The following is a 72,089-nucleotide window of genomic DNA, read 5'->3' on the forward strand; positions in this document are numbered from 1 at the left end:
GTTTCAGGGCCAGCAGAGAAATTCTGATTGTAGTTGGAGCCATTTTCTTACTTGAAGGACAGAGAAGAATGAGGAAAATTATCCCATCTCCACCAGAAGTAAGAAATGAATAATCACCGAACCAGGGGATAGGACTGTTAATATGCTCTGGCTCTAGCACAGATCAAATTCAGATTGCCAAAGCACATTTGCCCTTTTGTAGTCCTAGACATCAGTTGGAAGTTGGAATACCAATTTGAGTGGTCCAGCTATCTTTTTTATGATTCTTATAGCTACTCTTTAGGCACAGACAGTAGCTAAGAGAGAGCTAAGGGCATGGACTCCGATTCCCAGGAATCCTGGCATAAGACATGACCCTTTTTATGTATGAACAGTGAAGCTTTGGATAAGCCATTTAACATTTCCGAGCTTCTATTTTCTCATTGGGAAATTTGGAATATAATAATCATTCTAGTAATACTTAAATCAATGGATTGACATAAAATTTAATATAATATAACAGTTCTTAGTCTAAGAAGTAATAATACATGCTCAACATGTTAAATGTATATTATTATCATTGTCATTATTTTATTTTTCCTACCAACAACCCCTCTGGCAATCCTGTAACATTGAAAGTCAGCATATCAATGTTTTATAAGTCATAGGAAACCCTATGGCTGCAAATTGCATGCTCTGGAGCCATCACACAAGAGGAAGGCAGGAAGAATATTTCAAAATTGATCAGAAATTTGTGTACGTTGACTATAAACTCTAACTTCTATGGAAAACTCAAGACTTTGCCTCTCCTACCTGCAGCTTATTCTACCCCCAATCAGGGTGGCCTCCAATGCATGCATCAGGGGGGACAATTGGGCCCCTACGCTACAGGACAGTGTGGGGGAAAGGAGGGCTTCTCCAGCCAGTACAGAACCCTTTAGATTGGTGTCCTTTAGGATTTATTTTCTTGTTGGAATATCATCTTTTTTTCCCTTCAAATTCCTTCATATTACTTTCTCCCTCCCTCTTCTGTCCGAAGCTACTGGTGAGAGATTTAAAGTTTGATAAAAAGCCTCCTGAAATGGGGAGATGTTGATAAACCAGGATGGCATCCACCAAAAATGAAAAAGGGAGCTCTACTCCAGGGAAAAAGTCTTTTTTCCTTGTGTAGGGCTTTCACTTTACTGTGTTGTTACAGCTCAAGGACCTAAACAAAGGAAGAGAGACCAATGGGATCTGTTTCCCTTTAGTCACCAAATCAGAAGGCCACAGGGGGTCCAGAGCTCTAGACTTACTTAGGAGTACACTGACAGGTCTTTCCTGTAGCAGCTAGTTTTCAGAAACATTTGATGCGGAGTTCCAAGGTTCTAATTCTGTTGGGGTACTTTAGAGTACTGGGGAACAGAAGTGATGTTTCTCAACATTTTATGTACTACATGCTGTTTAATGAAGCACTCTTTGGAAAGCCACATTTGACTGATACTTTCTTGCTCGTTTAATCTTAATATTTCCACTGAGTTGACAACACAATGCTATTAATAATACCTGTCATGTAAGGCCTGTAATCAGCAAATAGCTAAAAAGTGTGGAATCAACTATGCACTATAGTTACTTTTCTCACACTCTCAGAGTTAATATCAATTTTGAATTAAAAAATAAAGAAACCTAATTAAATCTATGTACTATTATAATACCTCTTAATTAACATAGGGATTTATTATTTTTAAAATAGTCACATATATGATTTTATACAATTAAGACAATAATCATACTAAGTTTACTATTATCTCAATTTACCAGATAAATCGCTGACACTCAGAGACGTGTTGTCTCATGTAAGTTCCCAAAGTTAATAAATAACAAATACTCTGAAATGAAGTTTTAGATTTCTTTTTACATCCCTGCAGTTGGCTTTTTGTTAAACGTAACAATCAAAGCAGAGAAGGGTTTTGTATCCCAATGATTTTTAAATTACTTTTAGTATTGACCTTATCCCTCAAATGAGATATCATGCATAAACCTGGCCATACGATCAATAAATGTGGGCAGGGCAACATCTGCAGAGATCTCTGAGGAACGTCCACTAAAGCCTGAGGGCCTCTCACAGGGCGGTGTGAAGGTGCTGAGCAGCTAGATCTCCTGCATCACCTGTGGGCGTGATGACCTGCGGGCAGGACTGGCTACAGTTTGTGGGGCCCAGTGCAAAATGTAAATGTGGGACCCCGTGTTAAAAAAGAATTAAGAATTTCCGGTTGGTGGCAGCAGCAAAACCAGGCCTGAGGCCCTTGTGAGCAGAGGGCTCTGTGAGATTATGCGGGTTGCATGTCTGGAGAGCTAGCCATGTGTGGGCCAGGATTTATCTTCAAAATTATTTTACTAAATGGTCTCTAAACCAGAGTGTTTATCTTTTCTCAATGACCCTTGTCTCTGCTCGTGTTCATTCTCATAGTTATATTTGTGTTTGGGAAGGGCCATTAAAGCTATTCAAATTATATTGTAATGGGGTCATTTTAAAATGATTTTAAAAATATTTTTCCCCCTGCTTGCACACAAGACCTTCACTGTAGCTCCCAGTAGACATCCATATTCCTAGGGGAGATGAGTATTTTCCTTAAAGGAACCTAAAGTGAATTATCTTCACCTTCTGACATGGAAGCTCATGGTTTGAGAGTGGATACTTAAAATTCCTTTAGTCTCTTCCTTCCACTCATCACCCCATCATTACTATATCAACTACCAATCTTGGTGGGCTCAGTGAACAGACTGCATGACTAGATTGTGACAGACACACTGCATATGTTCATCACACCTGTCTCACACTGCTCTTGGACGCCCAGGAAGATGCTGTTTCCCAGTCTCTCTTGCATATAAGCAGCTACCAGAGTGAGGGTGGAGCAATTTTCACTTCTGTGCATGGCCTCCAAAACTGTACACTCCTCCAACCACTCTTTTTTCTTCAGCTGCAGCCAAATGCAGAGGACCCAGTGGAGAACTCATATTCTAGAAGATAGAAAGGTCCCATGGCTCCCCCGAACTCCATGCATCAGAGAATCTTGGTCCCCAACATACTCCCTGGTCCACCACAGAACTGCGGGGAGACCCGGAATAAATCTGTACTGCATTATGTGGCTGCGATTGGGGATTGTTGTCACAACACTTAGCGTTATTTTACCTAATACAGACACTTCTGACATTACTCAGGCTTAGCAGGAATTAAGAAGAAAAAATATAAGTAAGCATTTTAAAGAAGCATTTTCCTTCTTCTGATCCCCCCAAAACTGTGTGAGGAAATACCTTCAGGGAGGTAGGAAGAAGAGTCATGTGTCCATATGCGTCTCTGTGGGGGTTTCCTCTCTCTGTGTCATGTTAGAGGAGGGAAGGCATATTAAATATGCTGAAAGAGCTGTTGAGGGTATCACTTCTTCCCCTTATCTGCATTTGTGATGGAGAGATGTTGTGACCCAAGTAAAGAGGACATAACATCAACCTGGTGGCGTACCAAGTCCAGGTGGAGGGAGCCCCTGAGGTTTTTAGCCTTCACAAGCATCCCCTGCTTGCTGAGCGGTGGGGACATAACGTGTAGTGTGGCAGAGTCTGACTGGAGAAGAGCCTAGAGGGTTTGCTGAGGTAAGATGGCTCTCTGGCATGCTCACCTGAGGAGATAAGATGGGGTGCATAGGCACCTGAGGAGATAACCAAGACGGGGCAAATGGGAGTCAAAGCCACATGTCACAGAAGTGTGTAGAAAGATCTCAAATCCAAATGAGGTTAAAACCGCCACAGAGTGCTAACAGGCCCTGACTGAACGGGGTCAAGATCACAAATTACCCCAGCCACAGAATTCAGCTGTGAACATCTTCAGAGCAAGCAACGCGCGGATGGATAAGAGACAGAAAGTTTGGAGAAAAGGGCCCCAACTCTTCTCCACTCTTGGGAAGTCTCAGGAGAGGCTCTTTCAGCCAGTATGCAGAGACAACATCACCAGAACAAAAGTGGGGGTGGGAGCTTCCTCAGAGAAAAACACGCTTACTCTAAACACTGTAAATGTTTGAATTGCCGGGATGGATTACACTTTAAACCGGGGGTGGGCGGGGGGAGAGGATAGTGACAGGGTTGAAAGCTCAGGTTGGTGTAAAAACAAAATAAAGCATTCCAGTTTTCTTTGCACATCTGAGTTTTTCCATGAGTTAAGTTTGGCGAATTTGCTACATATGATTAAAAGTGAACTAAACAATTGCAAATTTTCTGCTAAAACGCCACACACCTCAAGACTCTCATGAGAAAATCTGGCAATGGCAGATTTTTATAGATCGATGTCCCTCCCTTTCCTTATTCAGCGGCGCCATGTTTTTTTAAAAGTATAATTTCCCCCACGTCTATTTTTGTGAAACATAGCACACGAGAAGGAAAAGTACATAAAAACAGTGCCAGGCTTTTCATGTTTTCTACCCAAGCAGTGTCCTGGAAAACAGGGCTTGCCAAGAACAATGCAGAAATATCAATTGACTACAGTGATAACAACATACCCAGAAGGCAGGTTGTCGGACAATAAAGTTGCCAAAAAAGAAATTGCTGTACCTGCGGAGACCTTGAGTAGTTCCACGGAGGTGGTCCATAACCAGTAATAAGGGCAGTGCAGAGCAGATAGAAGTTCTTCTTTTAACCCGGTTGGAGGTTCCTGAGGATTCTGAGCCATTTGGCTTTGCTGCTTGCCTCACTCCAATTCCTGCAACCCAGAGCAATGAAAGTTTTATTAAGAAGGCAACCACCACCACCAAGCACTTCCCTCTCATACCACTCTTTAAATTTCAGTTTGCGTAAAGATTGAAAACAAATTCTATCCCCTGATAACCGGTCACCAGATGGAATTGCATGAGTGGAAAACAGCTAAGGTAAGTAAGTAAGAAAGGGGTTGGTTGCTCTCATTTTGTGTGGTATTTTTGCATTTATGCAAAAGTGGCTTTAACCCACTCTTCTAACCAACGCTTGATGCACTGAGAAGGCCAACTACAGTTGTAAGCAGTAGGAGGCGAGTCTAAGAATATTTCCGAGTTTATTTCAGAGTTTAACTGGAAAATGGGTGTATAGTTTCTGTACAGATCAGAACATTTTGGGTCACACCAAATTGCATCTCTTGTCCTGAAAAAGTGTCCATGTCAGCCTGGCTGGGCAACAGCTGAGCATGCTGAAAGCAAAAATGAGGTGATTTAAAGCCCTGGGATTGATGGTAAACCTTTGTAAGAGATGGTAAGACCACTTCCAACTCTTCAGGGTAACACTGACTTGCAGTTTTTTCCTTTTTCTCTGTCTTCAAAGCATACCAGAAAGAGAGGGTGAATTAGAAAACAGCATAGACATCACGGCCTCATCCCCTGGTGAAGTATCAAGACCTGTGTGGGTCCAGGAGCACTACTCCCTTGCAAAATAACCCAGGTCTTGATCTGTTCTCTCTGGTCCACCAGTGAGCCTGGCAGCTCACCTTGGGCAGCAATATTATGTCAGTCAGGGCCCTAACAGGATGGCGCACTCGAAGTAGGACAGTTCAAGAAAGGTTATTAACAGAAGAAGAAAGGTGTGGGCAGGGGGAGAGGAGACCACAGGTGATGGTACCTCACCCGGAGATAATAACAGAGTGGCTGTTACCACCCTTGGCTCACAGAAAGACAGAAGAAGAGATTTCTGAAGCTTCTGCTCTATGACCTTTCACGGAGGCCAGTTGGAGGTGGGCAGGCCAGGGAGAGGGAGAGAGTATCTCTTACCTTCCTTGTCCCTCCTGCCAGGGGCTTCCGTAGGCCAAGGCCAAGGGGAAGCTGGAGGGCTCAGGAGACCTGAGAGGCTCCCTGCACAGAGAGCAGGGTCGAGAAAGGCTGGGAGAAGATCTGGGAAAGGCAAGCTGAGATGCCACGCACAGACTCGTTACCTTTTCTCCTTTTAATCCACTGCACCTGAGGTTAGCGCTCAGCTGTTTGATTAAGAGGTTGTTTTTGGCATCTCATTGGCTCTTTTCCCTTATTCATGTAGTAGCAATGCACCTGCCTGCTTCCAGTTCCCACAGGAAAGGAATGGTTTATATCTATATGAGGTGCCCTAAAAGAACCTGACTTCAGAAATGATTTTCAAGCATAATTTAAACCAAAGCAATAAGATATCTCTAAAAGCCCAGATTGAGTCCTAAATAAATTCACCTTCTGCAATTGCCAGAAGTCATCAACTTCATGAAGCAACTCTAGCACCCAGGAGTTTGCATTTCTCCTTGATCAATCTTCAGTAAGGAATGTACTTCTCTAATAACACGCTTCTCAACATCGGGCCGGTCCCAGAATGACCAGCAAACAAAGGCAATGGGAGCAGAGGGGAGTATCTGATGCTAGCAAATACAGATGTGCCTGCCAGGACATTAACTGCTGAGCACGTTGGTGTAACTGGCTTTCCAACGTGCAGCAAGGCTTGCTTTGTAGTCCCTGAGAGGCTACTGCCGGGGTGTAATGATTGCTGAGTTTCCCATCTGCTCTTTGGCAAAGGTGTTTCTGTGGCATTTGATGCAGTATTGCAGCTTGGTGTTAATTATGGCATCAACTCAAGTCTTGTGATTTAAGACCTGAGCTCTGCACACTTTCAGTAATTCAGTTCCCGTAAGTCTGTGTTATTGGTTCCTGAATGCACTTGCTTAAGCTAATTAAAAATAAGCTGAAGAAATTTATTTCTTAAGAAAAATTAAATTGGATATACATGCTGAATATAGTCATGTTTATTTCTAGATTGATTCTACCTTTTACTGCTCATGTTGCAGCTTGAGAATTCCCATTTAAAGCAAATGTTTGGATTCTTGAAGAGACAGAATTAGCCTTTTTGAAAATGTTTGGTTATAAAACAACTTTGAGAAAGTATTAAAAGAAAAACAAAAAAGCCATCCAGTTGCAGACCCATGCGCTCTGTCTTTTCACAGCTAGGTTTCCAGATCTGATGGAGAAAAGTTCTGAGGGCATGGTCACTTGCTACCATCTCTAATCTGAGCCAACCCTTGGCAAGTTCATTCTTCGGGCACAGGCTCTCCTGACCAGTGAAATACATCACTGCTCCTGGAAATATCGTGAATGGCCTCAGGCTACTGCTGATGGGTTGAGAATGTCACTGTCACATAAGCAAGTGGCAAAAACTCTGAAAAACTTCAATATTATTTCCTGTTAGAGAATTGCTAAAGTCAGGTAAGACCTCCTGGCCATTCAAAGCCCTTACCCGAAACAGTGTTCTCACTGGGATGCTTGGGTGAGTCCCAGGTTCAGTGGAAAAGGGAACAGGGTCTGCTGGGTGTTGCCTGCGGGGTGAGGCTGGGCTACAGCACCATTCCTTCATCTGGTACTTTCACCCTCTCCTTCCCAGGCACTGAGATAAACCCGTTTCTTAAAGTGGGAGTGTGCGTTTCACAGGTTATATGTGTGATTTTATTATAATGATTGAATAGGTATAATGTGTCTATGTATATACAGAAAAATATAACTTGGCCATAAAATTTTGGAGGAATTCACAGAATTTGGCTAAGAAAAAAGAAAAGTAATTTAATTTAATGTTTATTCAAACAAAAATACCTAAGTTCATCATAAAAGTGGTAAATATGACAAAAATACTGCGGTTAGAAATAAATTACTCTGGGTTGGAAAGAATAGGCTGGACTATCAAGACACAGAGATAAATACAGATTTGTCCTTACCCCTGAGGAATTGGAATTTTTTTCTTTTTCTCCTTTGATTTCTACTTTCACATGCGTATCGGCCACAGGTTTGAGATGCGTCATCTTAATCAAGTACTAGTATTCTTTGGCTCTGAGTCCCTAAATGTTGTGGGTCCCTTGGGGAAGAAGCGAGGTAACTTCTGCACCTCTTCCAGTGATCGGCTCGCTCAGGGGACTTGTCATCAGTCCCCAGAGAAGAGGGTCACAGCAGTTACCATCCTAAGGCACGCTCAGCAGGCCTCAGTGATGTTGTTAATTTACACTGGGAATTCTAACTATTAACTAGTTTGAAATTCTGAGTCAACCCATCAGGTACTCTCTCACAGGGGAAAGTAAATTAAGATCAGGTGCCTGCTTGGTGATTAATGAATCAAAACAAAAGGAACTAATTGGTTTTTAAGAGTTTGGTTTCAAGAGATCTTCTAGAATTCAGTCAGTTGTTTGATTTGAAATTCTCTCTCTTTATATGTATATATTTTTTCTCTTATACCAACTGAAGTTTATCATGCAGTTATGTACTCAGATTAGTCTAAAAATAGTTTTGCCTTTTTGGAAGGAAATATAATTACACATAGTTTTCTTTTAAATAATAGCATTTGGTAATGGTAATGTGGGATAAATTTTACCTCAATTTCAGAAGATCCTCAAAACCCTAACTATCTGGGATGCTGTTACAAGAGGAGAGGTGGGTTTTCTTTAGGCAGAGTTTGGTACGGAGATGGGCTGAGATGCTATTAATGAGAGCAGAGGGTGGAAGTGACTGAGGAGCAGTAATAGTGCCAGGAGAGTTGTAAAGGCCTCATTGTAAAGGCCTCACTTGACCCTTCCCTGATCCAGCAATTGGGTGGGAGATAAGGAGGCAATGGCTGCCACCCTGGGCACCAGGAAGCCAAAGGGAATAAATAAACAGAGAGGCAAGAAATCCCAATGAAGAAAATTTGGGCCAAGATGTCAGTTCCTGGGGCTGGATAAAGATATTTAAGCACCAAAATAAATACTTGCACCTTCCACATGCTGACATGCCATGTGTTCTTCAACATACAGAGAAGAGTACCATATTTTTCAGACTATAAGACTCACCCCACTCCCCCACACCCACCCCCACCCCCGCCGAATTTGGGAGGAAAATGAGGGTGCGTCTTATAATCCAAATGTAGCTTACCTGGCTCGCTGGGGGATGGGGCAGTGGTGGAGCGGGGTTGTTGTTTTTTTCTTCCTATTTTCCTCCTCTAGAACCTAGGTACATCTTATGGTTTGGTGTGTCTTATAGTCCGAAAAATATGGTAATATGCAGAACAAGTAAAGGATGCTTTTTTAATGATGACTATATCAACTCCTTTTTTAAAATTTAAAATATGAACTATTTAAAAAATACATACACTTAGTCTGACTTTTCGGTATTCAGGAATGCGAGTCTATAAGTAGTTGGGATAATTCTGACTACTCAGAACTCAACTAATTCAGCTCTGTGAGGATGAAGTGTGCCCACTGGTTGCATGCCCAACTGGCACAGTGTCTGAGCATTGTCGGAACTAATAAACATTTGTAGCTAGACTGATTAGCAGATTAATTGACTCCTGTATCTCTTAAAGGGAACCTTCACCAATTCATGCCTATCAAGCCGGGGGTGGAGTGCAAAGAGGAGATACGCTGTTCACAACCAGGCCTAGGAGGTCAATAATGTGTCCTATTTTCTACAGTTTTTAATTTTGTAGGGTTCATGCTGTTGGAATATTTAGATAATATTCTGATATCAGTCTCTCATTGCCATCTGGTTATCCTTTATTAAATTAATTCGTATCAGCCTATGTCTGGTATTCACTTTCCCTTTTGGCTATTTTTCCTCACTGCTATGTGGCTCTGTGAGGAGAGCTGTAGTACGAGAGGCTGGCACAGAGGAAATTTGTTGGATAGATGGATGATGACCTCCTTACTTTCTTCCTCTTCTTTCCTAATTGGAGCTCTCTAAATAAGGTGACCATCACCTTTGTCATTGAAACCAGTATTTTTTTTTAAGAATAAAAGAAGGTGCTAATGATGATTATACCAGGACAAAAATCTGAGATTGTCCTACCCAAACTAGGATATATAGTCACTCTACCTTGAAAGGTCTCTTCCATATTTCCCCTCCTGGAAATTTCTTAAGGATTTAAAGAAATAGGGAAACCAGTTTTACATAGTAGATGTTAGAAATCTGACAAATTTCATTATTGCTTTTATACCAGTCAACAAATTGCCAGTGATTCTTGCCTATCCCCCAAGATCTTGACAAATTGTAAATCTGGTTATTTCTGCTTTGTTTTATTTGTTTTTTGTTTGTTTGTTTGTTTATAAAGATCCGTTGTTTTTAGGACTAGCTTCCTAGATGATTCAGAATTTCTTGATCCTAAACAGTTTTGCTGCCTGGTACTCATTCTCTAATCATCCTGATTAGTTATTGTAGTCTTCTGTCCTGGCTCTTGTCTGAGTTAATTATTTGGTTTCTTTACTCTCCCCAACATCCTAAGCAGATAAAGACTGCAGTCACTTCTCAGCACTTGATCAAGAACTCTAAGACAGTCTGGGCAATCTGTTGGGTACACAATGGACTTTTATTCCAGTTATTCTCCATTCAGACAGGGCAGACATGAGAGAGAGATTATAAATGTGGGTACAGAGTGTGAGGGTGCCAGGCAGTCTGAGTTTACAGAACAGCTATTTACAGGAATTGTCTAGGAAAGACAGCTTCTAGATCTCGGTGTCCTTGTGCCCAGTGGGAAGCAGTCATTTGTGCTACTTGTGTGAGGAATTTCCTGAGTTAATGGGAGGTTGAGTGGTGAGCACTGCTTAAAAACAAACTGTAGAGCCCTGGCCAGTGTGGCTCAGTTGGTTGGAGCATTGTCCCAGGACTGAAAGGTCATGGGTTCAATTCCTGGTGCGGCATATACCTAGGTTCAGGGTTCAATCCCCAGTTGAGACGCTTGCAAAAGGGAAACCAGTTAATGTTTCTCATATCAGTTTCTTATATCAGTGTTTCTCTCTCTCTCTCCCCCCCTTTCTGTCTCTCTGGAAGCAATGAAAAAATGTCCTCTGGTGAGGCCATTAAAAAAAACAAAACGGTAGCTAGTGTGTTATGCACGTTCTGCTTCCACCGTGCCATACAGGGAAGCAGCCAGCATGACTGCTTTCAAATAAACACACAGCTAAACCTAGATGATTTCAATCTGGAAAACACATTCAGGACATGGCCTTCCTATTGTTTTATTAGCAAGGAAACTCCATTGCTTTCTTGATTCCCTTTTAACAGAGGTAGTAATACAAAATAAAATGGAGATGAAAGATGATAGATAGCCTGTAGGTGCCTTACTCAATGACAGAAAGCAAGTCATATAAATATAAATATTAATCAATGCTCTGAGCTTAGTTCAGGTGCTAAGTTATGGAATGTAATACATCCCACAGCTTAATTATTATTTTTATGGAGATAGCAGCCCAACATACCCCAGGCAATTGCATCAATAAAATCGTCTGCTAGAGTGGGTTCAGCACAGGGTTGTGTTACTTTTCTGCCAGGTGAACAGCTTTGGATTTATATTCGGTTCATACTAATATTTTGAGCAATGTGTGCTGGATCTTCTTTGTTTTCAATGCACAGTTGAAAACACCTGCATTCAGTTCCCCAGCTGAACTTGAGTTTTGTTCTGGAAATGTGCCTGCTCACACCAAAAAAGATGTCAATTGAACTGAGCCATGTGATGCTACATAAAATCAAGCTTGCTACAAAAATAAATTGGCTGAAACAAATGCTTTCATCAGAAATGTCACTGCTGAACAAGAAATGAAAGAGATATATTTTTTTTCCTCCTGAGCAAGAGTAGTGGATTACAAAGAATATTTTTCCTGGTCTTAAATTTTGTATATAATTTTTCTATAGAGAGTTAGCATTTGTTTAAGGCACATAAAGGAAGCAGATCAAAATTTCTCTTGTCTAACAGTGAATCTGTAGAAAAATAATTTACTTTGATTTACCAATACTTTGTAGGAAAAAGTAACAAAAACAACAATAATAACAAAAAACCTGCAAGGGAAATGATGCCACAGAGTTTCTTTTTTTCCTTTGAGTTGTCATATTATTAACCTATTGTCACTAATTACACTATATTCTCCTACTTTGTGAAATTAGATTCTTCAGGCTGCCTTCTAAGCGTGGAAAACTAAATGCTCACAGGGCATCAAGAACTCGAGAAAAGTAAAGAAAATTCAAGGAACTCTCCCTTCAACCTCTTTTAAAGGCATTCTGTCTACACATATCCAAATTGCATCAAAACGTTTACTTCCCCCAAACAGAATTCTGACTGTCGTTGCCAGGTTCAAAGTACCGAATCAACTAAGGAAACAAGCAAAATGTTATTCAATACTGTCTTTTTTTTTTACTTCCTGCTTAAATGTTCAATGAAATTTATTCTGAGATACAAAAGAATTTGATTTTCATCTCTCTGTCTTTCCTTTGATATGTGTTTTCACACTGTGATTTCAGTAGACATAATTAAAAGAAGATAGTATCAAAGGAACTATAAGTGGCAAATTTTTAAAAAGAACTGCAGTGGCAATCTCGGATAGCTGAGCTGTGTCTGTGCAACTTGCAAACATACAGATGTAAAAAGAATCCACTCTCCAGATGTTAACTCTGAAGTAGCTTTAAATTTTGGGATGTTTTGACTGTACTGTGCGTACCAGCCAGTGTTTCTGAGTAGATGACTGTTCGTACTGTGTAGACAGAACAGATGGGTGATTTAAGGGCACCATTTGTTTTTTGGTTCTATCCAGATGTTCTTCTATTAAGTTGGCAAAGCCTTTCCACAGCTTTAACAGTTGATACTTAATATAAACTTCCGATCACATAGTTATATTTGGTGATTTTCCCTGAAAAACTCCCGATTTTTTAAAACCTTCTGATTATTTACCCATTATTTTCTGAATAAGTAACTCATCTGATACTGTGTAGCTTATTATGTACTGTTAATATGTTAATAGAGAAAGAAAGGTTACTACATACACACACATACATATGCATGTATATATACTGTATTTTTCAGACTATAAGATGCACTTTCCCCCCCAAATTTGGGAGGAAAAGGGGGGGTTGTCTTATAGTCCCAATGTAGCTTACCTGGCTTGCTGAAGGAGGGGTGCGGTGGTAGAATGTTTTTTTTTTCCTATTTTCCTCCTCTAAAACCTAGGTATGTCTTATGGTCCAGTGCATGTTATAGTCTGAAAAATATGGTATATATAGAACACTGTGCTTTTTATTTTATATCTGAATCTTATTCTGTTAATTGGCTTATGAATTAATAATTACAGATGACTCTGGCCTCTAAATAAACAAGTATGTAAATCTATATATACATAGCCTAAAATTTCACTCTTCCACAATTTTACTTCAAGTGTTCTTTCTGGGAGTATACAAAAAAAAGTCACACACCTCAGGCTTGTGTGTTATTTGTAAGGCAACAGAATCTTTATATAATTTAATAATTCTAGAGATTTACTGCTTGCGAGATTCTTTTCTTCTTCCACAGAAATGACATGCATCACTTACAGTAGGAATTTTAAGCTAAGTGTGTGTATTGTTTTTTTATTTCTTCAGAAGCTTGAGCTTAAATATTATTGTGGCAATAAATATCTTGGCTTTAAGAACACTTCATAAAATATAACAGCTTTTAACATGAAATAAATAAACACATTGTTCTTTGAGATTAGGTCAGTGTCTTTGAAATCTACTGTGTTAGAATGTTAATTGAGTTTGACATAAGCATGGATATAATATGCACCATGCCACTCAACTTACCAGCAGTGAAACTGATTACCAATTCTAATCGTCGCCTGCATGGTTACAGCATATTGAGATGGAGATGTTGAATATTTTAGTTTGTGATATTATCATGGTTGTTTAAAGTACTGACTACGTGTTTTGAAACCAGTAGAAGTAATTGGTATGCATGTAAGAACTAGCAGGCTGAGCACATCATTTATTTATAGATTCTTTTGATGTAACTCTATGGGGGAAAAAGTTAATAAAACATGGTTCAAAGATAAATTTACACTCACCACTATAATATGACACAAAGCACAAATTATTGTACCAAAAATGCTCTTTTCTAGTGAAACACATTCTTTATCCTTTCTTTAGTTATTCACTCATGCAAGAAGAAAAGGGCTGGGAAGAGACAGGAGGTACACAGGAATTATTAATTCTTTTAAACTTTTCTGAAGCAACTTATGATTAAAATCCATGTGCCAACAGCGAAAAATCAAGAAATACAACAGAGTCCTAAACCTTCCCATTTTCTCCCTTAGTAGGTTATGGCCTCCCAGGGCTGGTTCACTGACAAGTCAGAATTAAAAACTGAGGAGGACTAGAAGACACATTTAGGAAGTAACACGGTGGCTTCAGGCGAAAGGTCAGACGGAAAGAAAGGTACTCTGCACACACACCCTCCCGCAGGGAGGAGACTGCCATGCTTAGTCTATTCAAACAGGATAGCACATTTATACCAATAGTACTTCATTCTTCAGACCATAAGACACACCTAGGTTTTAGAGGAGGAAAGTAGGAAAGAAAATTTGAAGCAAAAAATGTGGTAAAATATTTAATAACATGAATAGCATAATATTTCACCAATGCAAATGTAAGCTACATTCAGATATAAGATGCACCCCCATTTTCCTCCCAAATTTGGGGGAGGGAAAGAGCGCCTTAGAGTCCGAAAAATATGGTAATTAAATGCCTAATTATGGTCAGAGAACTGCTGACTTCACACTCAGTATGCTTCAGGCAGAATCAAAGCTTACAACAATGTGCAGAAAAATATAAAACTGCTGACAGTAAGAATAAAAAATGTGTTCAGAGTAGTGATGTAGGCTAGACGTGGACCAGCAAGAAGAAAGAGGCTGCTGTGCACGGGCAATTACCTATGGACTGCGACTGACCTGTCTCCTTGGGCAGTTCTGTCGAAGTGTTCTTAATCGTAGGAAGCCATGCGGAGGAGTGGCTCGGGGATTGCCTTGCAAGTCAGAAGAGCTGGGTTTGGTTTTTGACTTTTATCAGCACTTGTGTAATCTTAGGCAGGCACTTTCATCCTTCTGGGCCTTATTTACTTTATCTTGGAAGAGATGGTTTCCCACTCCTTTTAATTCTTAGTTCCATGATTCTTTCTCTCAAGAATATTTTTAAGGTAGAAAATTCTAGGTCCAAGAAGTAGAAAAGATTGGCTTGATTTTAGGATTTAGGATGATCTCATTTATTTCTCCCAACAACCTTGTGAGATATTTATTTCCATTTTCCAAATGAGGAAATCAAGACTCAGTTGTCATATGCAACTATGATGAACAGAGCCAGGGTTTAAACCCAGAGATTTTAGCTCCAGAGCTTGGGTGCCTAACATCAAACCACAGTGCAATGAGTGTCTGTGCTTAGCCCAAACTTTTCTGCTGAATATGACCCCTGCATTTTGTGATCAAGTGACTAGCACAGCCAGGTGGCTAAGATCAGTCTGAGAAGAGCTCACTTTCATCTATACACTGTTTCTACCTTAGCTCACTTATTAATCAGAGAGTCCCCATGAGCAATCCTGACTTCAGTTCAGCTGAGTGAGAAAGCTGATGAGGCATTTCCTCCTAGGTGTTTCCTCTGCTGACCATTTTAACCCAGTAGCTGGGCTTCAGTGTTTAAAGCCTCTTCTGAATAGTATTTAATTTAATCAAATCCATACTTACTGAGCAGTATGTCATAAACTCAAGCTTATGTTGAATTCCCATTAATGTGCATTTTAAAAATGAGAATTTGAGGTTTCAGAATAGCCAAATATTACAAAAATACTTATTTCTTGTAACTCCAGAGATCAGTATAACATATATATCCCATAGGTCTATGGCTATAGTAAAGATAAACCAATAACATTTCTTCCGCCTTTATAAAATATTGAATATTAAGGATGTATAAGTGAGCTTGGGCTGCTATAACAAAATACCATAGATCGAGTGGCTCGAACAACAGATTTATTTCTCAGTTTGGAGGCTGGGATGTCAAAGATCCAGGTGCTGGCAGATTCAGTGTCTGGGGAGAGCTCCCTTTCCTGGCAGCTCCTTCTCTCTGTGTCCTCATAGGACAGAGAAAAGGAGAAAAGGCAGAATTCTAGTCTCTTCCTTTTCTTATAAGGACACATCCTATGTGTCATGGTGCTCCACCCTCATGGCCACATTTAAACCTAATGAGCTTCAAAGACCCACCTTTTAATACTACCATAGTGGAAGTTAGGGCTTCCACAAATAACATTTTTGGGGAGTGGAAGGTGATGCACAAACATTCAGTCCATAACAAAGATGCAATGAAAAATTCTTATCTTTCCATCCTCTGGCTGGAAATGAGATTAGACTGGGTAGAAAAAGAAGCACTTTTTTTTTTTTTTTGCCTTTTCTATTGACTTTTATCAGTTCTTCTTGATACTTGGTCACTGATCTCCCTAATAATGCACTTTGCGTGGTTCTCAGTATGGTAATCCTGATTAATGTTGTCTCAGTCTAGCTCAAATTTCCTGCTCTTGTGATTTTCAGATTCTCAGTCTCAACTAGAACAAATTTCAGGAAATTTTAAAGACAGTGAGTTTACATTTCTTGATGGGTGGTTAGTTTATCACAGGTGAGGCATAAAATTTAACATTTTAGAGAGGATAATTTTTATCAACTAAAAATACTTAAGCATGAATAAAACTTAGACTTTTATGGTAAAATGCAGGTTATGAATAAATATATTTATTAAATGCATAAATTAAAAATGAAAATACTTCAGTTAGCTAGAAAATTTCAGTAGTCTCCTTCCACATTTGTGAAAGTAAAAAATATAATACATAGACAAAAGTTAGAGAATTTCTTATTTTTCCTATTTGTGTTACTAATTCTCTTAATCCTTTTTTTGCCATTTTTGGGGGTCACAGTTTATAAGCTTTTAGAACTCTTTTATAAGGATGCAATTTATACTTCTTTTGCCTATGAGGTATGTCCAGAAGGTATCCAGCCATGTAGTATAAGAAATAGAATGATTTATTGAAGAAGATACAAGATACAAGAAACATCATACACAGGACAATGACACCTCAGTCCCCTTCAAAGTAGGTGCCTTGGGACTTTACACAGTTCTCCCAATTGCCATCAGCTGCCCCATCATATTTTCCTGAATCTCATTGACAGTCTGAAAATCTCATCCCTTTCAAAAGTGATTTTAGTTTTGGGAAAAAACAGAAGTCATAGGGCGTCAAATCTGGGTGGTAAGGGGGCCTGAGTCACATGGATGATTTGATGTTTCACCAAAATCTCTGCATGAGACATGATGCACGAGTGGGCGTGTTGTCGTGATGAAGCTACCAATCACCAGTTGCCCACAGCTGCAGCCTTCTGAATCTGCAGAGGAATGTTCAAGCTTAATGCAAAATTTGATGCAGATGTGTTACCCTACTCTCTTATTTTGAATGCAACAGCCACACAATACACATGTGCACTCAACAGCATCTACCACCCCCACTGACTAGTAGAGTGAAGTCATCCTTGTTCATGCATGCACATTCCAGTCCATTCTCCTTGGCTGCCATGTTACATCAATGTCATGCAAAGTGTTCTCATTATATTAATAATGCTGGACTTTTTCTGGACAGACCTTGTCATATATCATGATACAGACAAAAACTAACAAGCAGGTGAACCAGGAGGCTGGGAATAGAAAGCAAATGTCCGTCTTTCACATTTCTCCCTTATGTTTATGTACTTCTTCTCTACCAGTCTAGGTCTTTTGTAATATAAAGTCAGGTGGTTAATTTTTCAGAACAAGGTAGTTGGATCAGGATAGGATACTATAAGTAGGAAAAATAAATAAATTTCAGAGAAGCCACTTCTATAGGCAGAACATTCCGCTGGTTGTTTTAAACTGTGGTAAGTTGTAAAATCTATTCAAGACATTTACCACGACAACTGCTGATAAATATCAAATGTTTATCATGTGTCAGGCACCACTCTAAGCACTCACACATATCATTTCATTTAAAACACAAAGGAAACCTCCTGAACCTGTTTTTCACATGAGGATCCAGGCCCTTTTATTAAAACAGTTTAGTGGATTATGACTAGCATTAAAAGAAAGAAAAGAATAATTAGAAAAAAATCACATATAATAACAACAAAATACTGCCTTCTTAAAAATGTTTGTTTCAATATGTGTGAATATTTGTGTTTATTGAATCATAATATAAAATGTATTTTCTGATAGACATGGATAGAAACTTATTTATTTTTACATCATTTTTTATTTACAATTAAACATTGTATAACTTAATAAGTGATCATCCCAATAAATCTCACACCTTTTAAAACCCTGCCCCATAAGGGAATGTTATTATATTTTAATTTTGGAGGAAAAGTAAAAAGATGTAGCTCTATAACTATAATTTCTGAAGTTCGTGAATGAATGTGCTTCTTTAGAGTTTTCAACGGCACCCAGGATAACAGCATTGCCGCACATGGCTTCCTGTCTCTCTGATGTTTGCATTTACTTAGCATCAAGGCAGTCCTAACACAGGGTGATTAAATCTCCTCAGATCAGGCCATCTGTGCCGTTGAGTAAGTGAGATACTTCAAATAAGTGAATGATGAATTCTGTTCCAGACTGTCCCATAAAATTATAATAAAAATAATAATGAAGTGCTCTCTAATAAAAAGAAAGTCGTTACAAATACTGTGCTATTGATTTCAAAGGGCAGTAATTTTAGAAGAGCTCTTTCATCTGTGTTATAAATCTTGGCAACCAGTGGAGAAAATGTCAGGATTTTAAAAGCAAACAAATAGAAAAAAATTGCCTCACTGCTCATCTTTCCTGCTGTTTTGAGTAAAACTAAGGTAGCACCAATATTTAAACAGATGGCTCGATGATATGCTTTTTTTCTTTACTAATCATAGTTATTAAAGCACTCACTTTATTTTTATTGTGTTTTAAACGGGCGGAGAAAATCTGAGTCTGATAATGACCTTTGTACATCATGCTGCAAATTGATTTTGATGACCTTTCACTCTCCAATAATTAGGCTGGCTTCATGCACATTCATCTCCCTCTCTCTCCTCTCCGAGTTCATGGTGCTGTTGTTTCCTGCCTGCCCCTCAAAATCCTATCCTCCTCCCCATCTCTGAGCTTTGTCTCCTTCATTGCTGGGTTGGGTTTCTATCTCCTCCCTGACAGCCACAGATTCTTGAATAAAGAATAAATAGAGGCATTTAGAAGCTGACAAAAAAGAAGAGTAGTTATTTAACTGATGTTTTGAATGATCAAATATCTGAATTGTCATGTAATTATGACCATTACAATGATGTCATTGCCATAGTCATTTTGCAATTGTGTACATTGTGTTGAAGACTTATTACCACACTGAGTTATATCTCCATAGTTTAATGAATTTTATAAGGGTGTTTCTTTGTGGCTAATGTGAACAGATGGTAGAAGTGGAAAAGAAATAAACTAAGCCTCATTTTCCTTACATTTTCTTTGTTGTTATGCTCTGAAATTAAGAACATCAGGCTATCACACACTTATATGCCCATATTTTAAATCATAATCTTTAAATTACATTTGTCAGATATCTCCAAATTCCATACTTCCTGTTTTCTTTATACTTATTATCTTAATGTTTGATTATACTAACATATATAACATATAATTTACCATTTTAACTGTTTTTAAGTGTACAATTCAGTTGCATTAAGTACATTCACAATATTGTACATCATCACTCTTTATTTCCAAAACTTTTTCATCACCTCAAACCTTTAGAAGGAATATTTAAGCAACTACCTTTTTAGTCTATTAGAGAACTTCTCTCTCTCTTCCTTATGTGAGGTTCATTAAATCACATTCTTAACATATCATTTATACATGAATCCCTAAGCCTGTGGTTAATTATAAACATGTTTTCCTCAGGACCACAGAATTCCAGAGACTAGTCTATTGAGGGATAGTAGTATAAGAAGTTTTATAGGTGATACTAGCTAACATTATGGAATATTTATTCTGAATGGTGCATTAAGCTAATTACTATACATGTTAAGGAGAAAAATTCAATAACAAAACATTGCTTAAAATATTTCTTAAGGCAAAGTTCATGTTATTATTACCTTGACATTTCCTTCAAAAATATAACAGTTGACTTTTTTATGTATATGTGCACTAACCCATAATAAGTAGGATCACGAGCAAACGGGACCCAGTCTACAGAGGCTGCAGGTCCCAGTGTCGCTCTGTTCCTCTCCTGATCACTAGAGTTGAACCGGGGAAGAAAATCAGACTCTGATTTTTTAAATGGAGGAAAGTTAATACAGGAAATTGGGTACGAGTGGTGGAAATGTTGAAAAACTAACGGAGATGGCCAAGCAACCCAAGCATTAGCAACACAGGAGCCGTTACTAGGCAGGAGGACCAAAGAGGCGATACAATGTTATGGGAGCCCTGGGCTGGGAGTCACCTCATGGCCCCTGAAGCCATGAAGCATGTATATAGCCATGGTTGGAGAGGGAGAAAGAGAAATGGCCTGATATTTTTCCTTCCTCATATATTTTAATCTCCCTGCAATTACTCCACTGGCCAAACTCAACCAGAAGCCATGTAACAAAGTAGACTGGGACATGGCTTAGAGAGAAGAGCAACGGCACTCCCCTCCCCAGCCCCTGTGGCCAGACGAAGAACAGAGCAGAGGAAGGGCGAGGAAGGGATTCAAGGGCAACTTGGCTGAAGATGGCCTTGACTTTCCAAATCAGGAAATGCTGGACCCTCTTCTAACAAAGGTGAACAGAGGAAAACGTAGAAAGATTTATGGAGGGCATGATAAGCCGTGAAATGACAAGCTTTGGGGAAGCTTTCCAAGGAAGGGGTTGCCTCTCTCTTACCTTTGTAATCCTTGGTTCCTTTCTTTCCCTCATTCCTCACACCCGATTAGAAGCAAGTCTTACCTGCACACTCCGAAATATGTTTTCCATTCAGCTGCTTTCACCACCTCCAGGGGCGCCACCATTATTTCTCACTCGAATTTTTGTAATAACATCCTAACTGGTTTACTATTTTAATTTTCCCTACTCATTTAAAAAACTTGAGATAAATTTTATACATAATAAGTTATTACAGATTTTAAGAGAGTTCTGATGAATGGATCTGCCTATGCAAACAACGCCCCAGTTGCCATGTAGAGCTTTTCCTCAGAAAGCTGCTGCATCCCATCCAATCCAGTCAAACCCCGCCTCTCCTAGGCAGCCACCATTCTACTTTCTAACACCATAACTTCCTTTTACCTGTTATTAACCTTCATTTAAATTGATTCATACAGTATGTGTTCTTTTATATCTAACTTTTTTATTCATCATAATGTTTTTGAGATTCATCTATGTTTTTGTGTATCATTCGCTCATTCTTTTATTAACTTCCGATGAGTATTCCATTTCATGAATATACTACAATATGTTTACCAATTCTCTTATTGATAGACATCTGGACTATTCCCAGTTTTTTGTTATTTTAAGTAAAGCTGTTATAAACTTTCCAGCACATTCTTTTTGTGGACATATGTTGTCATTTCTCTTGGGTAAATTCCCAGGAGCAGAATTGATTGATTGTATAGTGAATGTATGTTAACTATAAGAAAATGCTAAACTGTATTCCGAATTTGTTATACCATTTTCCACTCCCACCACCAACACTTGAGGACTCAAGCTGCTCCACAATTTTGAAGACATTGATATTGCCAGTATTTTAAATTTAGCTATTCTAGCATTTTGTTGTAGTTTTAATTTGCATTCCTTGACAATAAATGATTTTGAGATTTTCATGTGCTTTTTGGCCACATATAGATTTTCCTCTGTGAAGGATCTGTCCAAGTTTTTGTCCATTTCTTATTTATCTGAGGCTTTTATTTTTATTTGCTTAAAGCTGTGTTTTAGGTTTAAATGTGATGAGGTCAAATTTTATGAATTTTTCTTTTATGGTTAGTGTTTATTACGTCCTTTCTAAGACATCATTGCCTACCCCAAGGTCCTAAGGATATTCTGTTATGTTTTTCTCTAGAAGCTTTATGGTTTTAGCTTTCGTATCCAGGTCTATGATACATTTTGACTTAATTCTTATGTATCTCATAAAACAGGGGTGGGGGGGTGTCAGGATTTATTTTTCTTTCACACATTTATGTGGCTGTTCCAACAATATTTGTTGAAATTTTTTTTTCACATTTAATTGCCTCAGTCCTTTGTTGAATAACAAATAGACTGTTTATAAACACATATATTTTGGATTCTCTACTCTGTCTCACTGAGCTATTTCTCTATCCTTATTTGTCTATCAGTTTCTTGATAGTGTACTGTAGCTTTGTACTGTCTTGCAAAAAATGCTGTATGTCCTCCTATGTCCCCCAACTATCTTTAAGAATATTTTAGGGTATTTTTTTTTGCATTTTCCTATAAATTCTGGAATCTACTTGTCAATATCTACATAAAAACTTGATTGGATTTTGATTAAACTTGTATCATACATCAATTTTGGAGAGAATTGACACTTTTACATCACTGAGCCTTCTAATCCATTAACATAGAATATCTTTCCACTTATTTAAGAATTCTTCAATTTCCTTGAGCAAAGCTTGACAGTTTTTACACACATTCAAGTTTACAGGGTCTTGCACACATTTTAAGTTCATTTCTACACTTTCAAATATATATTTTTTGATACTATAGTAAACAGTAGTTGTGGTAGCCAGCTTCTAAGAAAGTTTCCAACGAGTTTCACTTAGTCTGTTTGCCTTCGTGTAGGCATTCCCCACTGAATACAGCTGACTGTACAACCAAGTGGACCCTGTGAGGATGACTACGTGGGGCTTCCACAGCTGAGCCATCAAAGAAACCGTGACTTCTGTCTTGATCTCTTTTGGATAATCATCTGCTTTGGGGGAAGTAACTGCCGTAACAGAAGGAACACAAGAAGTCCTTTGGAGAGGCACATGTGGTAGGGAACTGAGGCCTCTTGCCAATATCCAGCATCAGCTTGCCCACCGCGTGAGTGAGACTTCTTAGAAGTGAATTTTCTGCGCCAGTCCAGGCCTGCCTTCAGAACACTGCCACTCACTGAGGTCGTGACTGCAGCCCCTGGAGAGACCCCGAGCTAGAATCACCCAGCTGAGCTCTTCCCAAGTTCCCGATCCCCAGAAACTGTGTGAGATAATAAATGTTTATTGTAGTTTTAAGCCATTATGTTTATGGTAATTGTTATGCAGCAGTAGAGTATAATACAACATGGTTTTTTTAAGTTTCATTTTCAAGTTTTTCTTACTAGTCTATAGAAATAAAATTGATTTTTATGTATTGACCATGTGTCCTGTGACCTTGCAAAATTCCCTTATTAGTGAAAGTAGTTTGTTTTATAGATTCATTAGAATTGTTTTTATGTGAACAATCAAGCCAATAAAGACGGTTTTACTTTTTCTTCCCAGTCCATATGCCTTGCATTTACTTTTCTCCCTACTGCAAAGGGCAGGGCAGGAAGTGCAGCAGCAACTAGAAGTAGTCATGGCACATGTGCTTGCCTTGTTCCTGATTCTGAGGGAAACGTTCAGGTTTTCACTGAATACGAGTGTGATGTTAGCTATAGTTTCTTTTTTTAAAAAAAAGATTTTATTTATTTTTAGACAGGGCAAAAGGAGGGAGAAACAGAGGGAAAGAAACATGAATGTGTGGTTGCCTCTCACACACCCCCTACTGGTGAATTGGCCGGCAACCCAGGCATGTGCCCTGACTGGGAATTGAACCGACAACCCTTCGGTTCTCAGGTTGGCACTCAATCCACTGAGTGACACCAGCTAGGGCTTAGCTATATTTTCTTATAGATGTCTTTTACTAGATTGAGGAAACTATCATCTATCTATAGTTTGCCTAGATTTTCTGTCATAAAATGGGTGACACACTTTTAACAAAATCATCAAAAGATTGAAAAGAAAGTCTCTTGTATTTATCCACATAGTTACCCTTCCCAAAGTTCTTCACCCTTTTCTTCATCTTGTATTATTTTTCCTCATCCAGAAGAACAGACAGGCAAATCTACCAATACAGATTCTTTCAACTTTTATTCATCTGAAAATGTCTACTTCACATCACTTTTTAAAAAAGTTTTCTTCAGAGTACTTTACACTGTCAACACATTTAATTTATTCATATTTCCTCCTACTAGAAGATGAGTTTTATGAGGTCAGAAACTTTGTCTTGTTTGCTTCTGTATTCACTTCACCTGGTCCTGTGTCTGTCACATAGTATTGGCCCATTTCTTTGACAGAAAAGAAAGAAGAAAGGAAAGAGGGGAGGAAGGAAGGAAGGAAGGAAGGAAGGAAGGAAGGAAGGAAGGAAGGGAAAATTAATTGGTATTGCTATTTATGGCCTTTATGAAAACGTTTGGGTTTGACAGTGTTTCTGGAAACATCAGTTGTATTCACCTGGCGTTTGAGTGGTACAAATTGGTTTGCCTATAATAGCAATAAAAATTATCTGGGAGGAGGAGGTGAAGGAAAATGCCAATTATATATAGGCCTCTAAATACTTATAATGCATTTAAAAGTACAAAGTAACAATTTATTATGACCTTGCTATAACATGTGTGTCTGTGTATATATTAATCTATAGGTAGGTAGATTATGGAATATATTTCCTATTTCATATTCCATACAGAATATATTAATTGAAACTTTATAAGTATAAAGGAAGTAGATAAACTTAATTATAAATAAATACTACTGATAAATACAAAATTATGCTTAAAATGACATGTAAAAATTACTGCCGCTTATTCAGAATGTGCATACAGTGATTCTGTACTTAATGAAAAGAAAGTATTCACAGGGCCTGGGAGGAAAAAACTGGTGGAAAAGGCAAGGATAAAGATGACAGGCTTAACTTGAGGGATGTAGAAGAATATGCACCCAATAGTCATCGACAAAAAGAGTTTTGATAGGAAATATTTTGAAAACACGCACAGTTCCAAACAACTGCTTTAGGCTAACAGTGATTTCTTCCCTTGCAGAGGGAAAATAAGTTCTAACTAATGCCGTTTGTAATGTTCATAATGTTGAATATGAATCAATCAATAATCCTTAGCTAGGAAAGATCAGTTTTAGGCTAAATGGTGGTTAAATATATTTTCTGGGAAGAAATGCCATGGGATTCAAGTTATAGGCTCTAGTATTCCATAAATAATATTCCGGGATAAGACTGGAAATGTGGAGCTATGGGTCACTTAAAATGTGCCTGGGCAGCCCCAGTGGGTGTGGTTCCATGAGTTGGGGGTCATCCTTCAAACCTTCAAGAGCTTCTGGTTCGGTTCCCAGACAGGGTACATGACTGGTTTGGAAGCCAGGTCCCTGGTTGGGGTGTGCAAGAGGAAACCAACTGATGTGTCTCTCTCATACTGATGTTTCTCTCCCTCTCTCTCTCCCTCCCTTCCCCTCTCTCTAAAAATAAATAAATAAAATGTGCCTGGACTAAAGGCTGTAACAGAGGCTGCACATATCAACCAATTTTGTGGATATAGATGTCAGCCAGGTGAGCTGACGGGTTTATTCATCCCTAATTTTGATGTTAGACAGTTCGATAGAGCACTGTGTGAGGTCGTGAGAAGGTGAGGGGCAGCTTCTGAAAGGTGAGCTGTGTCAGAGCACAGGCTTTTGAGATAGACTAGGTTCAAATGTGGGGTGCCCCTTCTCCCGTGTTTGCCATGACAGCACTGGTCAAAGCCTGTTGTCCCTTTCATTCTCGGTAGTGTCCTGAGATACACAATGAATTATATGGCTACCCAACTTAAATGTCAACTCTATTACTTAGTGTGACAATGTAGGTGAGTTTTTAAGTTTCCAAGGCTCAGGTCCTCCTTATTGTTTAAAGTGGTAATGATGATATCTAATTCTGTAGCATGTTAAGAGGTTTAAGTGAGATACTCAAGAGAGAACCAACTCGTTCACTGCTGGTTAGTTCACAACAAACTGTTATTTCCTTATTGTCTGCACCCTCCTCAGTGAGATGATAAAGCCCTGAGTAACATGACCCCGCATGTCCTCCTTTTCCTTCATCGTCTCCAACTTAAACTTCATCTGCCTAAAACTTCTCAACTTTTTCCGACTCTTAGCCTTGGGCATGCTATTTCTTAGCTTGAAATGCAATTCCCCTCTTTTCTTTCTCATTATCTTTCAATTCTCTGTACTTTTTAGGGGTCACCTTTCCTGAACATTTATAGCCAGAAGTAACATTTCCTATGCATAAGCACTTTTTAAAACTTCATTTTACAGCTTTCACTCTTCAAAATTATTTCAATATTTATTAAGTGATAACATAGTTTATATTATTTAGATCTATCCCCAGTTTTTATTGACTAGGGTGTACATTGTTATACTATCTAGAAATACCATAACTTACTTAAAAAATCTCTTGCTGAATGGTATGCAAGTGGGTCCCAGTATTTAACTATTAGAGTTTTCTATAATTATTCATCACTATATTTTAAATTTATGTTATAAACTATGTATGTATACTTACATATTTTTTCTTCATTGCTTTGATTTGAATTTCTTTTAAGGTAAGGAAAGTTGAGACTTTTTCAGATGCTAGCTAGTTACTCCTTTTTTGGTTTTTACTTCTTATAAAGTGCCCCCTTTTGTTCACTTACTCTTTGGGGGGCTATTTTTGCATCAGATTGTTCTCTTTTATAAAAATCAACTTGTAAATTTTTTCTAAAATTAAGGACATTAGTTTTTATCATGTGTTTCTTGTTTGTTTAGAGTTTGCTGAAAGGTTTTTCTTTTAAGTGGTGTCTAAATTATTACATTTACGGTTTCTAAGTTTTGCGTCTGCTCAGAAAGATCACCCCCATCCCAAGGTTATAAGTAAACTCAGCCGTGTTTTCATCCAATACTTTCATGGCTTCATTGTTTACTTTAAATCTTCAATCCATCTGGAGTTTATTTTTATGTAAGTTGTGACTTGAAGATGTGGCTTTATTTTTTCCAAATGACTACATCATTGTTATTACAGATTTATTGAAAAAACATCATCTTTACCCACACTGGTTTGGGAATGCTCTCTTTATGCTAATTTCCATATGTATTTGGGTCTATTTCTGAACTCATTTTCAACCACTGATATTTCTGTGTATTCCTGAGCCATTATTAAAGTAATAAGCATATGTTTTATTATCTGGTGTGACTCTTTTCTCTTCTTCTTCAGAATATTTCTAGCTAGTTTTATGTGTTTATTTTCCAGACTAGTATAGTAACATGGTTTCATTTTGTACATTTTAAGGGTTTTTTTTTAATCACTATTTTAACAATATTGAGTCATTTCTAAGAACAGGATAGGTTGTATTTTATTGAAGGCTTTTATTAGGTTTTTCAATAGACATTGAAATATTTTCAGCTTGTAATGTCCTACAGATTATTTGTATACTTGTTTCAGAAACACGTTTCTGTTTGGAACTATTATTGAGATACTTTCTTCCATCATGTTTTTAAATTGGTTATTATTTATATCTAAGAATTTATATTTATTATAATGTAAATATCATGACTTCATTTGTAATAGCTTTCTAGCTTTTTCTATTTTTTCAGATAATATGCAATCATATTATCTGCAAGTAATAATATTTTCCCTTTTCTTTTCAAATATTGATAGTAGGTTTTGGATTAGGATAATTAATGTACTAATAGGTCTACCCATCCAGGTTCAAATTCAAACATTGCCAAGTTAATTAAACATTCTAATCCTTAGTTTCCTCATTTGTAAAATGCAGAGAATAGTACTTATCCCATAGGGCCATGCAAAGATCACACTGGTAATGTGTATAGAACACTGAGCAAAATACCTAGAATACAGTACACTTTCAGAAATGTTAATCTTTGTTTTATTTTCTTCAAAGTTAATTAGCCTAGTATTTTATTATCATCATTAAATAATACTAATAACTATTTAAAATTACTTTTATTGATGATGTGTGGAATGGCCTAATGGTCTATTTGTAGTATATAAATTATAATAAACATATAGTCTAGATTTGCCAGGGTTACAATATCATACAATTTAATAATTTTAAATGAACACAATAAGTATTGTGAAACTAAATGGCTCTTAACTTTGTGTTATATGATGAGATATGAGCAAATTAACAAATATAAAAAAGAGTGATGATAGTGGGAAGTCTTGTTTTATGTGTTTACATTCTCCGTATTTCCTGATAGAAAAGTAAGTCCATGCTCAGCTGACTCATCTGCATAGTCAGTTTGGGCAATTGATAAAACCATCTGTGGTGCATTGCCCAAGGTAGGCATTCAATAAATATCCTTTAAGTAAAGACATGAACAAATAAACTGTACCATGAAGAAATAAAATAACTCATAAACTACATATTTTTCCAGGTTCCCCATGTTCCAAGCATATGCAATAGACACATTGTGTTATCTCATCCTCAGCTGACAAGAGACAGTATTATATTTCACTTCTCCCTAATGTATAACATTCTTTAATAAGAGAAAACTACTTAATCAGGAACCATGGCATTCAAAACATTGACTAGAGGCTTAAAATGTTAAATGCTCTTTCATCAAGGAAGATTTTTACCCCTTAATGTACTTGTGTTAAATCTTACTCTAACAGCTAATTTTTGTCGTTTGCTCACAGTGGAAATTGCAGATATCTTGCTTTTACTGTAAAACCTGATTTATATGCTTCAGCTAAATGTAGAGATTTCATTTATAAATGCGAGTCAGTGATTTATATCACTGTTTTCCTTTTGGACAAGTCAGTGCAAAATAACTTTTGCCAAGCAAGATAGTATTAACCTTTTCCAATTGCAAAGCCACTCTTCTAGCAGTATCAATACTACTTTATCATACTGTCAGTTACTTTATTGCATTTGATAAACAAATAAATACAGCGCCACATATCAAAAAACTAAAATGACTATTTTGAGGATTAGCTCTCTGATAACCACCTACAACAGATGAGAGAGCCTCTACAATATTTCAAAGAATTGGCCTTCTTCCAGTTGCTACCAAGATTGGGATTTGAGTTAATTGCTGATGCATCTCAAACAACACAGCAGGTGCTAGTAGAAGGAACATTCCCTGTATTTTCTTTGTTATTTATAGTCAGAGCGCTTCTGCACTAAACCCTGGAGCAGGCTTTTTAGAGCCCACTGTATAACAATTTCATTCACTTTCATGTCAACAAGCTTTGGCTTGATAAATTAAAACAGAAAAATGCTGGCTAAAGCACCGCAGCCCTACAAGATTCATCTTACTGCAGGTTTCTGGCAGATGCCCAAGAATGACCTGCTATCTTCCTAGTGTCCTTATCATTTTCCCATCTGGAAAGGGCTGAACCTTACTTACACTGGGGAGTTGAAGGCCTGTGCAGGCTGCATTCAAAGGCCATTAACAATCGTAACTCTAAAAATCATCACTTTCTTTCAGGCAAGGTTAACAGTAGTCTATAGGATAGATAGGAAGGTCAATATTTTGCTTTTATTTAAATAACTATAAGGCACACTGCAGAATTTCTGTAATGATATAGGAATGCATGCTAATCTGAACCATTATATCTTTAGACTTTGTGACCTTCCTTAAAATTATCCAGACGTATTTTTGAAGACCCCATCCTAAATGAAGGAATTTCTGGTATTAGTTGTCAATTTGCTATTAAACAAAGTAATTCTTCTTTTGTACAACTGGATTTCTCTTAACAGGTCTTAGGTTGGATGGTTATTTCTGTAATTATATTAGCAATTAACTATCAGATTGCAAAAGTCATTAAGGAAAAATATTAAACATATTTTTGAAAAAAGAGGCTAAATGACAGCAGAATCAGTTTAAACTCTACTATATGATTTTAGCAAAGTTTGAAATTTATAAATTGTTTAAAATTAAGACTGTATGTAGATTAAAAGTAGATTGATTTCAAACCTGATACTGATGGAGCATTTATCACCCAAGAAATTATTAAAGTTTGAATATAAGCCTGTGAATTCTAAATAACTATAATTTTTAGAAAATTAAAGCTCCCTTATTACCTAGATATTTAAACTAACAATTTAAATCTTTTTTTTGTAAGATACTCTTTAATTTATTAATGTATCCAAAGTTTGAAAACATTACATGGAGTCTCAGGAATCCCAGTAGTCGGTGAATGCACTTCTAAATATCTATTGCATTTCCAGGCTCCCTACACACCCACTCAGACTACTTCTCCAAGGGGTGCAGGAGAAGCTGGCGATTCTCCTCGTGTTGGCTTCCTCTTTCTAAGCCCTCCCTGTCACACCTTCCATCACCTGTCACAGGACACATATAAGCAGTTGGAAGTGTTAAACTCTGATGAGTAAAGAAAAATTAGAGTTAAAGGTAAATGTTTAACCAAATATGTTCAAACACAAGCTTGGGAATGAAGAATTTTAGGTTCAAAGAGCAAATATTCTTTATTCCTGAGAAACCTCAACCAGCTTCTCATTCTGGTGAGTATTTGCACACCGCACTTTGCTGCCACAAACTAAGTGGGTGTCCATCTTTGAGTGTTGATCTATCATTAAAAGATTTTAATTAGGAGACTAAAAGAAAACTTTTTGTATCTACGTATTTTTTTTTAAAAAAAAATCATCCATGAGAAGGGAGCCAGGTGTCAGTTTCCCACGGGGGGACGTTCTCGGGCAGGTACTGTAGGGCCACGTCGGACCACTTCATCTCCTGTTCTTTAACGGATTCTGTGGTGCCACCGTTGTCCTGTTCCGGTTCCGGAAGCTCATTCAGTGGTACTGCAACATCCTCACAAGGCAGCTTATCTTCCCACCAAGCATCATCGATCAAATCCAAGATCCTTCCATCTCTCCGTACTTCACTGTCCATTCTCCTGCAGCTTCGATCTTGTCAAATCGGCACCGGACCCAGCGCTGCTCCCGCGGGCGACAGAGCCCACCCTCGGCACCATGTCATCTGCACTCCTTTTCCCCCGATCCCCTAACAATTTAAATCTTTTAACAGCTAACTTATTACGCATGTTGGTGAATGCTATTCTTATCTGTGAGGGGGAAAAAGATGTAGACATGAACAGAATCCTCGACCAGCCACCACTGTAGGTATACTGAGCAAGATCTGAGCACAGTGGGCAAATGCTGACTCTTTAATAAAGGAGAGACAATATGTAAAAAACTCAGGGGGACTCCTCATTCCCCTATCCCAAATAGGTCATTTGCTTAGGAAATGTCACCACCTGCAGAGGCTACCTGGTGGCTAGAGAAGTTCAGAAACTTGGACCTTGAAACCCTGCCTGGTCATTGAAACATTTGGGGGCTGGGGAAAAAAAAGAGGGAGAAACTGCAATTTTAAAATTGTGTTGCTGAAGTTAAAAACTTGAATTCTACTTAGGAAAATGCTTATATATAGCGGAAACTCTAATAGGCTTTTGTTTGTATAAAGATAAAGCCAAGATCTAATTCTGGAATGGAAACTGAGAGTTAAATGCCTGTAAATAATAACACAAGTTCTTTTCACTGTGGGCAGATTGAGCCAGTGGGGATAATTATACACTCTGCGTGACAGGTCTGAGAATAGCCTATCAGTCTCCCTGTGAGAATCAAGACTTTTGAGGTGAGGACATTAACTCCAGTGTAAGAAGAATATAGTCAAAGACCATCCCACTGCATGGGAGATGACCTGAAACCTGCAATTTCTTATTCGGTCATTTCTAATAATAAACTAATATGCATTCTTTGGGCACATACCTTGTGCTGACATTATCTACATGGATAAATGGGTATTAAAGAGTCCTTGGGGTTAGGGACTGTGAGAGCAGGAATTCTTACATTGATTTTGTTCCTTCCTCCTTTCCTTCCTGCCTTTTCCTCCTCTCTCCCTTCCCCTCTTCCTTCTTTCTTCCTCGTTGTGTTTTAAGTCCCCTCTCTCTTGTCCAACCATTACTCAAGTTTTACTAAACACCCAAACCTCATCTTTGTGGTTAGGGATTTTAAGGGAAGGACATTTTCCAACCTAAAAATAAAGTGGCTTGGCTGTATAATATTACCAACATAAAGAGAACAGAATCGTTTTACATGATAGCAATAGATGACCAAGAAGAATAGGGTGAGATGCCAACTTGCCAGGGTGACCAATAGCCACAAAGCAAAGTTGTGAGACATACTAGCCTTCATCAAGAGAGGCTCAGAAATGCCTTCAGAAGGGTGCCTGATGGCCAGCACTACCCTTAGACTCAGACTAGTAGAATCCCTTTGATGCTTGGGACAGGCCACTAGTCTTATGAGGCCAGGGTACCCTGACCCCAGACCACAATAGCATGAGCCCTGCTGTTTTTCTCTCTTTCAAGGTTTTCTCCAACCATTTACACCTGCCCCTCACCTTTAATGGTTAAGCAGTTGCCGAAGTTGCTTCAGGATCCTCACCGCAGAGACATCCCAGAGCCCTGTCGTCAGGGTCTAGATCCCAAACAGTGGAGCAGAAAGCAGATCACGCCCACTGGTCAGCCTAAACTTTCTTTGTGGGATCCTACAGAATTGAGCCTGGAGAAGGATGCTGATGTGCTGACATGTTCCCACTGACATGAGACAGAGGATGATTCCAGGGCTCCGGGCTACTGACTTGAATCGCATGTGAAGGCCTGAGTATTGGCTGTCTGAGTTTCGACCACCATGTCTGGGAACCAAAGGATGGCAAAGGAGTGTCATGGCTGTGATTTACTCTGTAGACACCCCTACCAGAGGCATCCAGGGCAGTCCCTCCACCCTGTTATCAAGCAGTCCTGGGGGAGCATGCTTATTGCCCCTGCAGGGAGACAAGTGTTGTGAAAGCTAACAGGCCCTTCAATTGACACCCACTTTTCTTCTGATGAATGTGGTTCTGTCTTTCTCCCTGGTCAGTCTTAAGCTGTGCTAAATGAGGGGTAGGCATTGCTTGTGACAATCAAATTATTCATATTTTTTACTGCACTTACAGGCCTTTTGCCTATTGTATCTCTTAGTTGTGGAAGTCAAGGGACCAGTCAACATCGAAAGAAATCGTGTTATAGAAATGCTGTGGTATAGTCCACAGAGACAGTATTAGAAGATGTACTATCCTATGTTTCTACACTGCAAAATTCTGTAGTGTAAATTTAACATGTCCAGAAAACAAAGTGTTGCTCACATTTCCTGCATACTCTGGGTGCACACGTATGTGTGGTCATGTCTGTGAAGCTTAGTCACCACCTTTGAGATGGTCATTGGAAGCCAGCGTTCACAGGCTGCAGGGTGGATGATGCAGTGTCAAGAAAATTAATGCAACCAACAATAAATAAATAGCATTTGGGATTCACAGAGACAAGGACTTGTTTTAATACAAACAAGTTCTGAAGAGCATGGCATTGTCTGTAATAACAGCGTTGCTACCTCCTTTCTCCTAGCAAAAGAGAGGAAATTAGACAGGATGCTGCATTTGACAATAAAGGACACCAGAAGTGGTTCGTGTGGCCTACGTCATCTTGTGAGGCTGATGTGGCTGAGGATCCTTTTAGCCTGGATCAAGTGGACCACAGACTTTGGATTAAAATTATTCTCATTTCTTCAGGCCCATTTCTTGTTATAGCTCTTGAGGCTACCAAGTGGTGAGGAGGAGGAGGAGAAGGAGTGAGGAAGGAGGAGGGGAAGGGGAGGGAGTAAGAGAGCATACCGAGGGAAAGAATGGTTCTTCCTAAGTCAGGGGTCAAACCACTGATGGCATCTACGGGCCTCGGCAGACTGTGAAGGGGCGCAGCTGTGGGCTGTCTGAGACAGTAAGGAGGCTCTGGTGTACGCAGTCTGTCAGTGTGGCAGAGCCAATTCAGCTGTAGGTCGTTATTGCCATGAACGTAGCTGGGCCCACTTCAAATTTTTCTGAAAAATCTTTTTTTTTTTTTTGCCATATCTTTCCATTTTTTAAGAGATGCCCCAAATCAACCTTTATACAAAATCTCCCTAGTTTAAATGTTTGCAATTAATTAAAATGTTAAATTTCCATTGCAAACCGTAGAAGATGTATGGTTCACCAGTAGCTAGTTCACCCACTCAGCCCCATGACCTGGGGAAAAGAATAAGTTAATAAGCCAATGACCTGTAACCCTTCCAAGAATAGACATTTTTTCCGAAGAAGATATTCAAATAGCCAACAGGAACATGAAAAGGTCACCAGGCAAATGTAAATCAAAACTATAATGAGATATCACCTCACACCTGTGAGTATGGCTATTCTCAAAAAGATGAGAGAGATAGCCGGCGAGGATGTGGAGAAGAGGGAGTGCTCATAGGTTGTTGGAGGGCATGTGAATTGGTGCAGCCACTATGGGAAACAGTATGTATCTGAAGGAAAGAAAACCACCATCTGGAAGAGGTATCTGTACCCCCATGTTCTTTACAGAATTACTTATAATAGCAAAGATCAAACAATCTGTCCCTGGATAGATGAACATTATTAAGCCACAAAAAGATGCAAATTATCTCATTTTTGACAAGATGGATGGAACTTGTGCAAATTATCTCATTTTTGACAAGACGGATGGAACTTGAGGGCATTATGCTAAGTGAAGTAAGTCAGAAAGATAAAGACAAATATATGTGGAATCTAAAATAACCGAACTCATAGAAACAGCACATTGGTGATTGCCGGGGTGGGGGTGGGCTGGGGGAGATTGGTGAAGGTACCCAAAAGGTGCAAACTTCCAGTTATAGGATAAATAAGTCCTGGGAATATAGTGTACAGTATGGTGACTGTAGTTAACAATATCTACTGTGTATTTGAAAGTTGCTAAGAGAGTAGATCTTGAAAGTTCTTACCACAGACACATACAAATTTTAATTAAGTGAGGTGGTAGATATGTTAACTCATCTTATTGTAGTAATCATTTCACAGCATATATATATACATATATAGGATTATATATGAATATATATGATTATATATATATATATATATATATATATAATCATCACACTGTGAATCTTAAACTTTCACAATATGTCAATTATACCACAATAAAGCTGAAAGAAAGAAAAGATAGATGGATCAAATTTATTGCAAAGATATCATTTTGGGCTTTTGGGATGAGGAAGATTACAAGGAAACCTTCCAAGACAACTAGCCTGGTAAAGAAAGAAACAGTTGAAGAATCACACCTTTCCAAGCATTCACTCGGTGGGACCTGGCTAGCCATAGAAAGGGATGAGGCAAAAATTCCATTGCCTGCACTAAGTCAGCCAGCATGATTGCACGTGTTAATAGCTTACTTATATGCATATCTTGTTTCTTTGCATCAAAGTTTACTATAAAATAAGCTCAACGGAGACCCTTGGGAAATTACAGCCAACACTTACATGGCATTACTGTATGTTCTTGCTCTTCTGCATATATTAACTCAATTTTTACCACAACTCTAAAGGGTAGGTACCATTTTTATACTCCCTTTTCAATTGAGCAACCAGGGAGCAACCGGATGTAGGCACTAATCCTACAGCCAAGAGACATGAAACCCAGAAGACCAGGAAGGTTTTGTGCAACGTCTGACACCCCAGTCGGGTGACTGAGCTGAAAGAGTACATCTACTTTTTCACTATAGACTTATTTAAATTGTAAAGTAAAACCCACTGCTGATCAACAGTGAAGAATATTGAGTGAGGTTGGTTAATGAGAAGAAAAACAAGGTCACCAAGTTCTCTGTCTCTCTGACTTAGATTATTTTTAGCCAGAGGGCAGAGACACTGTGTAGGAGCTGAGACTTCAAGGACAAGTATAATTCTTCTGTGGGAAATAATGCAGTCTTTCCTGTGCTAGAGGAACAGTTCTGGGAAACTCTTAGTCACTGCAGAGGCATTAAAAAGGCAGAGAAAATTAAGTTCTTCCTTCTTATAAACAAAGAAGAATAAACTAGCAGACTAGAACTGAGGAAAAGTTTCGGACAGTACTGAAGGATGGGATCAATGCTAGGTCAGGAGATTTTTGTGGCTGGGTTTGACATTTCTCTCTTTACAACTCTTCTCGTCCATAGCACACTGTGAGAGACTAAACAAAATATACCTAGCTAGAACACCGTTTGTCGGACAACCGTGCTTGCCAATATTTGCACTGGCTTTGGAATCATATTGCTAGTCCTCACATATTGTCCATTTTACTAAGGAGGAAGTGAGATGCAATTTAAGTGATTTACTTAGGACTACACAGCTAATAAAGAGCTGAGTTAGAAATTATAACTCCTTCTTTCTACAAAATCTGTACTCTTCACAGAATTAATATGATCTATTTAGTTCTTATTTATGTGAAATGTGTTGAGTAGGTCATGAGCTCCAAAGTTATTCTCTAGATTCTCCTCTTTATGCCTCTAACTCTTGGGCCCATGTATTCATGTTATAATGCTAAATTTTCTAATGATAGGACTATTCCCTATCAAAACAAACAGGTGGGTTTTTTGTGGGGGACTGGAGTCTTTTTTTCGTATAGAATTGGGTTCAGCAATACAAGACCTTCTATTGAACTAACCCGTATAAGAGTTTTTACAATGGAAAATGAAAGCAGATTTTAAAGGATTACCTTCAGATTGCAATGTCCCTCCTCTCCTCTATAGCGAATGGCAACGGACAACGCAATAGTTCATGAAACATGGTGGCACCCTATATCTTTTCCTGGGGCAATGGCCACCATTCCAAACAATGGGTCACAGTTATTTTCTTACAAATGATAGAATGCATGTTTTGAATGTACACAAAATACTCGACCCATGCAAATAACTTGATGGATCAAGAGCCTTTTTTTTGTAGTCTTACAGTGAGAGGTACTATACCTATAGTACCTTTACCTTTTGATCCAAAAATACTATTTTATGCAATGTTTTTTTTAATGATTCTTCCAAGTGTCTTAGTCTCATTGCATATCTATGGCTCATGCTTGTCTGTGAAGAACTGACCCCTAGTGATGTTCACTGATGGCACATAGTTGAAAACCTATTATGGCTGCTCCACAACCAAACATTTCAGGTGCTGGTCCATGCTGGAAATGCAAGAGACAGAGAGAGAGAGTGAGCTGAGGGGGTCTTAATGCTACAAGTTGTTCTTCATTTGATGCAGCTCTATCAGCATTAAAGGAAATTAAAACACCCCCCAAAAGAAGAAAACACTGAGCCCCAAATTGAAAAATATCTCTTTCTTTCTAGCCCTACCTCATCTGTCAACAACCCATATATTTCTTCTTAGTAAACCAACATATCAGAACAGCCTTGTAGATGCAAGTTTAGTTCCTAGGGGAAAATTACACCTCTTTAGCTCTAAAGGAAAAGAATTCTTCCCTGTAATTATTATTGTGTGTCAGTTTTATTATGAGGGAACATGTACCATCTTGCTTCACACAAGGCACTTGCAAGACTCAGGCTCTCAGCCACCAAGGATGTGACAGAAGACAAGGAACGATCAGAGTGTACAGACTGTACACAGAACAGAGACATCAGTGTTTGTTATCTGTGCGTCAGCGAGGTTTACAGTTCTTAAAATACCCCAGCAAAGCATCTGTGAAGCAGATAAAGAAGACCACAAAATATCCAAAGAGATCGCTAATATTAACATATAAAAGAAATAGCACACTGAAACCTGTTAGCACTAATGATTTAAAATACTACTTGCACTTTCAGTGTCTGTCTTATGAGCACATATTTTTTCACAGCCAGGAACAATTACTAGAATTTTTTAAAGTCCATGTTAAACATGCGGTGTCAGGGGTCACAGAAACGTCACTGTGAATTTAATATCTCGCATACATTTAAGGATCCGCATTGGAAATATTTGATATTTGTGATGAGGCTTAGGAAAAGCATGTTTTCATACAAAGAATGAGCACTAAAGGAGATGAAATGGTGGTATGAAAAAGCTACAGCACAGAAAAAAAATAAAACAAAATAGAAGTGTGTCACATAAAAATACTAACTTCTATATTATGTTTCAGTTGCATAATTGACATCATTTAATTTATTTTTTTGTAGGCCAAAATGTAAATATTTTGATTTTAAACTAAAGAAGATGCCGGTAGTGTTATGAACAGGAAATAAATTTAGATATTTTTCTTCTACAGAATACCTTACTGAAAATTTTAATACTATTTTTAAAGGATGTAATCAACTCCCAGTTGTTCTCGTGCTGATTCTATGCAATCATCTAACCAGAGGCTTTGGGAGAAGATCCTTGGGAGAGGCATAACTTATAGATCTGTGACAGAAAAACACAAACTTTGTTCTTCTTTCTTGTGATTTGCTTTTTTTTGTCATGCATTAGAGGACTCTGGTATTGTCCGGAAGACAGGAGAATGAAAAGGGCACTGCTGTCCCTGGCAGCACGCAGAGGTGCCAGTAGGAGCGACAATAACTACGAACCTCCCTTATCACAGATTTGGTTTCAGGTCTGACTTTCTAAGATTTGCATATACAGTCTTCTACTTTGGAGAATATTATTTCCTCACCTTTTAAGAGACGCTATATTATTGCCCAGATTCATGTTGTCTAGGTCAGAACTCTTCCCTTTTACTGTGAATACTATTGCCTATAGCCAGGCAATGCTTGAGGGAGTCATTGGCAGGCATTGTTTTGGGGGAGAAACTCTCATTTATTAGGAGCCAAGCATAGTGCCAGGGACCTGACATGTCGCAGCAGTCAGGGTCCTGGAAACAAACAGATGGCATGCTCAAACAGGGATCACTAAGGAGAATTTAATGAAGGGACTATTTACTAAGGTGTCTATGGGCTTATTTTAGGGAAACTAGCAAGGGAGGTTGTAGTGCATCAGGAGTAGCACATGTGGGGGGGCGGTTTCCATGCCTAGCACCATAAAAGAGGGCACCTAGCAGAAGCCAGAATGAGAGGGGCTACATAGCTAGAACTGTGACCTCCGGTAGACTGATGCATTTCACCCCACAGGCACCAAGCAGAGAAAGAACTAGGGAAATACCCTGACCTCACTGTCCTGTCTACTCAGATTTCTTTTGGTGTCTTCTATCCACCAAGCCAAGCCTGAGGCAGAGGGCAGGGTCGTTTATTGATTTAGTTGGTAAATGTCAGTACCCAGGAGACAGAAGGGTGTAGCAAATGGGAGTCAATTGAGGGGCCAGAGATGGAGAATATCCAGCACACAGAACATCTCACTCACCCCTTACCATGTCCTAACAAGAAATATGTTATTCATTTCAGCAATTTATGGTTAGAGAAACTTAGTTCAGAAGGTCAAGGAACTTTCACAGGAACACACAGGTGACAGCATCAAGATTGAAACCTAGAACTTCTCAGTCCAAAGCTCTTTTTTGAAAAAATAACTAAGAAAACTGTGAAGTTTTTCACAGGAAAGTGAGAAAGGCTTGAGGGCAGGTATGGAAATTAGAAGCACATGGAACAGAAGAAAAACAGACAGGGAAAGAAAGTAGCTGACACGCATTGAGCGTGGGTTACATCCCAGGCATTGCATTAGCTTTTCAAAAATGTGCAGGATCCCATTAAAGCTTTCATCAGCTGTGTGAATTGGGTACTGTGACCCCATTTCACAGAACAGGAAGCAGAGCCTTTGGAAGACTTGGTAAGTTATCCGAGTCAGCCAACTAGCAAGTGACAGAATTTGAACCTGTGAAGATTCTGGGCTCAGGTTATAGAGAATGTGGGAGGAGGGGCGACCAAGATGGAAGAAGTCTGAGTGTCCACCACAATTGCCCAGAACTCCCAGATGTCCTGAAAGTGTTTTCCTGTTACAGGAAAATCACGTTTTTATTTCTGTGTCTTTTCTGCTCATTTGGCTATTCATGCATTATAATGTCAGTAGTGGTAATGGTGACAGAAAAGGAAATGAAACTCAGTCCAGGCCATTTTCTTATTTTAGGGACACCTATGTAAATTGAGAGGCATCCTCAAAACTGAATTCACCCACCATAGGTCCTTTTAAATCTACTCCTTGTTTTATATGTTGTCTCAATGAATGGCACAACGTACTTTTCATTATCTACAAAAATCTGGGCACCTTTCCAGACGACTGTTATTAATATTTACTAGATTCCTCTTTGAGTGATTCTTTAAAATTACTCCACATCATTGTAAAAGCATTGCATCCATTTTTGGAGTATTTATGTCACTCTTTTGAAATACATGTGTTTCTCTTCTCGGGCCCCTTGTCTTTGCCGTTGTTTCTCAGTCCCCTCTGCCTGACACAAGTGCCTCAATCAATGGCTCTTAGATGGCCAAATGGAATGGGCCTTCTGTGACCTTTCTACATAAATGAAAGCATTTGACTTGCTATGAACACATGAACACATTGAGAAATGGGTGCCTCAGAGTTTCCAGACTTTGTTTCCGAGCAAAGACCAGGTATGGCTGTGATTGCCTGACTTCCTTCTGCATTTTCATCACTATCCCGTCTGATGTAAAAGATTTACTTATTCCAGCTGTTGTAAAATAACAGCTTTTTCAATGTATATGTCCAATGGCTAAGGACATTTTAAAATAAAATTTTCAGGTTTCTTGAATTATCTATCCATTTTCAAAAGAAATTATTAAAATTGATTTAGGAAAAATTGTGTTTAATTTGCTTAAAGTTTAAGTACTTGTATAAAAATGTAACAGAAACTTTTCAGGATCATATAGTCTAAAAAGTTATTTGGTACTGAAAGTGACTTAAGTTTGTTGGCTTAATTTAAAAAGACATGTCCTTAGATTTATTAAAATTTGATATAATATTATAATATAGCCCTGCCATTCTTCAAATGTCAGATTGACTTGGAGCCAGTCCTTTACTACGCTGTTTCATGGGGTTTGCAGGTACTGAGTTAGGTGCACTTTGCTTCTCTTTGTCTCTGTTTTCAAGAACTCTGCTAGAAGATATGGGTCAGAACCTCCTCAAGGTTAACCTCCATGCAGATGGCATTTTTCAACCAACAAGGCTGTATTTTAAACTCTCAAATGCTTTGGACACCTAGTCAAATGTTTTGGCACTTGTCCCTGTCATTAGTAATGATTTCAAACCAGAATGGTTGGCAAAGAATTCTTGGATCAAAGTTACCAAAATAGAATTTCTTTAAGATCACTGAACATAAAGCAAAATCTTTTTAGCTTTCAAAGAAGGTGTGCACAGCTTGCTGTGAAGAAGGAAGCCTGTGGGCTACACTTTGCAGGTTTGGAATGCTACTTACAAGGTCTCTGCTGCCACAGAGGCAGACGCATTCTAAATCAATATGTTTCTCTCTCTATCCCCTGCCGCTCCCTGCCCCATTATCTCTCAGCAAGCCATCTTGCTGAGAGAAGAACCCAGACCACTCTGCACTGCCTGGGTGCTGTAGCATTTGTGGTTACTGGATTGCTTTCTGTGTGTGGCAGCCTTTCTTAGTGAACTGACATTCCACCCCGTGTGCTGCTCCCAATGTCATCTGTTATATCAGCATTTGTAGCAGTTGCCGCTTCTTCTGGATGAAAAGTCTCAGTGTTTGCCTTTTAAATGTCTCTCCTTCACCTGTCTCAATATTCAGCCTTACTCATGGTTCGTTTCCAGCTGCCCTCAAATGTATTCAGAACAAATGATGCACAAAGGACAGTTTAAACACAGCAAAGCAGTTGTAGGCAAGGCAGCTCCAGTTCAACGGGCTGTTCTTCCGTAACCACCAGTGTTACATTGTCATTTAAATACATTTCTGGCACAGAAGACTGTGGCTGTGGATCTGCTTTGGCAACTGGAGAATGTTAAGCGGTTGCCAGGCAAAGAGGGAAAAATAGAATAGATGAAGAAGGTGCAGAATGATCAGTTAATGTGAGTTGCCTTTCCTTTGTTTCTCAGACTCATTGCCCCCCTCAACAAGCTGGTCTTTCCCATGGCAAATGCTAGTAATTTCTCCCTCCCCCGCCCTCAGTAGCTTCACTGTTCCTCTCCATGGAAACTTGCACTTGGATCACATTGTCTTGCTTAAGATTCTCATGTTCATTTCAAAAATTAGACTATGACAAGGCCAATGAAGGAGGGTGTGTGTGTGTGTGTGTGTATGTGTGTGTGTGAGACATACACATTAGCATCCACATGTGAGGTATTACTATGCAGCAAGCATGCCAAAATCTCACCCAGAATCTAGCTCTTAACAGTTCAAAGGATTGTCCGTTCTGCTGGCATAGGAACAATGTAGCTCAATTTATAATTCTTAAAGTATCCAATTCACTTATTAAAATGACAGCACTGCCTCACTGCCATGAGAACATGACTTGGAATTACTTTTCTAGTGGCTAATTGGTAAGTAATGCAGATACACTTCCACAGTGTGGTTTGCCTCCTCGTGATCTATTTGCCTCCTAGTTAGTGCAGGCTGAAGGCTCTGTCTGTGGCTAACAGTAGGGTGAAGCCATTTGACCCATCTGGGCATTAAACCCATCACTTCAACCTCATTAGATATAACTCACCACAATATAGTCATTAGAAAGCTAAGGTTCCATCCTTGTAAGTTCAGTTTTAACTTTTGAAATCAAGAGAGATGAAAAATAATTATTTTCAAGTCTAAATCACACCCTAAAAGTTCCCTTGCCTTCTTCATTAACATAGTATTGTATAGCTCTTATTATGCACTAGAAACTTGAGGGCATTAAATGTTAAATTGGTTAATACTTATAAAGCTCTAAGAAATATCTATTATTCCAATATTACAGATGGGGGAACTAAGGCACTTTAGCAATTAAGTAGATTGCCCAGTGGCACATAGTAAGTAGTAGAACTAGGATTTAAGCTGAGGCTCTAGCTGAAGAGACTATGTTCTTGATGACTATACCACCCTACTCCCCCATCCCATTGACCTTGAACTACCCCCATCAGCAACAACAAGTACTGGAGCACTACCTGCTTTCTCTAACTTTTCCTTTTTGTCGTGACTGTAAGCATTCATGGTCCAACTCAAATGCCAGCTCTCTCAAACTCCTTTGCCTGAGGCCCTCACATAAATAATAATTATAGATTGTTATTGTATTTAAAGTAAAATGATTATCTGTTTTCTTCTCTTTGTTACTGATATGCTTTGGGCATGGACAGCATCAGAAGTAGTTTCTGTCTCTCTAGTTATCCATCATTATCTCTTCGTATGTAGACATGAGTAACTTCTCTCAAGGGGGTAGATAATGAAGGAAACTAGCAATCCCTTCTTCTTCTTGAAGAGAAGAATAAATTTATAGTTGAGGATGTAATCGACAGTTATCCTATACTGGTCAATGATGAGCTTTCAAATTTTTCTCTTTTTCTCATTTTCCATATACATTCCATTAGGAAGACTTGTCAGGAAAACCTTAAAATATACACTAAACCTTATCATTTTTTTTTACAACTGTCTCCCTAGTCCATCCCATGTCTGAGTTTATATTTTTACTATATAACTTTTCTAATTTGCCTTCTGGCTTTCACCCTTAACCTCTATTCTCCAACTGCAGCCAAAAAAATAACTTGAAATTATAAATCAAATTACATATTCTTGTTTTCAACCCTCCATTGGCTTCCATCATATTTAAAATAAAACCCAAAGCTACTACCAAAGCCCTACATGATTTGACACCGGATGTTCCTTCAAACTCATTTTCTGCCACCCTCTTACTCTCACCACTGGGGATGCACTGGCTTCTGTGATGATGTGTGCATGTGCCAAGCACATCTGATTCCAGCGTCTTTGAACTTGTCTTCCAGGCTCCCTGCTTGGAATGCCTGTATCCCACACATTCACAATGTTCGTTTCTGTTTAACTTGTCACCATGCCAGAAAATACCTTTTCTAAAAACATACTTCCCAGTTATATTCTATTCCTTTACCTATGCCATGTTTCTTCACAGTGCTTTGATTTATTTGTTTATTATATGTTTCCTACTAGAGCGTAAATTCTCTGAGATCAAGGACTGTTTTGTTCATTATTTTATCCCTAGTAAATAAATATTGTAGATAGTATGTAGTCCATAAATATTTGTTGAATTAATGAAATTCAGTTTAGTTCTACATCTAAAATATGAGTTTTAGAAAGCTTCTTTTTTTAAAGTGTACTTTATTGATTATGCTATTACAGTTGTCCCAATTTTTCCCCCTTTCCTTCTCTGCCCAGTACCCCTCTTCCCTCCAGCAACACCCCCTTAGTTCATGCCCATGGGTCATGTATATAAGTTCTTTGGCTTCTCCATTTCCTAACTGTTCTTAACCTCCCCCTATTTTGTACCTATTAATTATGCTTCTTAATCCCTATACCTTTCCCCCCACTCTCTGCCTTCTCCCTACCCACTGATAACCCTCCAAATGATCTCCATTTATCTGATTCTGTTCCTGTTCTAGTTGTTTGCTTAGTTTGTTTTTGTTTTTAAGGTTCAGTTGTTGATAGTTGTGAGTTTGTTGACATTTGAATATTCATATTTTTGATCATCTTCTTTTTCTTAGATAGGTCCCTTTAACATTTCATATAATAAGGGCTTGGTAATGATGAACTCCTTAAACTTGACCTTATCTGGGAAGTGCTTTCTCTGCCCTTCCATTGTAAATGAAAGCTTTGCTGTGTAGAGTAATCTAGGTTGTAGGTTCTTGTCTTTCATGACTTCAAATACTACTTGTCAGTCCCTTCTTGTCTGCAAGTTTCTTTTGAGAAATCAGTTGAGAGTCTTATAGGAACTTCTTTGTAGGTAACTATATTCTTCTCTCTTGTTGCTTTTAAGATTCTCTCTATATCTTTAAGCATTGGTATTTAATTATGATGTGTCTCAGTGTGGTCCTCTTTGGGTCCAACTTGTTTGGACCTCTCTGTGCTTCCTGGACTTGTATGTCTATTTCTTTTGTCAAATTAGGGAAGTTTTCTTTCATTATTTTTCAAATAAGTTTTCAACTTCTAGCTCTTCCTCTTCTCCTTCTGGCACCCCTATAACCCAGATGTTGGCCCTTTTGGAGTTGTCCCAGAGTCTTCTGATACTCTCCACATTTTTTTGAATTCTTGTTTCTTTATTCTGTTCTGGTTGAATGTTTATATTCTTTCTTTTGTTCCAAATTGTTGATTTGAACCTTGGCTTCCTTCCCTTCACTGTTGGTTCCCTGTGGATTTTTCTTTATTTCATTTAGTGTAGCCTTCATTTCTTCCTTAATGCTTTTGCTGTACTCACTGAGTTCTCTGAGCATCCTTATCACTAGTGTTTTGAACTCTACATCTGATAGGTTGGCTATCTCTGTTTTGTTTAGTTCTGTATCTTGGGTTTTGTTCTGTTCTTTCTTTTCAGCCATATTTCTTTGTTTTCTCAATTTGGCAGCCTCTTTGTGTTTGTTTCTGTGTATTAGGTAGAGCTGCTTTGGCTCCCTGTCTCAGTGCACCTGTTAAGTTGTATGGGGTGGTACCTTAGGTATTCTCCAGGGCAGGGCAACCCACTTCATTGTTTTGTGTCTCTGTATGTGGGAGAAGGGTCAGAGAAGGGACAATGCATGGCTGCTGGAGGCTTGCCTAGCACTTGCCCCATTTCCAGTCAATTCATTCACTTCCCGTATGTGACTGGCACCCTTCTTGTTGTTGCCCTTGTGGAGGTTGCACTTGAGTGGGTGGGTTTGTGTATGTTATAGGACCATGTGGGCCCTTTAAACAGAGCCTCCTGAGAGACCAGCAGTTTCTTCTTCCACCCCAACCCCCACTGGTTTTTACAGGCAGAAGTTATTAGGCTTTATTTCCCTAGTGCTGGAACCCTGGGCTGTGGGGTCTAGCCTGGGGCTGGAATCACTTGCTCCTAAGGTATCCCTCCTGAATTTTACCCACCAAATGTGTATGTGGGACTGCTTGTTCCGCCAGCTGCCACTACTGCTGCCTCACCACTCACTGCCCCCTAGGTGCTGCCATACTGAATCCTCTCTGCTTCAGCTCCCTGTCTCCAGCCCCTTCTAACCATTTGGATCTGGATGAATATGGCTTCTTTAAATCCTTGGTTGTCGGACTTCCATACAGTTTGATTTTCTGGCATTTCTGGGTGTTTTTTGTTTGAGGTTAGTTGTGATCCTTCTAGTGGTTATGCAAGGAGGTGACACATGTCTACCTATGCCTCCATCTTGACTGGAACCCAACAGTTTCCTTTTAGAGAGCTTCTCTGTTTAGTGCCATGAAATCTGAGTGGCTCAATTTCAATAACTACTAGTAGTAACCTATTAGGATAATTCATAAAAATATTCATTTTTTGTCTTTGAAGAATGTTACTGATATAAAAATAAAACAAAAAATGAATCAAATATGGATTTAGGGATACAGCAATAGAGGGGCAGCAATTGAGAAAGAACCTGAAAGATGGGGTCCCCCTTTTTTCAACAATTTAAAATACGACTACTGTATTCATCTACTTAGCATACCAAGATCCTTTGAAATCTTCTTAGTATGACCAACATGAATGATAGGATTAGAGATTTAGAACTTTTGAAACCTTGTTTGGAAGTCAGTAGGTTTGAGGTAATACTTTAGACTTCAGGGTCTGATAAGGTTTGCCAAATTGCAATTCTTTTGGATAATGCTGTATGAGACTGGGCATCTGGTAGAGATTTACAGAAAAAGTTGAATGCTATAGATAGGAGGAGTTCATTGCAGTCCTTGGGGGTTGCACTTGAGGTGTGCTGGAGGTTACAGGTCCTCTGGGTCTTTCACTTCGAATACTTGGTTGCATTTAAGTTCCATGTATAATGATTTGTATAGAAGTAATGTCTGCTGATAAAGCCTAAACTCACATAACTCAAGGCTTTACTCTGGAAGACTCAATTGCATGCATACTCAGTGATTTCCTAGAGGAATCTATTTGGTATGCTTATCATATCTTATACTCCGAGTGTTATCTGTTATAAAACCACAGCTCATAAATAGGCTGGCAGCAGCCCACTGTTCTGACCCTGGCGATGGCATTGACAATAGTTCAGCAAATGGCTGAAAAATCACAAGATACCTTTTGCATGCAGATTGCTAGTGGGTTATAATCTTCCACTACTGGAGAAACAGAATGACATAATTTTGGAGCAATGAAAGACTTTACACTACTCAGACTCCTTCATTTTATAGTTACAAGAAACTAGTCTCCAAGCAGTGCAGAGGCTGCCCAGGTTCATCAACAAATTAGCTGGCAGTCAAGGTGACAATGGAACATGGTGTTCTGGTGGATAGCTAGCCAAATCTTTTTTGGAGGGTGACTTTATTGCAAGATATATAATTGTGATAGGCAGAATTTTTGCCCCCGTGACTGTGACCCCCTGGTGTTATACCCATAAATACATGCTCTCGCATGGCAAAAGAGCCTTTCCAAATGTAATTAAGGTTACTAGCCATCTGAGATTAACACAGGGACCTTACCCTGGATTATGCAGTTGTGCCCAGTTTAGTCACATGAGCCCTTAACAGGAGAACTCAGGGAGATGAGAAACCCAAAATCAGATGTCCACTGATGGTTTGAAGACAGGGGGTCATGAGTCAGAGAACATGAGCAGCCACAAAAAGCCTCAGTCCCACAGCCACACAGAACTAAAGTTGGCCGAATATCTGAATGGGGCTGGTGTGGATTTTTCTTCAGAGAGTCCAGAAAGGAATGCAATTCCAAGATCACTTTGATATCAGAACCCAGACGAGTCATGGAAATGGAAATAATAAATGGGTGTGGTTGTAAGCCACAAAGGTTTTGGTAATTTTTTTTACAGCAGCAATAGAAAATTAATACAATCAGTTTGTCAAAACGCTTCTTCCACCCTTTCTCAATCCCTACATCCTCATTTTCTTCTTTAAGTAGGGAAAGGACATAGGCAAATGTCAACTGGCATAATAACATCTGCCCACACACCAACAGGGCTTCCCCCATCCCAGCAAAAGCCCCAGAACTTTCCAGAAATCTCTAGTGGAATGGGTCTTTTATGACCTTACAGCAATTGCCTCTGTCTCTCATTCTTTTGACTCCACTTGCTTGCCCATTTCCATTGCTTTGCCAATGCCCCAGCACAAGGGACCCACATCTCAGATAAATGAAGGTGCTGCAAGTTCCTCCCAAAGTTTCAAATCTCAGGAAGGCAAAGCTGTGCCGGCTCTGCAGAGGCAGACAGAATGGACTGTTCTGTCTCTCTGCTCCCCTCACTGCCACTGAGCTCCAAGAAACTCTCCCTGTGCTTGGCGGGCCTCACAAAGTCCTTTTACTTTCTGTGAGGAACCTCATGACCCTTCACAGACTCTGTTGTGTGCCGTCTCTTCCTACAGGGAGAGTGAAAACCAGTCCATGGGAGGTGACACAGGAATCCTGCCACCTTCTTTCCTTCTTTTCTTCCCTTGGCTCCTCATCAGGTAAAACATGTATTCCCCCCACCGCCACCCCCACGTGAATGGAGAAAAGCTGGTGTGCCGGCACATGTGTATGTATGCATGGGTGTAATTATTTGACCAGCACAAATATTCCTTCTAAACCTATCAATTATTTGCACTTGGTTGACATCAATCAGAGGTGTATACTCTCTCTCAGCATATTTTGGTAATAGACATTACAGTGGGCTGAGTAGTGTTCCTCAAACAGCTATGTCCACCTTCTAACCCCCAGGAACCTGTGACTCTTACCTTATTTGAAAACAAAATGTGATTAATTTAAAGATTTTGAGAGGAGGAGCTTATTCTGAATTATCCAGGGAGTCCCTACATCCAATGATAAGTACCCTTATGAGAGTGAGGCAGCGGGAGAGTTGACAGATGTACCAGGGAGAAGACATGAGAAGGAGCGGAGGCAGCGTGACTGCGGAGACAGATGTTGGAGGTTCCCCAAACCATGGAATGCGGGAGCCAAAAGAATCTGGAAGATGCAAGAAACAGAGTCTTTCCAAAAGCCCTTGAAGGCAGTGTGGCCCTGCTGAGACCCTGATTTCAGACTTCTGGCCTCCAGAGCTATGGGAAGATAAATGTCTGTTGTTTTGAGCCAAGGCTCTGGTGGTTTGTTATGGTAGCTGCAGGGAACTAAGGCAGGAAACAAACCCTTAAATTCTAAAATTGTGAAAAATACATGAAAGTTTGCCCATTTTAGATGCTTGCTTATAAACAGAGGAGTTCTACTGTATATAAATTAGTGTTCACTGTTACTTTGTTAGATGAACTTACCAGAATATTTGGCCAAAGTATTTGTCAATGAGCTAGTTCTTCTTAAAACCTGTAACACTGTACTATTCATCATTAACCAATTTGTATTTATTGAAAGCTTACCCTGAGTAAATCAAAGCAGTGTGCCAGGAACTGTTGGGGAGGGGAAAACAGTAAAGAAAATAAGATAGTAATACTAATATCTAACGCTTTCATAGCACTATGTGTTAGGCACTAAGTACCTGGCATACAGTGCATTTACATGTTACAATATCTAACAGCCCTTTGCAGTGGAGCTTTTATTATCCCACTGCACGGAGCACACTGAGGCACCGATGAGGGTCAAGTAGCTTGTCCAAGGTCCCAGGCGTGGTTTCTGCCATTGCCGAGAGGCAAAGTCGGTACTCACTGACTGCCACCCACCTTGGGTGACAGAGAGAATCATACCTCAGAGGCCAACTAAAACTGTGAGAGAAGTCCAGATCCTTAGCAGACCTGGTGACAACGGCTTGTTGTAAGGATGCATTTTTCTCCTTAGGGCTCGATTTCGTTGAGCAAGATTGGTGAGAGCAGGGAAATGCAGCCACAGTTAAGTTATAGACTTTTTTGTCTTTCTTCTAAGTTACATATGCCCAGGTCCCAAAGTTCTCTGCTTTACCCTGCTCTCGACTCTGACAATCGAGGCTCTGTGTTTACAAATGGCTTGGGAGAGTCACACCCAGAACAAGATCCTTTTCATCAGCAGGATCCCTTGGCTGGGAGGTGCAGGGAGGAGGGCATGGTAAGAACCATTTGTTTTACCTCCCTCAGGCCCCTTATTTGGAGCAGTTTTGGATTTCCGGGCAGGCGGCACCATGGGGGCAGATGTTTGAAGCCCTTGTGCTCTGTGCGGTGGAGCTAGTCACCAATCTCCTCCAGAGGCTTCTCCTTTCCACCGAGTTGATGGACAAGAGGCTGTGAACTTCGATATAGCAAGAGTCAGGCTTGTGAGGGCTGAAACTGCCCCAGACAGCGGCCTGCTTCACTGACAGGAGGGGCCGGGAGAGGAGCTGCCTCGGTGGCAAGAGAGGACAGAGGTTGTGTGAGAAGGCGTGGCCAAAGTAAATAACAGAATCTATGAAGAAATTTCAATTTTTGTTGTTGGGAAAAAGGGGAGGGAACAGAGGAATCGAACTTTCAGTGAAGTCTGATAATTAAACTCAGTAGTACTGACAGGGTAGCTGAACACAACAGATAAATAACTACTTTCCAGTAATTATAAGCCAGAATGGAAACATTAGACAAGCTGGTTCACTTGGTATTTTCAAGTCTGACATTTTGATTCTAGGGGGTATTTGGATCTGTGCTAAGAGATTTTCTTTTTCTCCATTCCCTTTCCCTTTCCCACTCCCCACTGCTGGTTGAAAAGAAAATGTGATTTTAAGGCATCATTTTCCAGCATGTTCCGTAGGTGCCCTTTACATCACCCAGCCCAGCCCAAAGGCCACTGTTTTGGGACACAGTTGCTGAGAGGGTGTCTGCTTTTCTAAACACCATTAAATATTATTAAAAAGAGCCCAGGTGTCCCCTCCTAGGAAAACATGGTGCAAATTACATACTCTATTTATAGGTGCCCTTCATTGGTCCCACACTGTGAAAGCTGCTAAGAAATCATCTCATCCTACAGACACCTCATTTCACAAAGAGGGAACTGAGGCAAAGAGTCCTTTTCTAAGATGCACTGTTTTTCGTGGGAATAAAACAGACACTTAAGCCAAAGGAACAAAGCCATCCTTCTCTTTTCCAAATAGAAAGGACACAGAGACACCCGATTCTCCTCCTCTCTTTGAGAATAATGTTAGAATACTTTTAACAGCTGAATTTACATAATAGCATGAAGAGTTCACCCTTTCCTATGTGGTGTGTAAATGGGTGGGTGCCTTGGGCCTTAGGCAGAAATGAAAATGAATGCTTTTTCTGTGTCTGTCCCATAATGAAACCACCCCATGAAGAACTGAGAGATGTCCCTTAGGACTTCGAGCCTCACTGACCTGAAGTGACCTGACTCAAACTCCAGATGGTTTAGATTTTACTTTGTTGACCCCCAGCCCCGTGCTTTCTTTATTGTTTTTAATTCACAAAAAGCAGTATCGTGATTTATTAATTTCTGTGGGAGAATCAACTCCCAGTGCCTGTCCTGTGGCCTGGCAGGGAGATATTTCCCAGTTTTGTTTGAGAAGACTGTCCACTCGCTTGGCACTTGAACAGGCTGAAACGGAATGTCTTTTGTTGTAAACACCTAATTTGTTCATTTTGAACTGTCTGAGTAACTAGATCAAAGACCAGTGTCAAATGCCCAAAGCAGTGTTTGTCAGCAGTGGACTTTTTTATTCTCCTTGTTCTAAAGCCACTGAAAGGGGGGAAAAAAGACTCTTACTGTATTTCCACAAAAGCTTCGAAAAAGCTCGTTGGCAGCCTCTTGCAACAGAATGAATACATGCTACTGAGTACAGACCATTTGTCTCCTGATTACAACAGACCCCAGGGGGACTGGTGTTGGCTTTGAATTCCACCCGCTCTCTCGGAGAGCTGCCTCGCTGTGACAGTTCCGCCCCCAATCCTCACAGCACAGAGCACTGGGGAGTCAGTTCTTTCCACTGTGGGTTTTAGTCTGCTCTCTAAATTAAAACAGGGCTTTCTCGTTTGCAGTGTGTAGACTTGTCTCGAAAAAATATATATATTTTTTTAAGTATTCTCATTGGGAATTCAGTGGTGGCCATAATGAAAGCATTTAATGTTTGTGTGACTTTCACATGCGTGACAACGAGGGTAAAGCATAGAGGAAGCAGACAGAGGAGAAGGGCCTGAAACAAGGCTTGCAGTCCCTAATATGACACATGGCCGCCGTGGGCACAATGGCACTTCTAGCTATGCTTCCGCCAACATGGTCTCCTTGCTTGTTGATTTATAAGGACCCCCATTATGTGTTTCTCCTTGCAGGACTACTGTTCAGCAAGGAGGTGGAGTATGTCTTTATTATCCTACAGTACAGGCTCATTTTTAGGGAGTCTTGAGAGTCGCTGGGGTGCATTCTCCTCAATCACACCTGTTTGCACCGATATTCCCTAAGAGCTGCTGACGCCTCCATTAGGGAGGCGAAGCTTTGGCTGAAAGTCCATTTCACACTTAGCAGAAGTTGTAGTCATTGACATCATTTTCTTGTTTAGTTTTGTTTTATGGTTTACTTTCCTTTCAAGGAAAATATTAAGAAAAATGTTTGCAAAAGCTTCCTCTATTTCAGATGATGTAAATTTGCTTTATACATTTGCCCCTGTCTTCTTTCATATTCCTACTCACTTTATTTTTCCCCCTCACAATTATTTTTCTTTATAAAAAGAAATGAAGAAGATGATGAGGAAGAAACAGTAGTCACAGCGAGCTGTCATTTGGCAGTTTCCTTCCTGTTGTGTTTCACTGCTGGGAAATGCTGGAACAAAGGCAGACAGCGAGCTCCTGAACGGGGATCGGCATTCAGCCCTGCTGGTGGGGCTGCAATCAGCCTGTCTGGGATGGAAATGCATGCTTTCCAGCACTGGTTGAAGATTTTTGTATTTATCTTTGGAATGCATGCTTAGCCCATACAGTCAACGGCATGTCATAGCCATGTCCTTATGTGGCCCACCACTTCCCTGAGCAGAATGGAAGAAGCGAAATGTAGCCTGTCTGTCAATGCTCAGTCAGTACGCAGTAGTCCAGCAGCTGCTTTTAAAACCAAAACAGAGTCCCAGCTGGTGCCAGTGTCGATTTTATCAGGGATTTAGTTCCTGTCCTGCTCTGGCCAGACACGCATGTGGGGAGTCATGCTGCTGCTGCTGACGTGTCCCTAGTGAACAGTGGGGGGGGGGGGGGGCAAGCAGCAAAAGTGGGCTGAACCGAAGGCCTGGGAGTGGTTATTTAGGTCACACCCCAGCTGCCTATGTAATGCATGTCCCGGTATAGAGCTAGATCATTTCTATCACAGGAGATACAGTTCTCTTGTGCCCCTTCCCACCCCACAGGTCACCACTCTTCTGGGTTTTATCCCATAGATTAATTTTCCACATTTGCTTTTAAATTGCCAAAAATAGAGTATGATACAGTACATCAAAAAAACCCTAATTGAATAACAATAAAAAATTAAAATTAAAAATTTTTTTTAAAATTAAAAAACAAACAAACAAATACTGGTAGTACTGCTTTGAAAGTTGAAGTCTTATGTATAATTTATACAATACTTAAATTCATCTGATATTATAAAATATAATCTTTGTGTATTAAAGATGTGTTGATAATTGTTCTAGAATTTTCCCCCTGAACTATTTAGTATTAATGATACTTTATGAAAAATAGAGATTCACTGGTTATTATAAGTATTTAGTTTATAAACCATAAAGGACTTCTGAAGTTAAGGTTTGAAACAGCACGAAAGCTCCTATTGTCTTAAGATGATAGTTTCATAGTATAGTTGCAACCCTTTAACCCCACTGGATTAGCCAATGCTCTCATTCTCTCTGTAAAACACAGAAACTGAGCCCACTGTACTCTGCCAGCAATCGGCCAGTGCGCTGTGCTCGGTGAGACTGTTCACTGCATCCTCTTATTGAACAGTGCCGACCAAGCATTTATTGTGCTTATACCACCCCAGTTTTGCTGCGTACCATCACTATTTAATTTAATCAATATTACACCACCAAGTCACCAACCATGAATGTGAAGGAAAGAACATCGAGTTTCTATGGAACAAAATTTAATGCTGAAGAATGAGTTAATAAAGTTGATTTTTTAAAATAACAACAAAAATATTGATGATGAATTAGATGGTCTAGACAACTGCAAAAAAAAAAAAAAGAGGAAACAAGTTCTTTTAAAATTCTTAACCATCTAAAGAAACTAAACTAAGCTGATATGCATCATGAAAGTTTTAATCTTTTAAATAAGCACTTACCTGGCCCTTTCATGAGCTAGGCATTGTTCTAGGTATTTTAGAAATATTAACCCACTTAATTCTCATAACTGTTCTGTGGTAGGTAATATTATCCCAGTGACATAAGAGGAAACTAAAGCACAGAGAGGCTATGCAACTTCCCATAAGTCACACAGCTAGTGAGTAGCAGAGGTGAGATTCAGAACCCAGGCAACTTTGTTTAGCTTCTATTCTCTTTCCCCTGTGCTACCCTACCTCACTTCATCCACGACAGTCTACGCAACTCTCCGAAGGACACTTCGCCGGCAGGAGAAAAAACAAAATGCTGTAGTCCTTCATCAAAAGATTGAGGAAGGAAAGTTTAAATGTAAATCACGTTTTAGTTCAACAAAAATGCTTATATTATCTTGGTTTCTCTCTTTTTGAATATAGACTTTAACCTATATACTCATCCAATTCCATTGGACAAAGGGTCTTCTACTCTGCAAACGATGGCTTAATATATTCATCTCCCATCAAGTTTTAAAAGAGCACAGCTGTTTACTACATTTGTTAGTAAGGCCAAGATTATCTGCAAAATGAAAAAGAGTTGAATTAGATGATTTATCAGATCCTCTTTAAAATTGTTGTTTTGTGGCCACATATGTCTAGTGTCTTCATGGCCTCACTAGCTTTACTTTGTTTTATGAACACAGATGCGCATACTTGCAACCTCCCCCATCTGCTTCGTAACTGAGAAACTGAAAATGAAGGCACTTAAATAAGCCCAGACTATCTCCACTACTGGCAAAACCACTATTGACAAGTCATTTTCTTGTGAAGAAACAAAACCTCTCTCTCCTCTCTTTTTGTTCTTGCTATTATTTTCCTAATTAAGAAGTAATTTACAGTAATTCACATTATTGCAGTGAAATACTCAGATCTGAAGAATACAGAGCTATGAATTTAAATAAATATCTACAGCCACGTAGCCTGCATTTCAATCAAGTTAGAGAAAATTCCCATCACCCCAGAAAAGTTCTCACGTGGCTCTTTCCAGCCAGACCTTCTGCACCTGCAGGTAACTTCTCTTCTGACTTCTATCCTCATAGGTTAGCTTCCCTGTGAACGTATTTGCTCTGTGGCTGTCAATGTGGTGTAATACAGCATACCGTAAAATAGAGTGCTGTTTTCGGAACTGAAGTGTTAGATCTAACCTGCATAATACTTGGATTCGTCTGACGATATAAATGTAATCTAGGAGTCGAACAATGCCTGGGCCATGTCATCATCTGCTGAAATGCTGTTTAAAATAACCTCTGAGGGGGGAAATGAGTCTAGAGAGCTGGCATTTCCAAGTCTTATCGCTAAGTTTGGGTGTATTTTTGCAAATTACAGACTCTCTCATACCCTCTCTCTTTCCTCATGTGCAAATTGAGAGGATTGGATTAATGGTCTCTGACAAAGACACCTAATGCTGTACTGTTTTCTCAGAGCACTACGTTTAAAACACATTATAAATCCAAAGTAAAGGTATTACATTTAAAAACCGTGCTTTGGATTATGTGAAATCTATGTTGATGTTGTAGAATGAGATAGCTATTAAATAACAAATTACTTTCAAAGTCATTAGTTTAGTCAGTATCCATGTATTTATAATGTTTTTTTATTCCATCATATGCCTCTTGAAAAGAATGATTGTCCCTAATGTTTATTGCTGTGTAAGAAAATTCCACAATGCTTGATGGCTTTGAACAATATGTTTTAAATATTTCTCACAGTTTTGTGGGTTGATTAAATTCAGTGGGAATTCTCCCTGGACGCTTTTCATGGAGTTGCCACCTAACAGCAGCCAGATCTGGAGCCCTCGGAAGGAGTCCTCACTCACTCATACACATAGCTTGCACTGGGGCCGGCATAAACGAAACAGCTTGAGATGGTCGGGTAGCTCTCTCCATGGAGCTTCTCTGCAGGGCTCATTTGGTCTTCCTCACAGCGCGGTGGTCTCAGGATACTTAGACTTTTTTGCTTGGTAGCTGGTTTCTTCCCAGAGTGAGTGATGTTATTGGCAAAGGCAGAAACTTCTAGGCTTCTGTAGTTTTAGCTTCAAATGTCAAGACACATCACTTATCACTTTCATCACATGCTGTTGGTAATTAAGTTACTTCACCTACCCCGATTCAAGAGGAGGGAAATTAGACACCGCTCCTCAATGGGAATGGGAGGGGGGAAATTTGCAGCCATATTTAATCTACTGCAATTAGGTTTATATTTTTAGGGAAAATATAAACCCTCTCTTCTATGTGGTTAACAAACTTTAACATATAATTCACTATTTAATAATTAAGTCATTTGTAAGTCAAAAGATCAGAGATCTCATAATTTTTAGAGATCACCCTACCTGTTTGAAATTTGGACTTTTTATCTTTAAACCTGTCATTTCTCCCCTTTAGAAGAATTATATGGATCACTGAGATAACATATGTGAAAGTGTAAAACTGTGAAAAATAAGATAAATGTAAAGTGTTATCTTGGTTATCATTAAAATGACAATGACTCAATTTATTGTGTAAAACAATGAACCAAAATAAATGTCTTCTCAAAGGTAGATGAATTCCCCAAGACAATTCTAGATACTTCATTATTTCCTTTTGTCAGGAAGACTGGTTTTACAGAGATTCTCTTCCTGACCTCTGACTTCCTGTGGAGCCCGTTGTATTTTATAAATCGCGTGAACACTAATCTCCACCTGAAACTGTATTACATATCTGCCCATCTATTTGTTTAGGTATTTTTGTCTTCTCTGGAATGAAAGTCCCTTGTGGGCAGTGATTCAGTTTCCTCAGTATGTATAAGTAATCGGCGTCTTTGGTGTCAGACATTTAACAACATCGTTGAGTAAACGAACGAGTGAATAAATGACTGGTGTTACTACAGTTATCCAGTCTAGCCTCGTCTGTTGAAGTCTCTTTACCTTTCTAGCTCTAACATCTCTATTTGACTTCAACAATATATCATGGGAGTCCTCTTGGAACTAGTCCCTTCTTGAAGTGACTGCTTTTCTCAATTTCCCCTCTCTGAATATGGCCTCTTAGAGCAGTGACAAAATCCTGGCATTCCTTTCTGAGGCATTTCTCTGCAATGTGTCTCATTCTTTTAATTTTTACTACTGTTGTCTCAGGCCAGGGATGCATCATGACCTTTTACCTAAACTATTACAAAAACATTCTCGCCAGTCTCCTTCCTCATCATTTTCCACAGGCATTAGCATCTTAAAACTTTGGTTGTGTAATGTTACTATGCCCCTGAGAACACCCTGTGTGCTTCCCGCCATGCCTATGGGATGGACTGCAGGCTCACAGATGTAGTCTGGGTGTGTCCCTGTCTATCACTTCTGCCCACCTTTCCAGCAGCGGGACTTCCACCATTCCAATGACGCAAGTGTTCTACACCACTGTGTTTTAGTCTTTCGTGGGCACATAAGTAACCTGGGGATGTTGTTAAAATACAGGTTCTGATCCAGAAGTTCATGGATGGAGTGTGAGTTTCTGCATTTCCAGAAAGCCCCCAGGTGGTCAAAGTTCTTTTGGAGTAGCTAGGCTCCATTATGGAGGGTCCAGGCCGTGAACTTCCACACAGTTGTGCTGGGCTCTGTTCTCTTGCCCAGAATGTTTTTCCTTACCTCGCTCTTTGGTAAATTCCTGTATTCTGACAACCTAGATTGAATTTCATTTCTTAAAGCCTTTCTTTCTACCTTCCTCAGGAGGACTTAATTGAATCTTTATCTGTTTCTTATAGTGATTTTTTGCTACTTGTTTAGTTGTACATGTTTTTTCCCTAAGTTGTGAGTATTTTGCAGGTGGTCACAGTACCATTGAAGTTTATATGGGGATAGAAACTCATACCCGAAGTAATTACTGTATGATGTATAACATATACAGAGAGTATAAAAACATATAATGTATAGAGTGCATTAAAAGTCCGATGGAAATACAGAGGCACGCGAAGAGACTGCTGTGTGTCAGTTATGAGCCTGTTTACTAAAGCATACAATGCTTTGTGTAGCGGTTGCAGGATACATAGTTGTTCAAATGGTTTTAGAGGATGATTTTAAGTCCAAAACTTTACTACAGAAAATGCTGGTTTGATGATAAGACATGTTTTACTCTCTGTTGAAGAATTTGTTAGACCATAAATTACCTTCCTGAAAAATATATAATATTTACTATCTAATTTAATGATCCAAAAATCTGTACTGAATCAGAAGTAGAAATGTTAAAGTAATTACACTGAGAAGTCAATTTAATGAATGCCCAATATGTGAAAGCATTATTTCTGTAATCTTTTTTATTGCCCAATTTATCATTTTTATTATACTTTTACTTATGCTATATAGTTCTTGAATGAATTATAATCTCTATGCCCCCCATTTTTTCAAATATGATCTCTTAGAAAGCCAAGAAAAGCTTTTATTTAAGTAGAGATTTTATACTTGTTCAAGTGAGTCTCTTTGATTCTTACGTGCTTTAAATAATTTCCCTAGAGTCTTCCCTTAATTGTATCATACATGTGTTTAAACAAGCATTTGCTCTCTGGCAGTCTAAAATCTTTCAGCTTGATCTTCCAGGGTGGCCAGAAGACTCGAATTGTGCTGTTTGCAATTATTTAATGGCTGTGGTCTTGTAAGCAGAGTTCTGAGTTAGGAAAGCAAAGTATTTGCATGGCATAAGTTATTTGTATCACACAAATAGCAGGGAGAAAATACAACCTGGCTGACATGCAATCACATGACTTTATCTTCCCCACACCCACCCCACATGCAAACAAGGAGTAACAAATATGATTTGTCATCTTGACAATGAAGGAGTTTTCCTTTTAGAACACACCGAGAAACATCTTAGTAAGAATGAAATCACTAGCTTGAAAAAAAAATTGATTCAGCTGCAGCTCCAGACTCTTAAGAATTTCTTGCATGATTTTGGCCTAAGTTTTAGTACATTACATAATTGTTATAAAAGCCTCTAAGTGAAACTTTTCAAAATGCTTCCAAAGCATTTTGATTATCTAATAAATCATACACAACAAACAGAATAATGATACTTCGTAGCTCCAAGTTGATTGTGTCAGACAATTTTAAGAATCAAACAAATATAAATTTACAAAGATACTAACAATTTTCTATTTTGAGTATAAAACAATTAATTTGAAAAGAAATATTAACAGTACTCCAAACATTTCCCAAGGTATTTTTAAATCTATTAGGAGTAATTGATGATGTTGAAGAAAAATGGGAGACTTTCAAATACCAAGCTCCAGAAAAGAGTAAGAGATTATAAAATGAATCAATTCTTTGGATTATTTGAGTTTGTTTTCAACTTGGTTTATCCTAAAATAAATTTTATTTCTCCAATGAACTACTATGATAATAAAAACAATACCTGTCACACAATGTTATTTTAGAATTTGGGGGTGGATGTGGGGAATAGAGCAAAGTTGTTTGTTGTATTTTTAATGTGGGGGGAAATCTCTTAGAGGCTTGAGTTTCCAAACTGATTTTGATTAAAGAACTGGCGCCCTGGCCAAGTGGCGCAGCTGGCTGGAACGTAGTCCTGTGCACCAAAAAGGTTGCACGTCCATTCGCAGTCAGGACACATCCCTAGGTTGTGTGTTCAGTCTCTGATCAGCTTGCATATGGGAGACAACTGACAGCTGTTTCTCACATTGATGTGTGTGTGTGTGTGTGTGTGTGTGTCTCGCTCCCCACCTCTCTTTCTCTCTCTCCCACTCCCTTCCTCTCTCCTTAAAATCAATAAACAAATTCTTGGATGAGGATTAAAAATTAAAAAGAACTGGTAAGTGTCTTGGCTGATGACTGCCTTGCTTACTGATGTAAACTCCTGATATAAACTCCTGATGTATCAGTTTAGTTGTAATAGATCTGGAAATATCAATCAAGCAAACGACTTGGTAAGTTAACAGTTTCATTGTGTCATGATGGTGACTGCAAATTAGAGTGTGGGCAGGCTTGTGTTTCCATAGGCAAAATGGAAATCTTCTTTCATGAATTTGGATAATGTGGACCAGAGTCATTTCAATCCTGTCTGTGAAAAGGTGTCTCAGTTTAATTGAAGCATGCTTCTTTAGCAGCCATAGAAATGGCTACTATCTATGCTGTGTGAGTAGCTAGCTAGCTAGCTCTGGTGTTTCCCACAGTAATGTATAATAATGCCTATTCTGAACAACCATTCCGAAATTGTCCACAGTTGTCATTTGTCAGGAACCAATAGAAAATTGTGGGCTAATTAGCACAAACACATCTAGGCTTCATCTCTTGAGACTAAAAGCACTGTACCTCTAAGGGATAGTGATAGCAAAAATTATTAGCATTACACATGGAAATCATTGGAGATTTTGTTTCTCATGTTTATATATGTATTTGGGTAATATATTGGGGGTCAGGTACCCTAAAGCAAAGAAGGTTGTGTATTCCCTCTACCTCAGGCAAGGGTAGTAGAGAAAGGGCCTCAAGACTGCAACCGAAATGCCTGGCAGGACATTAGGTCCCGTCCAAAACATCCATGGAGATATTTGGTCCATGACAGAAGGTCCTTGATGGTTGGTCCTGTTTATAATTATTGGACCAATAAAACATGATGGTATTTTTATGTATTAATCCTGTAAACCAAGGTATAAATAAACACTAGGGATGTTTTCTAAGTGAGGACTTTTTTTTAAACATATATAAGGGGAGACCCGCCCAAGAGAAATTATCTTCTGGAGGGCAGGCCCCTTGTGGTATAGGCTTCTCCCGTTAGGTGAGTGTTCTAGGAACCCATCTGTATCAGTGTACAGCTGGCGTTGTTGTGAGAGTCTGCATTCGGCTTCAGTGATTTATTTTTGAAGACTTTCAATGTGTTTGCCCATTTCATGATGGGTGATTTATGAGCACACCTGCTCACATCCTGCTGAATGTTCAGCAGTTTTTGACCCAAAACATCATAACCCTGGTGTCCCACCCTCCCTATTCACGTGATCTCACACCAAGTGGCTCTTTTTGTTTCCCCAGATGAAAAAAGTCCTCAAAGGGAAATGTTTTGCTGATGTGGAAGTGGTGAAACAAAAAATGGCAGCACTAAAAGGCATCAAATCGATGAGTTCAAAAACTGTTTTGTGCAGTGGACAAAAACATCTTGATAGGTGTATTGCATCAAATGGAGAGTACTTTGAAGGTGACTGAAGTTCAAACATGTAAGAATAAATATACAATTTTTTATAAATAAATTCTGGGTTTTTTAAGTCTCCCCATATATATACTCATATATATATATGGGGAGACTTAAAATTTATGTATATATACACATAAATTTTAGAGAGAGAATGCACTTATTTATGCATTCATTGGTTGATTCTCACATGTGCCCTGACCAGGGATTGAACCTGTAACCTTGGAGTATGGGGATGATGCTCTAACCAACTGAGATACGTGGCCAGAGCCTTAAGTGTGGACATTTTTGACAGGCAAGCCCCATTTGGCATGGACCAGATATGCACAAGGACATTTTTTTAAAGATTTTATTTATTTATTTATTTTTTAGAGACATGGAAAGGGAGGGAGAAAGAGAATGAGAGGATTATTGGTGTGAGTGAGAGAAACATCAATTGTCTGCCTCTCTCATGGGGCCCAACTGGGGACCGAACCCACAACCCAGACATGTGTCCTGACCAGGAATCAAACCGGCAGCAACCTTTCACTTTGTGACGTGACACCCAACCACTGAGCCAAATTGATCAGGGCTTCATGTGGACATTTTTGATGGGACCAAATTTCAAAAACTGTTTGGCATGGACCAAATGTCTCTGTGGACATTCTGGACAGGACCAAATGTCCACTAATCACTGACATGATATGGAAAATCAGAGTTTCACAAGAAGGACGAAGAGAGAAATGCCCTCCCTGGGAGTGGGGTTTGGTTTGTTTGCTCATTTGTTTTATTCATTTACTAAAATAAGCACAGTGTCAGAGAAAAAGAGTTGTTTTCCTCTTCCAAGATGAACAGTTTTGAAAGGAAACACTGCAGCTTAATCTAAGAAACTAAGGAAAGGGGAGCAAGCAGAAGTGGCCACGGGACTGTCACTAAGGCATCAAGGGAGGGTTCCAAGCCAGAGTGTAGGACAAAGGGTCCCGCCACACACAGTGGCCATGAGGTACAACTAGTGAAGGACAAGAATGTTCTTGTTACTTCTAGTCACTTAGAAACCAAAGAGATCGGGGCATCATGAGACATTCGCACAGCATTTTTGTACTATATGGTTAATGTTACCTCCTGCTAAATTTCATTTCATAGCACAGCATTGGGCTCTTTTAAATAGGAAGTTCTGACTTATCCAATAGAAATCATTTCCCAGATGCTGAGTGGAGGTTCGTGTGAAGTGAAAAATCAAAGCCCCTTAAAAAAGTAACCTTGTCCTTTGGGCCAGGGTCATTTAACACTAGAATTAAACTTCACTAATATTAATTGAAATTCAAGGTAATTGTGCCATGTAATTCACTCATCATCTCTCTACTTCTTTTGCCTGCAGAAATAGCCAGACAATACCTTTGCTATAGGACAAACTGAAATGTAGGGTTCACTATACAGTAATGCAACTACATTACAGAAGAGATTTCATGACTAATACAAACCACTTGGTTTTTGAATTTGTCTCATGAATAGATTCTCTTGACATAAAATTTTGCTAGATTGATATTCCCTCCTCCCTTTCTCTCCCCTCCTTTTTCCTCTCCTCCCCTCCCCTCCCTTCCCTTCCCTTCCCTTCCCTTCCCTTCGGGTGATTTTTAAAAATGATTTTCACCAATACAGGATGTAAGTGACTAGATGCTTCACATTAATACCTCTAGCCCTAGCTTGTATTATAGTTCCAAGGCTGGTACTTTGCATATACTGGCAGCCTAATACCACTGATGGCCTCCAAATGGGTGCAGGGACCCTGGATTGTGGAGTATCCTGAAAACTCTACCATCCATAGCCAATGTAATGATGGAACACAAAATGATAGTAGATTCTAGGTTAGACTCTTATTTTGGAGAATGGAAAGGAGGACGGGATGATTTCTTTTGATGCCTATTCTCTTTTTGAAGTAATAACTGGAAGACACTGATTAAAGTTATTGAATTAAAAAAACAAAAACAACACATAACCCCCCAGAAATGTTATGAGTCAGTAGTAGGAATATTCCTTGTCAGTCACATGATGCTAAGCTTCATCCATTTCGAGTACATATAACTCCGTGGGACATTTTTTTTTTGAGGGGGTGCAACCTCAGTCCAAAAAAAGAACTTGAAACATTGATCCTGCCAATGTAGATTTTACGAGGGATTTAAAGTCACCACCACCTTCTACCGGGTTCATTCACGCTCAGTTGGGACAAATAATGGCTTAGCAGGAGTTGGTTTACAATCCCGGCGGACTCCTGCCGAGCAAATAAATCCAGAAATATCACTTGGATGGAAACGTATGATAATCATATGATTATCTTTTTAAAAAATCCATTTCATGGTCTCACGTATAAAAATAAAAAATGCACAGGGCTCAGACACCCCTTTATTGTGTCAGACTAAATCGGATTTAACGCCTGGCTGTATGTCACCCGGCTCAGACCCGTTTGTACAAGGCTGTGGAGTGCGGAGCTGGTTCAGATGAATGAATGGCTTTCTCATTACTTCACCCCATTCTGCTGTCTCTTTTCCTGTCCTTTGTATTATAATGGAGGACAGCTGTGGCAGTGAAGTGAATATTAACTAACCTCAGTGCCTCAGCAGATTGTGACTTTAATCCCCGCAAATACCACTAAAATCAAAATTTAATTACACTCAGAGTAGCTCTGTTAATGCCTGAAAAATATTTAACAATTAGTGGTTGGCTTAATTAAGCAAACTGCCTTTCACAAGCAACCTGAAAAGTCCTCCCAAGCCCTTCCCCCCCCTTTTTTTTTTTTATCCCTTAGACTAATTAGTCTGATGTAAGCTCAGGGCACTTCATTTACTGTTACTGAGTCTGCTGCCTAGCAGATCTAAGCTCTGAGTTTAACACGCTTTAATAGAAGGGGAAGTTGTAAAAAGGAAGAAATCAGGTTCATTGCACACAGCTACTTGACACAAAATAATCCTTTTCCTAATAAATGTCCTGTGTGTGTGTACAGGTGCATACAGTGCCTCATTCACATACACATTGTTATGTGTGCATGTGCATACAGATTGATAGGTGCACATATAACAGAATCTCCCTATCTCCATTATGGGATATTAAAAAAGTCAAGCAATAAATTAAGGTAGAATAAATTCTAACAAAAATTATTCTCTGTCCATATAGATTAGAAAACAATTTATAATTAAATTTGGAAGGGACAATGTTTACTGTCGCTTGTAAACTAAACAAACAAAATCGAAACAAGTGAAGGATGAAAAAGATGTTAAAATGTAAATTCTGTTTTCTGATTGACACATGATACTACCCCACCGACTCAGTTCCATGTCCGTTTTCTCATCCAGGTATCACATGTTTACTGATGGTTTCATGTGACATGCTGGGGAGATAAAAATATGTCATTGTACCACAAAGGGTTGTATATATTAAGCTTCATTTTGTACTTGAATTCTTAGGAAAGAACTTGCCCCTAACTAATTGAGAGAATAAGATACGGTCATATTTCTAAAGGAGGTCACTTATTCAGCAAACTAAAAAAATAAATAAACAGAGATTTAAAATAACACCACCAACAAAATTGCCTGGAGAAGCAAAACAATTCCCTGAGTTATCAAGGAACTTAGAGACCAGAGAGTCCAACCTTATGTTTTCCAGGAGAGAAAACTGAAATCCAGAGTGTGCGTCATCCTCCAGGGCCGCACGAAGACCTGTGACACAGTTACTGGCCCCCCGCTCCAGGCCCGTCCTCCTTTACCCGGTACTCGACACAAGTATAGCAAGATACGCTACATAATTCCCCAGGTCACAGCAGGCTAGGAGCCACCAGTTAGGTGCTGATGGAGGGTTTCTAGAGGCTTAGAGTTCAGATATAAAATACTAGAACAGAAGATAAAATTGGGAACCTGCTAAGTAAAAATGTAAGTAATCTGGAAAAAAATGGTCTCTGGCTAACACCAGTCCCAGACAAAACAAATAAGCATCAGGAAACTTTTTAGTTGACAATGCAGATCTGGGCCACCTCAGCCCCTCTCCTTCTACCGTGAGCGTGTGCCTGCGTGCCTGTGGGCCCCTCCTTCAAGGCTTGTAAGACAATACTGAAAAAGGTTAGGATAATATGCTAATTTTGTTATTTTCTTTTTGAGAACATTCAAAAGAAAATATTTTTCTCTGTTCCTAGTAAGATCTCACCAAGAATTTTAGAGTATAATATGATATGTTAATTTTTCAATCTAGCAAAACCCAAATCCTGTAATCTCATTTTTATGGCATGTGTTCACCCATATGGAGTTCTTCCTTTATACCTTTCCACTATTTGCTATTTAAGACTAGTGCTTGAGTATTTTGGCAGTGCCTGATTCAATAATTAGGGGGAAAACAGAAGAAAACGAGTACCGCTCATGTGCATGTGGGTGAACAGATGTGTTTGGTACACCCGCACCCAACTCTGCCAGCAGTCTCCAAACCCATACGATTGTGTACGTTGCTATGGAATTGACAGGGTGTGTTTTAAGTCCCACGGTTGGCTGAGAGTACATATGGGTTGTGATTGAGATACTTGCATTTTGACTGAAGAATTGTGCAGCATCTGGCAGGTGTATAAATCCTCCAGTGTCAGCAATTTCACTCTCGATAGTAAAAGAAATGGCACATTATAATTCAAAATTGATATGTTTTAAAAATGTGTATTAACATAGTAATGTGAATTGATGCAAAATCTTCTTACAGGTTTTGCAGGAATAACTGGTTTTAATGGTATATGCAACTTGCGCTTTAAATTCTTTCGTCTATTAGTCACATACATATATCTTTATTTGTGCTTGAATATATGCTGCATAACTATTAACCAAATGTTTGTTCACCATCAAATTCTGTTTCTTCAGTGTGTTTTCTCATTCAAAGAACATAATCATTCTCCTTAATGATACAAATAATCCACTTCTAATGGACTATTATACCTCTTTTCCACTCTTGAAAAGCATTATTGCTTTTAGTTTTTTAGTTAAATGCTATACAATTTCAACAAAGTATAATATACTTAATTGATCTTTAAGTTTCTCTGTAAAAGAGCAGCAAGTATACAGACAAACAAAAAAAATTGCCAGTCAATTCACCTTCAACTGTCAAAACTTTTCAGGTGAAAAATGAGTAGAAGGGCTCTTCTCTTCCGAGCAAGCATATTTGCAAGTACAGTGTTCTCTTTTGACTTTGCAATCATTTGAAAATAAAATAGCTTGGCCATGCTTGTTTTCAGTTTGCAAGATGTCAGCTGTATCTATGAAGTGGCCACTGAGGCTCATCATCCTGACAAATAGGGAAGTAACTGCTGTCTTGGAAAGTACATTAAACCTTTCATCCCAAAGTCTCACTTTATGTTTGTAAGAATTGATCTAATCATGAGCTGGTGACATAAGCATATAACATCACCTCTTCCCTGCATCTTGCAATGCCCCCCCCTCATGTGTGCCTGCATGTACCACCTCTCCACACAAAAGAGAAAAGGAACTCTTATATTTTGCATTTCTTGTGATTTAAATTTCAAGATCATTTATGTTTAACTACATTGATTATTTCTTATATGATCATAGCACAATGAAAGATCTTAAGCTGGTAAAAGCTTGTCACCTAAAGTAAATAAAACCTCAAATTCTGACTCTTACAAAGATACACAGTATAACACTCTTGAAAGAACACAAAGAGCCCAACCTCCCTTCTACAGACCCATGGATTTCACTACTCAGAATAAGTCATTTTCAACCTTTTGTTAAACATCTCTAGAGCTGGAGATGTCTGCAATTAAATAGCAATTTATCATCCTGATACTCAGATAGCCATTTCTCATGTCCATGTGAAACTGCTTCTATCTCCTTCTAGCAGATTTCCCATGGTGGTCAAGAAGAGCTGTTTAGGATACTTCCTATACAATAGTGGCTGGGTCACTCCCTCTCTCTTGTAAACTGAGAATCTAGGGTTCATTCTCACTTTTACTTTTCATTCTTACTTTTGGAACTTAAATTCTTTCCAAATTTCAGATGTCTCTGACTGTTCTAGCCTTAAGGGATCAGCCTTTCCTATTATGGCCAAATAACATTTTGAACTCCCATTCCATAAAATACAGAGAGTCCAATCTTTTACTAAGTCTCCTCTCCACTGAGTTTCTGGGTCTCGCTGAGGAAAGATTCTGTTAACTGAGTCTGAGTGATCACTTATTTATAAAAACTTCTTAGCTTTAGGCCACTGTCTTTGTGGAATGCAATAGGTCAAAATTTTCTATTATGTAATCTTGATTTAAAAAATAAATATTCCAGTCCAGAAAAATTCCATTTATTTTCAACCATGTAGATCAAATTGTCAACACTATTTCCACAAGCTTCTTTACAATAAGCATTAGAATGACCAGTTGCTCCATAAATCTTTTTCCTTTTTAATAATGAATGTACTGTGTTTGCTTGCCCTGATTTGGATTTTGTAATTGAAATTAATGGTGCCTTTGTTAATACAGATTTTAGATCAGTTTCTGAATTCCTGTTGGAATATTCCCAATACATTCTATTTTTATTTCTTCAGTTGAGATTTACAAAGGATTGTACCACAGTACACATCCAATCCCTGGGAAATGCGAGGGAACATTATTGGGTAGTATGCAAATAACATAACACTCAAATTCCCTAGCAAGGTTGACAGTAATACACAGAATGGCATGTCAAAATAACTAATTTAAGGGTGTATTTTGGTTTCAAAACTTGTTTCTTAGAACATCACTTCAGGATTTGTATGAAGTATGCTACATAAATAATCTTTTTTTTTCTTTAATATATTTATTGATTATGCTATTACAGTTGTCCCATTTCCCCCCCACTCCACTCCATCCTGCCCACCCCCCTCCCTCCCACATTCCCCCCCTATAGTTCATGTCCATAGGTCATACTTATAAGTTCTTTGGCTTCTAAATTTCCTACATTATTTTAACCCTCCCCCTGTCTATTTTCCACCTATCATCTATGCTACTTATTCTCTGTACCTTCCCCCCCTCCCCCTCCCACTCCCTTAATGACAACCCTCATGTTCTAGTTGTTTGCCTAGTTTGCTCTCATTTTTGTTTTATGTATGGCCATTAATAACTGAGTTTGCTGTCATTTTTACTGTTCCTATTTTTGATCTTTTTTTCTTAGGTAACTCCCTTTAACATTTCATATAATAAGGGCTTGGTGATGATGAACTTCTTTAACTTGACCTTATCTGAGAAGCACTTTATCTTCCCTTCCATTCTAAGTGATAGCTTTTCGGGATACAGTAATCTTGGATGTAGGTCCTTGCGTTTAATCTTGGGTAATGTAATTATGATGTGCCTTGGCGTGTTCCTCCTTGGGTCCAGCTTCTTTGGGACTCTCGGAGCTTCCTGGACTTCCCGGAAGTCTATTTCCTTTGCCAGATTAGGGAAGTTCTCCTTCATTATTTGTTCAAATAAGTTTTCAATGTTTTGTTCTTCCTCTTCTCCTTCTGGCACCCCTATAATTCAGATGTTGCAATGTTTCAAGGCGTCCGGGAGGTTCCTAAGCCTCTCCTCATTTTTCCAAGTTCTTGTTTCTTCATTCTTTTCTGGTTGGATGTTCGTTTCTTCCTTCTGGTCCACACCATTGATTTGAGTCCCAGTTTCCTTCTCATCACTATTGGTTCCCTGTACATTTTCCTTTGTTTCTCTTAGCATAGGCTTCATTTTTTCATCTGTTTTTCGAATAGATTCAACCAAGTCTGTGAGCATATTGATAACCAGTGCTTTGAACTGTGCATCCGATAGGTTGGCTATCTCTTCGTCGCTTAGTTGTATTTTTTCTGGAGCTTTGAAGTGTTCTGTCATTTGGGCGATTTTTTTGTTTGTTTGTTTGTCTTGGCGCGTCTGTTACTTTAAGGGGCGGAGCCTTAGATGTTCACCAGGGCGGGGTAACGCTGGTCGCTGAGCTGTGACACTGTACGTAGGGGAGGGGCTGAGTGGGAGCAATGGCGCCCGCCTCACTCTCCTCCAGCTTTCAATCTTTCACTCTGCTACCCACAATCAAACTGGGCCACTCTGGTGCTGGTTCCCGAGTAATTGGGCCTGTGCACACTCTAGGCCCCTGTGGGTCTCTCCAACAACCTCTCCTGTGAGGCTGGGAGTCTCTCCTGCTGCCGCCCCAACCCCCAGGGGCGTTTTCAATCAGAGGTTTGAGGCTTTATTTCCCTGAGCTGGAGCCCTGGGTTGCGCGGTCTGCTTCGCTGCCTGCCGTTCGTCAGGTTAATCTGTGGGCGAATGTGGTGCCGCGGGGTGCTACCCGCTGCTCTGCCTGCCCCGTTCTCCACCACTCTGAGTCCGGCCCTCTGGGTTTATCTGTGCAAATGTCGGGCCACAGGGTCTGCTAGTGCTCAGACTGCCTGCGCCATTTGTCCCACACTCTGCCAGTCTCAGTCCCTCCACAGCCACGCGAGTACTCTCCACCCCAGTGCCCGTCTCCGCCCCTCCTACCAGTCTGGATGAATGTTTATTTTCTATTTTCTTGGTGTTGGTCCCCCTTGCTGTTCGATTCTCTGTCAGTTCTGGTTGTGCGAGGAGGCGCAGTGTGTCTACCTACGCCGCCATCTTGGTTCTCCCGATAAATAATCTTATTAATATTTATATATTTGTAAAAATGACTCACTGTTAGCAGCGGTCAGGGTCAGGAACATGCTTACACTGTGACAACAACTAAAAGTAAGACGGATTCAATCAGAACCACTTCCCCCAATGTGCTCCTGTCCTGGTTCCCAGAAATGTCAACCTTACCCTTTGCCTTAAGTGTCAGCACTTCCTGGTCTTGCTTCCTATTTGGATCTGCAATTTCTTCTGACTAGTAATATCAGTATGTTGATTGTTAAGCTCTAAATCTTACAGGAGAATTATAAGGCTTTTGCTCTGTTTTCTTAATTTTTTTAACCAATTTTCAAGGATTCAGGAGTAAGAAATACAAAGTTTCCTGAAATATGCTGGGAACAAATTTCCACATTGGAAAAATAAACCTAAGTAACTCTACTACTTCTTTAAAAGCTGTACTATTGCAGTGGTGGTGGACACTCTGTTCATTTTTTGTGATTGAAAATATAAAAATTAGTGTGCAAAGGACTTCTGTGCATACATCACAGGTTCAACAACTAACAACATATGACCAATCTTATTTAACTGGTACACCTACTCACTCCTCCCACTCTCATCCCTTGGATTATTTTGAAGTAAATCCCAGACATCATACCCTTTTATCTCTACATACTCTGTATAAAATTATAAAAGAATAAGACTTAAAATACAGGGTAGTACTGGCTTACAGATAGACTTACAGATCAATGTATGGAATTGAGAGTTCAAGAAAAAAAACCCACATCCATATATCTATTGTCAAATGAATTTGAAAAAGATACAAAGATATTCAATGGGGAGAGAGAATAGACTTTTCAACAAATGATACCAGACAACTGACTATCCACATGTGAAAGAGTAAAGTTGAACCCTTACCTCACACCATATAGAAAAAATTTACTTAAAATGGATCAAAGACTTACATGTAAGAACAAAAGCTATAAGGTCATATGGTATGTGTCTTCCTCTGACTGACTTATTATTATGTAAAGCAAAATAAACCAGTCAGAGGAAGACAAGTACCATAAGATCTCACTTTTATGTGGAATCTAATGAACAGAATAAACTGATGAAAAAATAGGACCAGAGGCATGGACTCCATGGAACAGACTGATAGATCTCAGCGGGGAGGTGAGCTGGGGGGACTGGGAGAGATGAGCCAAAGAACACACATGCATGTATACATGGCCTATGGACACAGACAACGTTGTGGTGAATGTTGAAGCATTCTGGGGAAGCAGTGAGTGCTGGGTGAGGAAGCCAAGGGGGGAGATGGAGAACATCTATAACAATGTCAACAACAACAAAAAAACTCCCCTAGATTATGTGATAGTTTCTTAGATATGATACCTACAGTACAAGCCACCAAAGAGATAATTGATAACTTGAACTTCACTACAATTAAAACTTTTGTTTTTATTTTTTTATTAAATTTATCAGGGTGACTTTGGCTAATAAAATGATATAGGCTTCAGGAATACAATTCTATAATACATCATCTGTATATGTATTTACCACACCAAGTCAATGTCCTTTGAAAAATGTTTTTTCTAAGGACATCATTAAGAAAATGAAAAGAAAACTCACAAAATGGAAAGAAAATACTTTCAAATCACATGTCTGAAAAGGGCCTAGTACCCAGAATATATAAAGAACTTTTTCAATTCATCAATAAAAAAGACAATGCAGTTAAAAATGGACAAATGTTTTGAATGGTCTTTATCCAAAAAAGATATACAAATAACCAATAAGCCCATGAAAAGATGTTCAAAATCATGTCATTAGATCAACACGAATCAAAACCACAGTGAGATAACCCTTCACACCCAGTACGATGGCTGTAACAAAAGACGTACAAAAATAAGTATTGGAAAGGATGTGGAGAGGTGGAAACACTCTTACACTGCTGCTGGGAAGGCAAAGTAGTGCAGCTGCTTTGAAATACATTTTGGCCATTCTTTAACATTTTAAACAGAGTGCTACTATAAGATCCAGCAATTTCACTCTTAGATATATAGCCAAGGGAACTGAAAACATATGTTCACCTAAACACTTGTACATGAACATTATTCATGAAAGCCAAAACGTGGACATAACCCAAATGTTCATCAACTAATAAGTGAATAAAGAAAATACAATGTGAAGTATTATACAGAGTATGATTGGCAGATGTTAAAATATATTGAATATTATTCATTCATAATAATGAATGAAGTATCAATGCACTTTCTAATATGGACAAATTTTCCAAATATTTTGCTAAGTGAAAGAAGGCATAATAAAGGCTGCAAGTTGTGTGATTCCATTTTTATGGAATATCCAGAATGGGCAAATCCACAGAAATAGAAAGGAGATCAGTGACCACTAATGGCTGGAAGTAAGGAGAAGTTGCAGCTGGAGGGTTGTTTGAAGGCAGGAGGAGGAGACAATAAGC

The 72,089-nt window shown here is 39.1% G+C and overlaps 1 pseudogene; it reads right to left on the bottom strand.

Annotated features, from left to right (window-relative positions):
• Positions 1 to 30,426: 30,426 nt before the first annotated feature.
• Positions 30,427 to 30,717, bottom strand: LOC112314724 (anaphase-promoting complex subunit 13 pseudogene; annotated as a pseudogene).
• Positions 30,718 to 72,089: the final 41,372 nt, after the last annotated feature.

Source organism: Desmodus rotundus, chromosome 1 (genome assembly GCF_022682495.2).
Source record: "Desmodus rotundus isolate HL8 chromosome 1, HLdesRot8A.1, whole genome shotgun sequence".
Taxonomy (NCBI): domain Eukaryota; kingdom Metazoa; phylum Chordata; class Mammalia; order Chiroptera; family Phyllostomidae; genus Desmodus; species Desmodus rotundus.